At 35.2% G+C, this 72,089-nt stretch overlaps 1 long non-coding RNA gene across 1 annotated transcript; it reads left to right on the top strand.

The window, feature by feature from the left end:
* Positions 1–7,677: 7,677 nt before the first annotated feature.
* On the top strand, positions 7,678–36,503 carry LOC145690691 (uncharacterized). Its single transcript, XR_014132259.1, has 2 exons — positions 7,678–7,815; positions 33,877–36,503. It is a non-coding gene; the product is annotated as an uncharacterized LOC145690691 (long non-coding RNA).
* Positions 36,504–72,089: the final 35,586 nt, after the last annotated feature.

The following is a 72,089-nucleotide window of genomic DNA, read 5'->3' on the forward strand; positions in this document are numbered from 1 at the left end:
AGCTTTTGGAGAAAGTTTAATTAAAATGAGATTAGAAATCTTACTCTTTTCTTGTAAATTTGCATCGCCGTTTGCAAAGAAGAATGTAAGGCTGTTGTACGCACAATGAAACCAATTGTAAACTGGAATTCCCACTAAAATAAGGACATTTAAATTCAAAATTAAATTTTTGACTTTTGTTTAAAATGTCTCATTCTTTGTACTTTTCAATACTTGGAGATATCAGAGAGAGAGAGAGAGAAATACCGTCTAAACTTTTACCAAAAATTACAATTTTATTCGTTCACGTTATAGTTATGGCTACAATGTCTTCCTTCCTCCAGCATAGATTGCATAGTAGAATCTATAGTTATACCCTTATACAAATTTCATGGAACAGATATTTATATAGTTATGGAAGCAGTACTTCTGAATACTGATTAATCAAGTTTACCAGTAATGTCTCCTTCCCCAAATCCCTATTATAGTTTTCATTTCACTATCATACCATTGACATGACGTGACATACTTCTATTTAACAAACAGACAATTTTAACTGAAACAAAAGGAGAAAGGATGAAGAAGTATCTAAAGTGTCTAAATTGGAAAGAATCTGTTAAATGAAAACTTTAAATATGACTATAATATTACTACTTACTATTTAAGTAACGATCTTATTTATTTCGAATCTCGTAACATATAAAATTTACATCAATTGTGAACAGGGGCGGATCCAGGACCGACTTCTTGGGGGGGTTGTCATACTGCTACTTTTAAGGGCTCCAAACTTCGGGATGGGTTTTATTTATATATATAAAATAAAAAAGTTTCCTCTTCTGGGGGGCGATTACCCCGATCGCCCCCCTGGACCCGCCCCTGATTGTGAAGAGAGGATATAAGAACATGTAAAAAGATGACTGAAAGATTATACTCGAAAATTTCATTACTCTTGAAAGACACAGTAGCTCTGTCATCCCGACATAAAAGTATTTTTTTTAATATTAAGACAATCATTTTTTACATTGTAAAATCAATAGAAGTAAATCAACATGCTTGTCACCTGATATTCCACATTCCTTAGATCCATGTTTATGTGATTTACTTTTATTGCAAGTACCTTTCGATTGTACGTCAAGCGTATCAATGGAGGAGAAAACATTGAACGATGATCGGGAACTAAACCAGGAGACACGTAGAGAAAATTTGGTGAAGTCCATGGAACCGAGTGAACTAACCTGTGGATACCACCTAAGGTTTGTTCACCTTTGTCTAACTTCAAGAGCAACGAGTTTCATCATCGGCGAAGCGATTACATTAGGATGAGAAGAAACTAGCTTTTGGTAGTTGCCTACTTAATACAATCTTTCGACTCCCCTGGCTCTTGATACCGCTTCTTCGTAAATTTGCGGTTGAAAAAAACGACGTCAAAGCTTTTTGTTCAATCATAGTCCTCGTCGTCCAGCTGATGGAGAGAACAACGCCACAGAGTCAACATCACCGAGTAATAGAGGCATTGTGCTAGAATATCCTATCCTTTCGCTACTACCTTTTCACACCTTCTTACACCCCTCATGACATTGCTTTGTTTGTAGGTGTTTCGTTTTCATTTCAATGCATTCCAAGTCACGATCTTACTTTGTTGAACAAAATCTGGGATTAGGGATGCGCAAGAGTTGAGATATATCTCGACTCAACTCGAATTCGCGTAGAGATACACTTTGTAAAATTGGAGACGAGTCAAGACAAACGCATTTCTCGACTCGAATGTCTCAAAAATCTTTCTATATTTTTTAATATTATTTTGAAAAAAAGTATTCACTCAGAAACAATTTTATTACCTAGCATTTATTACTTTAGAAAGGTACAGAACCAAGTCTGCCCGAAGAAAATTTTCTAGGGAAGGGCCCGTCTCCATGGTTGCTATATTACGTGTGGTATTACTGGTATGTAATATACGTGGTTTACTATATTACGTATACATTATGGAGAGCCACACTGCCCTCCCCCACGGGCGCCCATGTACAGAACATAAAACTAAATAGTTAATCTTTTCAGGTCGAGCCCAAGCCGTTAGTAAACTCTAGTACAGTGAGGTTAATGAGGACGAGATCGAGCTAAATAGAATTTCGAAGTGAGCTTCGAACTAGTGCGAATCTTGACTAGTGTGATCCTCATTGAGATTAGCGAATGCGAGTTCCATTGAGGATAGAGAGCATGACCCCGAGTAGAAAAAAGCGAAATTCTATCATTTTTAAAAATTATGCTGGACTTCTATACTAACATAATCTAACCTAACCTAACCGCAACTAACCTAAACTAAACTAATGTGAACAGAAACTACCGAGATTGTAACATTTCTTAGAAAAAGTAGGCGGAACTCTTCTGCTATACATTGTCCCTCGTTTATTTTATCCGTCGTAAAACACTTATAATGATTTTACACTTGTAACATAAAATATAGGAGTATTACTTTGTATTTAATTCTATTGCTTGCAGAAATTTGTTCTTTATAAATATGTATTTTCATGCAAAGTATTTAATTTTACCTATAAATCTTCTAAAATGTGGTGCGCCACAAGTACACCAGCAGCCTTCTGATTTATACTTTTTTTTTTAGAGGTATCCAATTTAACAATATAGGGACTCGTATTAATATTAGTATTATTTGCAGTGTAGTTAGCATAGGAATTCATCAATTTTGTACTTTTATTAAATATAACTATTTCATAATATTGAAAAACGTCATTCGATCAGACAGGAAAACTTCTCACGTGTATGGCGCAAAACAGCAGGATTTCCTACGAGATATGTCATAACTAGAGACCGGATGTTTAGGCACTAAAAACCTGTAAAATAGGCACTAAAAATTTTAAAAATAGGCAGTAGAATAGGCACTATAATATAACTCGAAATAATAAAGATAAATACTCAATACCATTAAAAAATAGGTTCAGGTCATAGATAATGTTCAAAGAATATAGAAACATACCTGTTTGTTAATATCTTATCTTATTGTACATATAAAAACGAAGCTTGTTATGCATTCATATATACTGGGTGAACCTAAAAGATCTGCACATACTTCGGGAGGTGATTCGTGATATCAAAAGAAGACCTGTTGCATGATGCATATCAAAAGAAGGCAAAAAGTCCTGTTGCATGTTGTGGAATTCCGCGTCATGTATGAGTGACAGGGGTGGCATCTTAAAATTGAAAATCGAATCTTGACAATTGGAACGAGACATAAAATTGTCCACATACTTCGGGAGGTGTTTCCTGACATTCAAGAGGACTTTTTGTCTTCTTTACATGTCACGAATCATCTGTCGAAGTATGTGTACGATTTTCGATTCCAAGTTGGCACCTCTGTCACTCGTACACAACGAGGAATTCGACAACATGCAACAGGACTTTTTGTCTTCTTTTCATGTCACGAATCACCTCTCAACGTATGTGCACGCCTATCTGTTCCGTTCCAATTATCAAGATTTGATTTTCGATTCCAACTTGGCATCACTGTCACTCGTACACGACACAGAATTTGACAAAATACAAGAGGACTTTTTGTCTTCTTTTGATATAATTAATCACCTCCCAAAGTATATGCACATCTTTGAAGTTCACCCTGTATGTACATTGTAACGTAGCACGTTTTTGTATTTACAAACACTTATTATACGTATATATGCGTCTTATTTATGTTGTATAAATTATATATTTTCCCAATAAAGGCTTATTTTAAAGAAAATGCATAAAATAGGCAACATTAGGCACTACAACAATTATTTAGGCAGTAAAGGTCGAAATAGGCAAAATAAAATTGGCTTAAATCGAAACTATAACCCCCCACATAAACTTTGAAACGTTATTTTTGATCATATCTTTAATATTAAAGAATAGGCATTTTGCCTAACATCCGGTCTCTAGTCATAACATATTTCCGAAGATAAATCCTAAGTTATTTTCTAGGATTTATCTCATATGTATAGTTAGCCTAATAGAAGGCAGAATCCATTTCAGAGGATGTTAAAAAGTGGAAATAATTTCACTAATTACTTCCACTAACTTTTATTTCTCTAACCTTAAGAATTACGAACTTCTTCTTTATCAATTTGTCGGCGCAACACAAGTTGGGTTTCAGTTTTCAATAATCATTGTCACATAGTGATTTTGCTTTATTACGTCAGTGACGCAAACTCCGTGTTTTTACAAAAAAAAAAATCATATAAAATAAATAAATAAAATAAAATGTAAATAAATAAAATAAAATAATGATGATGATACTGATATTGTGTTTCTGTATGACGTTCACTTTCCTTAAGACTATGATTGCGTGAATGTGTCACTGATTGCTGAACGCGAACCCACCGGGCCCAGACGGGCAAGCTGTCAACACTCACTGACCCATCCACTACACCAATCATCTCCGGAAAGTAGAACTCAAATCGTCCCAAAATGTGAAGATTTCTAAGCCTCCCTCATTCTCACTCGCAGTCCAGCATCCCGATCCGCAGGTCATAGCCTGCATCCCATCAAGAGATAAGGTTACAAACCACAACCCGACAGAACAAGACACTGACCCAAGAGTGAAACTGACGGTGAATGCTTCGAAAATCTAAATGTTTGTGTTTACTAACCCAGAAAAAAAAATTCTCGAATCAAATCTAAATCGCGCAACGGGATGGAATTTCGGAAAAAAAGAAACTGAATGCCAAAGTGAATTTAGTTGATCCTATTAACGAAGTGAAATTTCCTGGCAGGTCTGTGATTCCAACCCCGGTCACACTAAGTGAAATCGATTCTGTGAGTTTTCAAGACGCTCTATTTACTTTCGTTACGTACTGCTTTTAACACTTTACTTTCTGAGTACCAACAATACTATTGAAGTTACTTTACTACATAGTTTTAAAATAATTAGCTTTGCACTGGACAATGAAAGATTTTGTTTCGACTCGCACACTTTATTACACTAACTTTCTGTATGATAAGAAATAACAGAAGAATACATTAAAAAAAAATCGCAAAGGTTGGAAATTGAGGAAAATTCTTGACATAGCTGAATGGGTAAGTCCATCATTGCATTACATACTCTCTTCACATATCATGAACAATTCTACATACGTTTGGTTTAGTCAAAAAAAAAAAAAAAACATTTTAAAAATAAGGACATTTACTACCATCACCACATGAGCCTTGTACTACACAGGTATCACTTATTACGGCTGTGTGCTACATGCTTTACTTTCTTTTCTTAGTATTCTCTCTTCAGATACCGTTGTGGAGGTGGGGTCAGCGCGGAGGATTTATACCGACAAGGTGACCTCCCTTGTATGAGCTCAGACCTAATCCACTTTGATTCCCACAACAAAAACATTTTCCTTTGAGATAATACATACACTAGATACATCTACATGAAAAGAAAGTACACTTAACCTAGTCCCTAGCCTAACTATCTAACTAACTTAAACTAAAACATATAAAATCACTTTATTCAACAGATTAATAATATAGCACACACCCTGCTTCTTACCGAGGACGTATGGGACGTCGACCATTCAGCTCTGCTTTTGTATATTGTTAAAACAAAAAAAAAAGTCTTAAACTATGTGCTTAAAATTTCGAATTTCTGTTTTCTGGTGAAAGGAATTCAAAATACACAACGAACGTGTTGTTGTTGACAAGCATCTCCCATTACCAATAGCTATGCAAGCACCCTTATTATCAATGTGAGCCGAAACTTTGTATACATTTTGTCTCATCGTATTCAAACTACAGTGAAGGTGAGCACAAACCAGAGAATGGATTTAATTATGTAATACAGCAGTACGGAAAAATAATAAATTAAAAAAAAAAAGAATATATGAGATTACATATTCAAAATATAATTTTGGGGGTGAAATGTATGTTCTCGAGAGTACACACATTTCTTGGACTGTTGGTAACAAACATCCACACTGAAACTCCAAAAGAACAATTTTTACCCCCCCTTCATTGAACGAGTGTTTTACGTCACGTCGCAGATTTTGTACATTGTATAACTTAGGGAAAACTACGCAGCGTTTAGCACATATTGGTGGACATCACCTCGCCAATAACATAACACTTTCTCCAATCCGAAAAAGGTTAGAAATTTAGTAGGTTAGTGTGGCCGGAACACAACAATAATTTGGAACGTTATATTTTATAACTTACTTGGATTCCGTGGGAAAAATATAGAATACTTCTCTGCCACGTCTGATGGTTGTTGTTATTTTACACCAGCTCTCGAGGATGGAGAGCCTACCTCAGTGCACAAAAAATAAAATCTTCGGATCTGACATCCATGAGTCGACAGTGAAGATGGCTTTTCCCCCAAACCACTTTCGGTCTGACGTGAAAGATTTGCTCTCACTGCAGAAAATCCTATGTCCGTTGAGCACAGCAACCTACTCACTGCCTTCCATATTATGTCCACAGATATCAAAGGTATCAATTATTTTCTGTCGAAACCTTTAAATACTTCTGTTTTCACGTTTTTTTTTATGGACGGAGATTATCGTACGTCCATCACTAAACACCGCTTCCGGTAAAGACAATGACAATGGGAAGAAGATCCCTAATTGGAGGTTCATTGTGACGTAACTATACGATGATAGGTGTATCTATCAAGATCAAAGAAGCCGAAAAATCTCAACCACACCTGTGATTGCGGAAGATCCAATCACAGATAATTTAGATTAAACAAAGGGATGCTTCAAGAAGCTACTATGGCTGACTTTACAAATGAAAAATTTTAAAGAAGATTTTTGAAATAAAAATTTTGAATTCTTTTGAAGATCCCCTAAGCCAAAAATATGAATGAAAATTGATTGGAAAGGATTAAATACGACCAGATATTACCTTATTTCCTAAAATAATATTATATTTTAGCTAAATATACAAATAATTGTTCAATGTAAAAATATTACTATATATTTCAATATACTAAAATCATTAGTTCAAGGAACTTAACGCAAATTTTGCGGTCTACTTCAAATCAAGTCATTGATTAATTATATATTAAAAATAAAATTTTAATAAATATTAAATTCATATATACACTGGTTGCCCAAAACTTCCGGGCCATGTTACATTATACGATGTATAAGGTAACAGTGTTGTGTTTTGGGCTTAGCTATCCTCTGCAAATTTCTTCACAGATTAACCATCTGCACTTCCTAATTTTGCTTTGCGTTGCTTTCCGTAAATTTTACGAAATCTAATTCGAAATGAAGACTATAAATAGTGATGTCTTATAATACCGTACTTACCATCCCCACTTCCTAACTAGTAGTGTCTTATGTGACAAATAATAATTACTATCCAAATTTGGAGTTTCTACCTGAAGCAATTTGGTTTTTGCCTAGGCTTTTTTTTTTTTTTTTTTTTTGCTTTATATATATATACTTTTCATTATCAACAGATTACTGTTTAGACCTCTTTTCCCTGAATTTGTCCTGTGAAGTGTTATCAATATTACATTAATGTTGTAGTCCAAAATATTGGGACCAAAAAAGTAATTTATTTTCGAGTGGGAAGTGGTAACCCATCTTTAATACTTTTCGACTATCCACCCTGTGTATTGGGATATTATTTAGTGAAGAAGAAGAAGAAGAAACAGAAGTAAATAGTACTACAGCCCGTAGCTTCAAGAAATATTACAAGAGCTATCATGTAAGGGATAAGCTTGAAAATAAGTATTAGCATGTCATTGTCAGCTCATTTCCTAAACATGTTTAGTTCGAGAAAAGTGGGTTTAGTAACTGCATCATATGGTAAAAATGAAAAACCATTTAGAACATAATCTAAATTTACAAGGTAAAATAAATGTTTCCAAGTTTCAAGCGATCTGCTATTGATTTGTTTGTAAAGGATTGAGGTCTAAAGATTAACAACTTTTCGGCCACAGGAAAATATTTCAACTACATTTCTTTTTCATATTTCATTACAGTAGTTTCACCTTTACAAATATTCAGATTGAAAACAATCTAGCATGCATATTACAGCTGCGAACGTAGAAGTTTTCGTACTGATAGGTAGGCTAATGCTAAGCTAAGATAATAGGTTAATAGCATAGCTGTTGCTTTAAATGATTTTCTAAGGCGTTCTGGACTGTTGTTATTGCATTACTGTAGTATCACCGGACCGCGAAAATAAATGGAAGAAAATAATTTGTAGTTTCTCCTTCAAAATAATAGGTTGTGATCCTGACTCACTTGGAAGATCTAGTGATTATTGTTCGAAATAGTGTAAACGTATGGCATAAAAACTAGTGCATAAAGCAAAACAACCGTTGCTAGGTGACTACTAAAAAGCACGAGTGCTGTCTAACGAAGTCATGGCAGGAGCGGTTGGCGACGGGGTGCGTCCGTAGGAAGCAGGCGCGGCAGCAGCAGTGGGTATACGCATAAACAAGGACAGTGGAAAAACATTTTACATGTCATAAAATGCGTGGTTATGTGTTTCACATCTTTAGGAGAGATGCTAAATGCCATCCAAAAAAGTACCAATATGTACTAAAGATGTTCCTCTTCTTTTACATAGTTTCAATTCCTTTCCACACTTGCGACAAACTGTTCGCTTGTTTAGTAGATTATGCCTTTCATACAAATTCAACAACTGACAATCCGTAGTTTATAACTGGATAAACTCAAACACGATGTGTGGTAATATTGTCGTTTATCCACACCGTTTCCACACTGCCTTTCCCATAAATCATAGAAAGTGTACCTCTCCGCTAAATAGTCTCTTCCACCTTCGTATATAGTGCCGCTTACAACATCAAAAACAACTTACAAGTATTTTCTTAACTTCAGCTATTCCCCTCATCTTATTTTCATTCACTCTTCGTTACAAACCAAAATGAATTCTTGAATCCAACTGGTAGATTGTTTAAAATTGGTCCGGTGATACAGCAGTTAACTCGTTATTATCCACGAACATGTCCAAATAGTTGCGTACAGATTGATAATATGAGTGCAAACTGATGTGCACTGAAAATAACTATGTAGTGTTCTGCTACCTGGAGTACTATCAAATGCTATTATTTCGTCACGTAATCCACTCACAATGTCTTAGAAGTTGTTTCTTTGGGTAGGAGTTGCATTCATGGGTGCAGATTGATTTTACGAGAATGCTCTGTAATCGAATAAGAGCGGGAGCCTAGCAGGGGGACCCGCCTAAGGTTTGCGTCCGCAGGGACTTGCCGTGTCAACGACGATGAGCATGAGCAAAATCGAGGATAATGCACGAAAGCACTTCATATCACATAGGCTAGAGCACTCTTAATGGTTTCACGCTTGTCAAGGTAACTGTACATCCTTTTCCTACATCGTGCAGAAATACTCTGTCGGTGGAAGTTGATATGTCACACGATCACCTTTGATACCCACTCATTAATTTTAACTCTTAGTAAATTATAGCCCTCGCAGTGGATGCACACTTGTAACCATGAAATATTTTTTCCCTACTTTATGAAAAATTCCTCCGCCAGTATAATTTATAATCTATAAAACCCTTTGTCATGTTTATTCACTCATTTTAACCGTAAAATTACCATTTTTATGATGGATTATTTTTCATCATTACCCCGTATCATTAGATTAACAGAACAGAATAGAATACTTTATTAGTCACTAGACAACATAGTTGCAATAGACTTCGTCCAGAATAGTATTTAAATTGTAAAAATTATTGAAAAGTAACAAAAAAGAAACTATGACTATTACTGACAGTTATTAACTAATTGAAACTATTACTAACAGTTAAAACACAATTTGCAATTTATACTTCATATTTACATTGTTGGCACTACCACATAACAATAAACAAAAAGCCCATTATTACCATTATTAGGGTTAAGCCTTCTATTGAATTACATCTTTCAAATTTGGGTGAAGATCCGTAGTAACAGTTTTATTGCATTATATTTAAAATTTTGCTGCGTCTTGCATAATCTGACAGATGGCGTTTCTAAATTATCTTTGTACCTTGTATTATAGTCGTGCACGTTAGATCGCAAATTATAACTAGTTTGGTTTTCCTTAATATAAATTAAAGTATAATAAATATTTATTGAGGGAACTGTCATGATTCGGTATTCTTTGAAAATATTTCTACAGGACTCAGTATCAGGTACACCTTTAATACAACGCAGGGTGGATTGATTTAAATCACGATTTTAATCAAGATTTAAATCACTTGATTTTTTAAATAAAAATCGTTGATTTAAATCAAATTCCGAAATGAATTAATTTAAAGTGAAAATAAGTAAAATCCCGTTTCTGTTCTGTTATTTCGAGTATGGAAGATAATAATCAAAATACAATAAGACTCAAATGTATGTAAGCACAGTATGAAAACGAGTATCATGTAGAGAACGATCAGGGAAAATCCCGTTTGAACGGGTAACGGGTGAACCCTGCTTTCTTCTCTTTGTAACACAGGGTTTTAAAATTTCTATTCCAACGGGGAAAGCACCATGGACATTTAAGATGAACAATCTTTTGTGTCCACGTCTATTTGTTTGTTTCCAGTTATTTTAGAGGGGTCCGATCCCCTCCAAAACAATAATAATAATAATAATAATAATAATTTTAAAATTTTGGGCGAAATTTGTGTACTAAATACATAGAAGTTCCTCGGAATCGTAATACGACAAATTTTGGATGCGTTAAAATACCGAATAACACTTTTGATAAAGCACATACCTGACCCCATTGCAGAACACGCCGCGATCTGCGATGTGATTGCAGAAAATTTGCCGTGCCTGTGCAGGAAAAATTGTCAGAGGAAATAAAATAGCCAATAGAAAAGTATAAAAACGTGCCTGCTATGTATAGATGTCTTAAATGCACGGACAACTCGCATTTGAACTGTTTTTCACGTCACATAAAGCATATTTTTAACAATCACAAGTGTTTCTTCTCCTGGAACTGATCATCTTGATTTTTTATTTTTATTATTATTATTATTATTATTATTATTTTTGAATTCCTGCAGAAAATTTTTGACTTACAAAAGCTCATCGCATAAAGACAAAGAAAGTTCTGCCATCGGCTAATATATAGGATCAGAAAACGATATTCACGAAGAAATTAAATATCGACTAAAAGCAGGGAATTCGTGTTATTATTCAGTTAAAAAATCTCTTATCGTCGTGAATTCTGTCGAGGAATTTGAAGCTTTAAAATATATATGAAACGATAATTATGCCTGTTGTGCTGTATGGTTGTGAAACATGGTCGCTTACACTGAGGGAAGAACGCAGAGTGAAAGTATTTGAGAATACAATCCTGAAACGAATATTCGGAACCAAAAGGAACGGCAATGAGGAATGGCTAAAACTTCATGATGATGAACTGCATAATTTATACCGTTCACCAAACATTGCTAGGGTCATTAAATCTTGGAGGCTCAGGTGGACAGGACATGTAGCGAGAATGGAAGAAAGTAGGAACGCTTTCAAAGTTTTAACTGGAAGTCCAATCGGAAAACGACCATTAGGAAGGCCTAGGCGCAGATGGGAGGACAATATTAAGATGGATCTCGCAGAAATAAGAATACAAAATAGAAATTGGATTCAGTTGACTAAGAATAGAAGCCAGGAGAGCTTTAGTGAACATGGCATTGGACCTTCGTGTTCCATAGGTCATAGAGTTAGTTAATTTTAGGCGAAATGTACTTTATATGTATTTCGTGCCGCTAGCTAGTTCCAATTGTTTAAAAATATGCCTCTGCCAAATATCAGTAACTTTCGTGAAAAGAAAAGTGTCATGTTGATATACATTGCTGTACTTTTTCCTTAATGCTTAAGAAACATTGTTTGGGATTGAAATAGGTTAACAATTGGGAATTAATTCAAAATTAAAACACAATACTTTCACTTAAATGGCATAATTAACATTTAATACTAATTCCTAATGTTTTTTCTTCAGTTCACGACTCGTATTATACGAAGAAAAATATTTGATTTAAATCAAAAAAATCGATTTAAATAAAAAAAATCAACAAAAATGATTTTTTTAAAAAAAATCATTATTTTTTTCCACCCTGATACAACGTAATGCCTTCTTTTGCCATTTGAATACGTCCTTTGCACCAACAGAGTTTCCCCATAGTAAATTACCATACAATAAATGAGAGTGAAAAAGAGCATAATATACTGAAATCATCATTTCCTTACTTACAGACCTTTTTAATTTCCGCAATACATAAAGAACACGAGCGAGTTTTTTGCATAGTTCCTGAGTGTGAGCTGCCCAGTTTAATTTTGTATCTAAATATATGCCTAACAACTTCACATAATTCTGGTTATTCAAGATACACGGTGGTTTATTTAGGTAAAAGAAATGAGTTTCTGTCTTTGTCGTGTTTAATACCAAGCTATTTGTTTGGAACCATAGAGAAGAAGCCTTTAACATTTCTTTATTTTTAATGGTTACATTGAGTATGCTATGGTCATTTGTAATAAAAGTAGTGTCATCAGCATAGATTGTTGTTTTATACGGTAGACAACTTGGTAGGTCGTTCATGTACACTAAGAATAAAAATTGGTCTAGTACCGAGCCCTGAGGAACACCAGTCAAAACTTCTAACTCATCAGATGTCGTATTGTTAAACTTTACTATTTGCCGTCTGTTAGTGAGGAAACTCTTAAGAAGAGATAGCTCAATGTCATTTATTCCATAGAATCGTAATTTTGTAAGTAAGATATCGTGTACAACTGTGTCAAAAGCTTTACTTAAATCAATCAGAGTAGTACACGTATATGAGCCGGATTCAAAACCATTTAGTATTTCGTCCACGACTTTCTCGACAGCATCAATAGTAGATAGCCCTGATCTGAAACCAAAATGGGCTACATTAATAAGTGAATTTTGTTCAAAATAAGGAGATAATTGCTTTTTAACGCAATGCTCTATTATTTTAGAAAACACTGGAACAAGGGATATAGGGCGGTAGTTACCAGGGTTACCTCTATCACCCTTTTTATATATAACTAAACTAACTAACTAACTCTATGGCCTATGGAACCCGGAGGTTCAGTGCCGCGTTCACAAAAGCTCTCCACTGACTTCTATCCTTAGCTAACTGCATCCAGTTTCTACTTTGTATTCCTATCTCTGCGAGATCCATCTTAATATTATCCTCCCATCTGCGCCTAGGTCTTCCTAATGGTCGTTTTCCTATGGGTCTACCAGTCAAGACTTTGAAAGCGTTTCTACTTTCTTCCATTCTAGCTACATGACCTGCCCACCTAAGCCTCCTAGACTTGACGACCCTAACAATGTTGGGTAAACCGTATAAACTATGTAGTTCCTCGTTATGAAGCTTCCGCCATTCCCCATTCTCGTTCCTCTTGGGTCCGAATATTCTTCTCAGGATCCTGTTCTCAAATACTTTCAGTCTATGTTCTTCCCTCAGAGTAAGCGACCATGTTTCGCAACCATACAGAACAACAGGCATGATTATCGTTTTATATATTTTAAGCTTCAAATTCCTCGACAGAATTCGCGACGACAAGAGATTTTGAACCGAATAGTAACACGAATTCCCTGCTTTTAGTCGACATTTAATTTCTTCGTGAATATGATTTTCGTCTGTTAATATTGATCCTAAATATTTGAAAGTATCCACTTTATCAAAAGTATTATTTAATATTTTAACGCATCCACAATTTGCCGTATTACGGTCCCGACGCACTTCCATGTATTTAGTTTTCTCTGCATTTACTTGTAAACCCATGTCCCTGCAAGCGTTTAATAATATCTCTGCATTTATTTCTACTGTTCTCCTATCATCCCCTATTAAATTTACATCATCAGCATATGCCATAACCTGGTGAATGCCGTTCAACTCTAGGCCCTGGTTGGGGGGGCGCGGTGGCTCAGTGGTAGAGCGTTCACCTCCGGTGCTTGGGGTCCCTGGTTCGATCCCAGCTCGCGCCGCGTGAACTTTGTGGTGGACAAACATCGTGCTCGTGGGTTTTCTCGGGGTTCTCCCGTTTCCTCCCACTTTCTTCATTCCACCATTTCACTCATCTCTCATTATCACCGTCTCCTTTAGTCTAACCGGCATAACCGTGGGACGTAAAACTTAAAGATTTCTAGGCCCTGGTTGCTATCTTTGATTTTCCTTATGGCGTATTCCAGCACAAAGTTAAATAATAATGGCGACAACGCATCTCCTTGTTTCAGGCCATTTTCGACGTGGAAGCTCGTGGACAAAAATTTTCCTACCCGGACTTTACTTTGGGATTCACTTAAACATATCTTAATTAATCTAATTAGCTTTCTCGGTATTCCAAGCTCTGTAAGAACGTTGTATAATGTTTCTCTCCTAACCGAGTCGTAAGCCTTTCTAAAATCAATAAATAGTTGATGTACTGGGGTATTGTATTCCCACTTCTTTTCGAGTATTTGGCGAATGGTAAATATTTGGTCGATAGTTGATCGATTTCGTCTAAATCCGCACTGATAATCTCCAATAATTTCATCTGCGTATGGGGTCAATCTTGCTAACAGAATATTTGAAAGGATTTTATAGGATGTTGACAGAAGAGAAATGCCTCGATAATTATTACAGTCGGTTTTGTCGCCTTTCTTGTGAATTGGAACAATGATTGACTCTTTCCACTCTTGTGGCAATTCTTCCTTGTTCCAGATAATGAGAATGAGTTTGTGTATCTTGTTCCACAATTTTTCGCCTCCAGCTAAAATTAACTCAGCCGGAATTTCATCTACACCCGGAGATTTGTGTTTCTTTAATTTCTTTATAGCGGCTTCCACTTCTATTCGATTGGGTTCTGGAATATACGGTTCTGCGGTGTGTATCTCCTTTTCTCCACGCACATTAGTTTTTGGCTGCGTGTTCAGCAAATCGTCAAAGAAATCTTTCCATCTATTTAAGAGGCTATCCGTATCAGTGAGAACTGTTCCGTCAGATTTCTTTAATATATCAGCACGAGGTTGATAGCCTTTCTTAAATTCGCTGATCCCCTTATACATGTCCCGAATATTTTTATTTTTGCTATTATCTTCAAGTTCCTTAATTTTAGCTTTCAAAAAATCCCGTTTCTTTGTTCTAAAAGTTTTGGAAGTTTCCCGCCTGATATCTGCGAAACTTTGTGTAGTTGTTTCATTCGGATTTTGTAGCCACCGTAATTTTGCCTGTTTTCTCTTCTCTACTAGTTTAATGCATTCTTGGTCGAACCATGGTTTGTTCCTACGTATTTCCGCGTGTCCCAATTTTTCTATTGCTGAACTTTTAATGCTATCTCTAATTTCAATCCAAGTATCCTCAACACTAGTGCACTCCGAGTCTTCTAAAACCGAGAATCTATTCGAAACTTCCATCTGGTATTCCTCTCTTACCTTGCTCTCTTCTAATTTCTTTAAATTAAATCTCTCCGTTTTCGGACATTGAGGATTACCTTTATTCAACGATAATCTCTCCCGTATTATCGCTGCTACCAGGTAGTGATCAGTGTCACAATCAGCCCCTCTAAACGACCGGACGTCAATTATGCTAGATTGTCTTCTTCTATCTACTAAAACGTGATCAATTTGATTTATATATCCCTTTTTATATATAGGTACTGTTATAGTTACTTTTAGGCTATCAGGAAAACAGCCGTCGTTTAGTGTCCAATTAATAAGGTACGTGATAGGGAATGCAATTATATCAATTATTTGCTTTATAATAAAGGTAGATAGACCATAAAAATCTTCACTGTACGTATTTTTCATTTTTGACACAATATTTAAAACTTCATCTGCACTAACCTGTGTCCATTTAAAATTTAGGTTGTTAAGTTGTGGTAAACTCTGCCTATTAAGGTACACATTAAGATCATTGTTAAGGTTGTCAGCATTGTTCTTAGAAATATTAGTTAGGTCTACATGTTGATTATTTACAAAGAAGCTATTAAACTCGTTACTTGTAATGCTAGGCAACTTTGTTCCATGTTCTGTCTTAATTTCTTTTTTTATTATTGACCAGGCAGCTTTGCATTTATTACTTGCTTTGGCTATGAAACTTAAAATTGTAGATTCATAGTAGAGGTTCGTAGTCATGTGAAATACAAATATACATTTTCCCCTACGTTTGGCAATTTGATTTGATTGCTATAAAATTATTAATTTTGCTTCGATTCCTCGCGGCACACCAGCGGCCCATTCACGGCACACCGGTTGGGAAACGCTGCTGTAGATACTTTACTAAAGTAATAGACTAAAAATGTGTAAAAAAAATGAAAAAATAAAGAAATCGAGATTTTTTGACACACGTCTGTTGACTCTAGCAGCATGAGTCATACCTCATTTTCTTCAGCGTAAGGCAACCTTTCAAATGGTACCACTCAAATTTCGCTATCATGTACCTGTGAAGAGAAAAATGGGGAAAAGGGAATTTTTTCTTTAAACGAAATTTTCCCGCTTCTGGTACACGATAGAGAAATTTGAGTGGTACATTTCGAAAGCCTGTCTCATAACGAAACCAACGAGGTACAAACCATGATTCTAGGGTAAATAGTAATGTGTCAGGGATTTTTTGAAAAAAAATCTCAAATATAAACTTTTTTTAAAACCTATCGTCCATGTTTGTGACGTCACAGCCCCCAGACAGAGCACGCGAGGCTGCAAAATGCCCATAAAATATGTTCTATGATGCTTCCATATTTGAATGAATGCAAAAGACCCGGTCTAAAAAGCTTTACTAGAGACTTCTAAAGCAAATTCCGAAGGTCGACGCCATGACACATGTGTTGTGCATCATAATTTAAAAGGGTTATGATGATTTCAAAAGACTTATCGGTAAGTACGACTCTTTTCGAAAGTTCGTAACTGTCATTTTTGTGTTCTTTCGCTCACGTTAGTCTCTTATTGTTCGACTTGCTAATGAAGGGCTTTCGACGGGCTGTTCTTGTTTAAATATTCTCTTTTCCATGCTTATTTATGATGGTTTCAGCACGCACTATCACTCCCATATCACACTCCACTTCGGCCTACATAATTCCGTATTTATGTCCCTGAAACTTCCAGGAGCAGCTGTTTCTTAGTTTATTTTCTACCGTTTTTGTATTCTTGTACAAACAGACTATTGTTTTCACCGTTCCTGTTCTTCCAATAATTTTGCTTATTTCCACAAACGATTTTCCATCTCGAAAAAGTTGCACTACAATCCTTCTTTCTTCCTCTGTTGTTTCCTCTACTTTCCTTCTAATTGCGGCTTCACGACAGACATATCGTCGCTGCTGCTCACTTCCTTACAACTAGAGTACTTTGTGCATACAGATATACTAAACTCGGAGGATGAAATCCTCAGATTCCTGACCAATGTGTTCGCTTGCCGATACGTAGTCGATGTTTAATTCTGTTTTTGTGTTGGAACACAACGGTACATATTCCAGTTGTGTGGCTCCGTATGTCATAACCATATGTGCATGAATTTCCCTCAGATTTTATAATCACACGTAACATGATTCTTCTGCTATTCTTACTTTAGTCTCACTCCTCTTTTCTGTCCAATACCTTTTTTAAGTCATCGTATAGTACTTGAAATGGTTTCCAACTAGCAACACTAGTCTTTGTAACATTATATGCAGGTTTTTTTTTTTTTTTTTTTTTTTTTTTTTTTTTTTTTTTTTTTTTTTTTTTTTTAACTGTGCAGAAATATTATGCCAGTGGAAAATAAAATCTTACATAGTCAAAGTTGTGAGAAATCTAGATTTTGTTGGGCGAAGTTGGGGTTTATTAAGTTTTTATGTATATTGAAAGCTGTATGTCTGCTTAAAGTACCATTTAAGTATTCATGTTCTGTTGCGCACACGAAAGAATGGGGTTTCCTTTGTTGCAGAAAAGAAATCCATGAAGTCTCATCTACTCCGACTAACACACTTTGTATCATTGGGACTTGCTTAAATTTCGAATTCTAGAAAGTAGACAATTTTGTAGAGTAACAAAGATACGGGTAATACTATATAATATAGAATAGAATCCCTATTACACTCGAGAATCAAATATCTGTGCCACTTGCCCTGACTGTAGAATATTTTACTTTCCTCTCAAGACACAACGTGTAAATATTGGATAGTACCTTAAGGTCAGAAGTACGGTGGATTGATTTAAATCACTTAAGTTTTTAAATAAAAATCGATAAATCAAATTTCGAAATAAATTAATTTAAAGTAAAATCCCGTTTCTGTTATATTATTTCGACTATAAAATATAATAATCATAATACAATGAGACGCAAATGTATGTACAGCATAGTATGAAAACGAGTGTCATGTAGAGGATGATTAGGGAAAATCTCGTTTCGAACGATTATCGGGTAAATCCTGTTTTCTTCTCTTCGTAACATAAGGTTTGTAAATCGATAACTATTCCAACACGAAAACCATCACGGACATTTAAGACGAAAATTCTTTTGTGTGCGCGTCTGTTTCGTTGCTCCCAGATAATAGGGGCATATTTAGAGGGCTCCGATCCCGTCTCTGTAATTTATTTTTTTTAAGGTATTATAACTTTAGGCGAAAATTATGTATTTTACATTATTTCGCATCGCAGACTAGTTCTGATTTTTCAAAAATATGCCCCTGTCAAATATCAGTAACTTATGTGAAAAAATGTCGATGTTGATAAAACGTTGCTGCACTTTTGCTTAAGCTTAAGAAACATTGTTTGGGATTGAAATAGGTTAACGATTGGGACTAATTCAAACTTCAACCCCAATATTTTTTACTTAAATGACACATTTAATACTAATTCCTAATGTTTTTTCTTCACTTCGCGGCTTGTATTATACGAGGAGAAAGATGTGATTTAAATCAAAGTAATCGATTTGAATCAACAAAAATATTTGTTATTTTTTTTTTTTTCCACCCTGGTCAGAAGCAGAAATGTAGAGCTGCTTTATTAAATCGCCATATTTAGTTCCTTCCTGCACTTGTTGCACACCTTGCTTAGACTCTGAGCTTTGAGTTGTGGAGGCAGTTCTGCTATCCACGCTTGCACCGGGCGAAGTGTAACCTTCACTTTACTGCTATGACTGCCAAATAGCTTTAAACAGTAGGGGCGTCGCAATGCTGGCGTAGTGGATTCATCTAAGCAGCAATGGAGCTTTCGAATGCACATAGTTACAGGTAATGCTACCGTGATCACGAGATTATTCACTACTGACACTCGGAAATCTGCTGTATAGTCACTGTAATCTCACTAGATATGCTTGAACACTATATAGACACTTGCAGCTAGACTTGTTATCCAGTCTAGAGCTAAGAGCTTACTGGCATGCAGTGTCAATGTTCTCTGATTTTATACAGGTAACGAACTTTCTAGAATGTTCCAGGCGGTTCTAGAACTTCTTCCAGATGGTTCTAGAACTTTGTAGCGTGCTTCAGACGGTTCTAGAACTTGTTCCAGATGATTCTAGAATTTTCTGGCATGTTTTAGACGTTTTAGAACCTAGAATGCTCAGATTCTAGAACTTTCTAGAATATCCAAATGATTCTAGAACTTTCCAGAATGTTCCAGATAATTCGAGAACCTTCCAGAATGTTCACATATTTAAGTTAATGCAATGTACTACAATTGATAATGGAATGTTCCAAATATCCGCAGAGAATTACTGAATTACAGATTTCATCAGAAAAACATTGCTGCTAGGTCAGTTACACCTTACTTTACCAGTACTGACAAGTTGCCACATTGGCACTCCAGATGTCTCTCCCGACTCCAGGCACAATTTGGTGAGCCAGAGGGGTTCACGCTCCCTTCCCCCTTCGGACATTAATGGAAAGAATAGCAGACCCGTAATTTAGATCCCAAACAAGACAGGGGTTTCGATTTAAAAGAAAATGGTATGGAAGAAAGAAGATGCTCACTTTATTATTATTTTCTCCTACTTACTGGTTAAAAACAATTAGTTCTGAAGTTAAATAGTTTTATCGTTTTCGATTTCACTTAAATAACTCTTTTATTTTTTTGTGGTATACATAGCAACACCTGGTTCTAGTGTTGTAAAAAAACGGTTTTTTTTCTGTGAAGTTTTTTTTCAATAAAAAACATCGTTCTTTTTCATGTTTTTTTTCAAATGTCTGTTTTTTTTCTGGCAACTATTATTTATTGTTTTATGTTGCAGATTATTGAAATAATCAACAGAACTTGAGTCGAAGCCCTCATAATTTACAAATCGCTTGTTTCTTTGTACCTATACGAGCAAAATTGTGTGATTATTCCTTTCGGCCCCAGGTCATTTTTGGCGTTTTCCTACATTTCCAGTTAGTGACTTATTGCTCAAAAACTATTCATTCGATTGATATGGTTAAGGCCTTGTTTTTTAGAAAATGGATGTGGCTATTTTTTGGTGTACGTTGCATTACAGTGTTGTCAACAGGTGGGAAATGATTGAGAGAAATGTAGGAATGAAAATTTACAAAAAATTCCCTAACCGAATTTCAAAATTTTTTGTATCTAGCACCACTGCTGTTATATGGGTTCAAGTCACTCAAACGAATCTTTGGTGTGTTGACAAGGTACAGTGAAATCCTGAAGTCGCTGGCTTCCATTCAAAGAGGGAAAGAAAAAATTGTCATACACATGAAATTTTGACACTTTTTACGCCTCAGAAGCAAAAATCAAATATTCCGGGGTACAGCTTCTCTAATTATTCTATTGAAACTTTTTATGGTGCGTTCTGTAGGGCAAAGAGGAAGCTTTCAGGTAGTGGTACGTTTGTTTCAATGTAGCCAGTAAGAGGGTAATAATAGAGGAGAAAAGGGAAATTTTCCGAATTTTTAACCTAATAGCGGGAATTAATTGTTTTGGCTGGAAACGCTGCCATCAGACAGACGAAAACTATCTGAAAATAAACCGTAGTACTCCAAGAATATATCCTATAAGTATCATGGCGATATATAACAAAATAAGCATGAAATTAAAAAAAAAATCTCATTCTATCCAGAAATTCACCATTTTCTTACCATTTCCAGAACATGGTTTATTATAAACCTCAACTGTACTTCCCCTAATTATTCTAGTGAAACTTTTTATGGTGCGCTGTGTAGACTAAGGATGAGGCTGTTAGACACTGTACATTTGTTCGAATGTAGCCAACAAGAAGGAAATAATAGAAATAAAAATGTGCAGAGATGTGCAGGGTGTTCCCAAAATTTGCCCCTAAAATCTGGAATTAAAATTTTCTGTAGCTGGCAACACTACTATCAGACACACACAAACTATCTTAAAATAAGCTTTGGTATCCATCTAATATATCCTACAAGTATTGTGATGATAGATATCTAATAAAGTAAGCATGTTAATTAAAAATATCTCATTCTACCTTTAAAAAAATCACAGTTATCTTTCCAATTTGAGAACAAGGTCCACTGTAAACCTCAACTGTACTTCCCCTAATTATCCTATTAAAACTTTCTATAGTGCGTTGTGTAGAGCAAAGACGAGACTTCCAGATACTGGTACATTTGTTCCGATATAGCCAACAAGTGGGAAATAATAGAGACAAAACATATAATTTTTCCAAATTTCCCCCTAAAATCTGGAATTAAAATTTTCTGTAGCTTGTAACACTGCTACCAGACAGACGCAAACTATCTTAAATTAAACTTTGGTACACCACTAATATATCCTACAAGTATTATGGCGATATTTAAGGAACAAAGCTTCTAATTACCAAAAATATATTACGGTAAACAGAAAAGTAAGGAAAAACTAGAAAAATCAAGGATTAGAACCTAAATACGAATTGTACGTGCGCCCCCTAATTACCCCATTGTAACGATCTGTACTTTCGTTTGTTAAGTAAGGACAAATGTTCGATTGGCGTAAGTTGACTTGCACTCGGTCGTATAGGTGCGGATTTATAAACAAAAATTTCTAATTTTTTGCCCAAATATAGGAGAATTTTAATTTCCCTAATTGGCAACACTGCGCGCAGGCCCGTCCAATTGATGTCAACAGTTAGGTATCCATCCGAGGTATCTACCTGGCAAGTCTTATGGGTATTTTTCTACAACGAAGGAAGCTACAAGGAAAAAAAGTAAAGGAAATTCGAAATTAGAAAATTCTCGAATTTTTCACTGGGGTGAAATTTGAAAAGGAAATTCGACACCAGAAGAAAAAGAAATTAATATGATAAACTATAGTCCAACCATGTTTTGCAAGAATAAATTCCCGATATCTTAATTAGTGTCCACACAGGAGCGGATTAAACAAGTGACACACCTGTGTGTGCCACTTTGGCCACCTGGGCCACAGAGTATACATTTGATTACATTTTTTTTTACTACTAACTCGTGTTGTTGTTGTAGTTATAGTCTCGACTAATAATACTATCGTTGTAAACAATAACTTTATAAGGAAAATTTTCTCTCATTTTTACATCTTAGTTCCAACACTGTTGGTGAGATGTGCAGGGTGTTTCAAAATAAATTTTGGGGTTTTAACTCTTCGTAGTACTTATTACATTTTTACTACAATTATAAGCAATGCATCAAGTAAAAGAGCACCTCAAACAATCTTTGCTACAAGTGTTCAATGTGAGATTCATTTGTCACACGGCACACATCTAGTCGAGAGGCGAGAAAGGCCCATAAACTTTCCGCCATATGGCACAAAACACATTCAATTTAGGGGAGTTTCGTTTCAACTGTACCATCTCCTGAGGATTTGCTGACGGCCAGATGCAAACACTATGAGTGTTCACATTAGCTCTTAGGTGAAATGTCGATTTATCACTGAAGACGACACGATCCAGAAAATCTTCATTGTTATGCAGGAATATTTCACTTGCGAAATTGGCACGTAAACCGTAGTCTGTATTCTTTAGACCTGTAGCAATTGCAAACGATAAAGACGTAGTTGCAAGCGTCTCCTTAATATTCTTCACACAGACGGTTGCACTGTACAGATTCAGTCTTTAAAACACAAAAAGCTTTCTGCTCTCTTAGTCTCCATTTTTGCTACTTGCTCTTTCTAACGGCAGATAGACGAAACAATGCATGTACATGCGTGCGTACAAAACTGTTTGAGTTGCTCTTTCATTTGATATAATATTTATAATTGTAAGTTAATTGTAATAAATACTACAAAATTTCAAAACCCTAATATTAATTTTGAAACACCCTGCATTACTTCAAATTGAGTCATCCTATATTCATGTATTTTATATACATATCATCAGGGCCGGTCCTAGTCAATTTGTCGCCTCGTGCAATGGCATAATTTGCCGCCTCCCCCTTTCTCCAGAAAGAACAAATCTTAAAAGTCATGATTTTAAGTATGCTACTCCAGCATGAACAACAAAGGCGAGGGTAAGTGCAGTCGCACTCAGAAAGGCTTAAGTACTTAGTAAAAATGCAATTCCGTTATGTCTGTTTTTCCTTTAAATATTAATCTATTATGTTAGTGAAAGATAAAGCAAACACACCTGCAGAGGAAAGATGGTAATCCTTATTATAGAATTCACTATCGAGCTTCAATCTCAATGTATCAGTTTGCAATTCCAGTGCAACTAGCTCTCTTATCTTTATTTCTTGATTTTTTCTTCTACATCTTTTAACATTAAAAAAAAAAACTTGTTTCTATCTTCAATGATAAGGAACTCGTTTCTGACAAAAACAAGACTAGTTTCATATCAAAACTGTGATAAGTTACTAAATGGAACAGATATTCACTACTATTCGAGAATTGAATTCTTGCATTTGACAACAATCAAGCAATTTGTGCTCGGATTTATTCGACCATTTGCTTTAGCATTGTCCATGTGGCCTTAAACTAATGCAACCTAAACATAATTTATGAATGTAGTATTCAAATAGAAGGTCAGCTTAGTAAATGTAACTACCATCATAATGAAGTATGTTTCCAACAAGAAATATTTAATTTAAATAAAATACTTGTGACAGATTTTGCCGGACCATCCAAGCTTGCCGTTCCACGCAAATGCACGTGTTGCATATATGCAGTGGCGTATTTAGGGGGGCTTCCGGGCTTAAGCCCCCCCGAAGTCTTACATACTGTAGTAAAGTATATGAAATATCTTGCAGAATTTTCACATTTTCAGGAAAGCCCCCCCCCCCCCGAAAGTTAGCAAAACCCCTTCCGAAACAAAATCGTAAATACGCCACTGCATATATGGTAGAGCCGGCTGTGCATATCATATATATCTAGTCGACAAATTATTTATATATGACATTTAGAAAAATAATATTAGGCAAATTAGTATTAGTTTTTACCTTTAGACAAGTTATTGAAAATTTATACTGTTTGTGACATTATTTTCGTACTTATTAAAGGCCTACTTTCACAAAAAAACAAAATTTCATTTCTACTTTTATTTCTTAGTTGATATTGATGAAACCTGCTGAAACCCGAATTGTTAATAGGTATGGTATTCATGTAAATTGTAAAATATTTGTAGCGTATCAGTATCTAGCGTTTAATTTATGTTGCATTTTACGGTGATTACACCAACATAAAAATATTTCATACTTAAATAGACGTAAGATGCATTACAAATGACTATTTGAAAAAAAACGAAATTTAGAAAAAAAACGAGAGGCAATGTTTTTTTTTTCTAAAAAAAACGAACATTTCTGAAAAAATACGAACCGTTTTTTTTCTATTTACAACACTACCTGGTTCAGCACACTAATCACGGTAGTATCCATTTGCATTATATATATGTAATAGAGACTAGTAAATACAATGTAACTATCAGAATACATTATCACTCTAAATATCAATTACTGAATCTTAGAATTAAGTTTACACTATATAAGTATTTGCTGCTTTTTAGTTGATTTTACATGAGCTGGATTAAATTTAGAGGAAATATATTTTTGTGTGGAACCTAATATAAAATTCTGCTTTTTGTCTTTGTATGTCAAATTTTGGCCTTATATCTAATTTATCCTATTGAAATGTTGATCATTTCATTATTCTGAAAATTCCTCATAATATATAAGAAATGTGTTCAAAAGTATCGGTAGCGGATCGGTGAAAAAGTGGTATCGGTACATCCCTACTTGGCAGTCTTACTTATGGTTGTTGAGTGAGTAAGCTTGTGAGAATACTTACACGGCATGCGGAAAGAGAACGAGTATACTTTTGTAATGAGTTGTATGTTTTGGAATCGGTAGTTGTGTGTTTTGAGGATTCCATGAATATTGCTAATAGTTGATTCGGATCGAAAAAAGAAAGTTTTGCTAATATGAAAAGCTACATAACAGAGGTATTTCATTATGTAAGTACATTAGAAATATTACAAGTATTTAAAGTTTGAATGTATTATTTTTGTGGTGTGATAAATTAATTCCAGATACAAGCATCTTTACATTAAGGATTCGTGTGTTTGCTTGGGGGAGGAGGTTATTTCAAATAAGTTCTCTTAATTAAAATATGGAAGCTTGGACACCTTCGGCAAATTGTTGGAAGTGAGTCAAGGGAGATTGAGAATTTCAGGAGAAATGGCGAGTACAGCTTAAATAAGGTTTCAGAATTTCAGTAGATAGCAGAAATTGAGATGATATTGATTGGAAGAACTCCGAACAGTGAATTTAATGCTACTTGTATTTCTGTTGGCAATTGAGATTTTTGCGTGGTTATATATAGATGAGGTTAGGCTTGGCCTGGTTAAATTCTACTCATTTATATCGAGCGGAAGATATCTGTGACGGCGGCCCTTGTAATATGAATTAAAGTTTTTTTTTTTTTTTTTTTTTCATTCAAAGCAAATGTTATAATAATCCAAGCTTGAATTACAAATTTTAATTTTTGAAGGAAAAAAATGTTTTCGATGTTTTACCATCGATAGTACTGTGAGCACTGGCAGGATGATGCTTCCGAATGAAACAAACATTTTGATACAATTCAAAATCATCTAATCCTTCCATTTTCATGCATGAAGTATTTTATAATATCGTTTTTGCTGTTGAAATTGACCATTTCCTGCTTTACCTTGAGCCGTTTCTTCTATCACTAATAATACTAATTCCTTGTAAAGTATACTTATCAGTTTCATTTCCTCTTTAATAATTTGTATTTCATTTCCTCTTTAATAATTTGTAATATTGTTCATTTCCCAGTGTTCTGCTAAACTTGTTAGTTACTAGTTTCACCCTGTTTTATCCATACCAATATTTCGATTGTTTCTGGACGTTTTCATCTCTCATAATATGTGTATATCTGCTACACACGATAATCTCCACATTAGACATTTTATAACTTGTCTAATTTATTCAGCCGCACACGAAAACCTTTCTCTCCTTTCTAAATGTTTATTTTATAGTTTACATCCTTTTATTTCCCATTTATGTCACATATTCATATAATAATAGCTAGGTATGAGAAAACTAGTTACATGTTCCATTCTCTTCCTCTTAATTTATATAGTTTACATAATTCTTTCAATCACAAATCTATTGTCTTACTAGGTTCATTTTTATTCTGTATATCGGACAGCTTATTCCGTGAACTATCATTTTTGCTTGTACTATAAAAGTCATCCACAAAACTAATACATTTCTAGCTCTTACTAAAACGCTTACTTCACTATGTAAACTTGGTCAAAGGAAACACTCTAATCAACTTTTCATTTAGTTGTACCTCTGATGGTTTATGGTAGGATTCTGATGAACCTTTCATTCCAAACCAACACTTTCTAGAACTCAAATCGAACTGTCTTTGTTGAATTAAGTTAGAAGCATTCCGATATCAGTAAGCACTACACATTCCCTCAAAGACGTTTTCAGTTATTACCTATGTAAACCAATGAGACATTTCTCGGTCTGAAGGGAAAGTTTCTCCTGAGTTTTCTAATTTACACACCAATATTCTACTACTTTCAACATTTGAGGTTCATACAACATTGGCTGTATGCCATACTAAACTAATTGATCATATTTGTGTCTTTAACGTTTGGTTTGTTTTCCACCAGGTTTTCTGAACGTTTGTCCGTTTCATATATTTCGTAACATGTAAGAAACATTACCATCTTTAGTTTTCTCCGAACTTTCTACTACATGTATTACCTAGTCCATTATTTTCCAATCATTATGTACCCTCCTTGCTACTTTAGTGGCTAGAGCGCGTGTCTTTGTTGCATGATGTTCCTGATTCAATTTCTGGTGGGAGAGCATAGGTTTCGTCCTATATAACCTAGGTGGTAATAAAGGAAGTAAATACAAATCGATGTATCATTCTTTATGCGTATCCCTCAGTATCGTTATACGGTTTGCCTTCTTCGCATGCTTCTCAACCACATCGAAATTAAGACTCGTTCAAATTTTTGTATAAATCCATAGTATATTCCTTTCTTCTAACATAAAATTAATTTTGTTCAGTATTACTGTATTCTTTCTTTCTATTTCATATTTGTTTTCCTTTTGAAACGTTTCTTTTGGCTTACACTTCCCGTATGGTTTTTATTTCCCTGTCTTTCTTCACTTAATTTCTTCACAGGTACTTGTGTAATATGCTTTTCTACCTTCGTCGGTTTCTCCATTTAATACTCTTTGAACAATTGTGGTTTCTTAACCCGATATTTTATTGTTTTATTCAGAGTTGGCTGGTGTAAACCAAGGTGGTTTAAACCAAGAAAAGAAAAAAAAAAAGAAAAAGAAAAAAGATAAATGCTTTGAATCGTGTGAACTTCATGCTGTCGTTTTCACATATCAAACCATCTGCATTACGTTTATCTACTTTTCCCCTTTTAATCAAGGGGTTCCGTGTTCAATTCTCGGTCGAACCACAACCCATCTTTCAAATGTAAACCAAGTAGCGATTCGAGGTGTCCCTCTAAGCAAAAGTCTTCTCCGTGATAACCTTGGTATTTCATAACGATGTTAAGCCTAAACATACGAAATGAAACCAAATTATATATTTCTACTTGAATGAATGCCTGTTATTTTATATAGAAGCCAAGGTTGCTTAAATATATTGATAGAAATTGGCAAAATTTATCAACTGCCTACGTAGCTTCCAACATCAGCTTGGATTTGACTTGGTTTTAATTTTATTGAATGATATCTACATACCAAATTTGTAATTTAATACCTCAGTTTTAGCGTAGTGATTGTGATACGTTGACCTTAAAATTTTACATACAAATACATTTAAAGTAATAACAGGATTTTCCCAATGGCTAAGGTGGGAGTTTCCCGATTTATATATAATTCTGTACAATGTTTTTACTTGTGTAACTGTTTATCTTTTTGTCCTTCTGAAATGACTCTTGACAATCACATTAACCAAGTAGGCCTATGTAAAGATCAGTACAACGTATTTTTATCAGGAATCCTTCGTAAGTGAGTCGGCAATCGCATTTGTGACCAATTAGTCCAGGTTTCGTGTCCAAATGGACAATTTCTCTTGGATGTAAGCCGAGAAACGGTTTGCATTCCGCTTTAAGCTTATGTGACCCCTTCTAGCATAACCTTGTTGTTGCATAATAACAACAAGGCGAAACAAACTAATTTCTGTCCATATTTAATATAAATACAGAGTAAATATTTAAACCAAAAAACGTGGTTTAAACCACTAAAAACCGGGTTTAAACCCAAAAAAAAAACCTTTTTTTTTTTCAATAAAAACCATGGTTTTTGCCAACCCTGGTTTTGTTACCGTCTTTGCTAATTTGTATATTGGGAATTCGCAAGAAAAGCCTCTTAATTATTTACAGAGAAAATTAAAATTCACTTATAAAATAAATTAATTTTATTAGTTGTTGCTACTAATACTACAGAAAGTGAATACATTTTAAATTAAATATCCGGAACTTTTTTTAGAGTAATAGTTTTATCTCTTTCTAAAACGAGTTCTAAGTTCCTACTTCCACTCCGCTAACAAAGAACAAGAAAATTATTTTATTAATAAACAGTTAAATGTTGAATATTTGTTTATAGGTTTCGGCGTGTTGCATCACCAAATAGCAACGTGAGCCTAAATGGAGACGTCTGAAATATTGAAAATGTAATGTAAACGAAGTTCCACGTGAATGGACAACTTCTTCTAAACACCAAAAGAAACGAATTCCTTATATCGTAATGTTGAATAACAAGTTTCTTAGAAACCTGCAGTTCCTAAAAGTGATTTAAATTCTATCGTAACGAAGTGGATAGAACTACCTCTTTGTACAATTTCATATCATTTATATAAGTAATTTTTCTAACTTGATCTTCAGATTTTTCTCCTGTATTGGCAGAAACAATACTCTCTATGGAAGATAAAATGCTAAATTAGGAATATGGTATTAAATCTGACCCACTAAACATGAGCACAAACACAGATAACCTCTTGACTAATATAGAGGGCATACTCTTCTCCGAAGAGAAACAAGAAGTTTTAAGGTGTGATTTTGAAGTAGAGTCAGTCATAAAACGTTTTATTTTGATAATAAAGCAGAAGTTTTAGGTTTTGACTCTAAAATTGCCTCTGTAAAAAATGAAGATACTTCTTGTCTTGAAGAGAAACCAGAAGTTGTAAAATGTAACTCAAAAATAGTTTGCTTGTGGAGCGAAGTACATATGTCAGACAAAGTGCATTCTCAGTGAGGAATGTGTTTTAAATCACTTAAAACTGATTGTCTCAGCCAGACATTCGTTGGCATATAAGGCATTTGTTTTATTGTGATCATTGTGGCAAAGGATACAATAGTAAAACAAACCTGGAACGGCATATGACAGTACATACCAAAGAATACAATTACTATTGTAATATTTGTTCTAAAGGCTTTAAAACAGACGTAATCCTTCGTTGTCACCATCTAAAACGTGATGTAGAAAAACGTTTCATTTGTGAATTTTGCGGAAAGGGATTCAAAAACAGGTGGCTATTGCAGGTTCACGGACCAGTTCATACCAAGGAGCGCCTTTTCTCCTGTGACATTTGTGGCAAAACATTTCCTTCGAAAGGACGTCTTACTATTCATATTCGTCGCCATATGGGTAAAGAACAGTTTGTGTGTGAGTGTTGTGGATCTAACGAAACATTGAAGGGTACATACCGGGGAACGACCGTACTCGTGTAAAGTGTGTGGGATATCCTTCAATCATAATGTTAGCCCTAAAAAACACATCAAAAAGCATTAATAATGCACATCTCTCTTCTGAAAAAGACAAGGCTTTTAAATCTAATTGATCTGTGTATATACTCTAGTATCGAAATGTAGTCTATCATGAACGAATTATTCAGTTCGCTAGAGTTTTAGGAAGTAACATGTTCTTTGAATTCAGGCATTTTAAGTGGATCGATGCAATGGAAACGTTCTTTTATTTGGTAAAAAAATAAATAACACACGCACGTTTTTTAAATGGATGTGAACCACAAATTTTCGTTCGATTCAGTCAGTTGAGCACTTGTAGAAATATCAGAAACTTCGATAAGTTGAAGTATTTAGAATTGGGGTCAATCGAATCTCTCATGTTTAATATTTGGCATTTCAGATTGACCAATTGCAATAAAATATCGTGCATGAATATAATATCTTAGAAGAGAAAGAAATGTTTCAGAGTCTAAATTGTATTCACAGTGAAGTGACTAGTGAGGGTTCACATTAAAAAATAGGTGACTTAAGAAAGGTGAGGAGTAAGTTTGAAATAAATACCAAATAATAAAAGTATTGTTTTCAACAGTTAATAAGGACTATTCCACTCGAAATTCCCTTTAGATAGGTGCTACATATTATTCGTATGTGTTTCTGGTAAACAATATTATGATATCAAATATACAGTCCTGTTCATAGGCCCACAGTCCATTATTGGCATATAGGTAGCGTACTCACCTTCGGAGCAAAGACCTGACTTTTGGTGGCACCTCATGTTGTTCGGATCCCATCTTAAGCTGTAGGTGCGCTTTTCATATAGCCTCGGTGCTAAAAAAGATACTAAATTCCAAGCCTTTCAACCAACCCTTTCGTATTGTTATGATGATTGTGTTTCTAATATGGAATGTACCGAATTGCAGGAAAATCAGATTGTGCAAAATCTAACGCATCATATGAAAAGCGGTATGGCATGAAACTAATCTCATTCTGTATGGAATAAAGTAACCTTTGACGTAGTATTACAGACATCCACCTACCTCAGTACTAAGTGCCTCAAATTATGAAGTAGTTTAAGTCAAAACCTTATGATTGAACCTTGGAGAAAGGCAAGGATTTGATTAAGCAGTCATATTGAGATGCAGTATAACTCTCCATTCTGTATATAAATGTATGAAATATAAAACCTTTAAATGTTTGATTATATGGAGCGTGAATATGGTAATGCATACTATTCTACGTGTGTTTAGGCCTGAATGTATCTGTTGTTGGAAGTACGAAAAATCTGAAATTTTAACTGTTTTAGGTGAAGGTTTAGTCCTTGCAAGTGTAAAAGTTGTGAAAGAGAGAAATTCGTTCCAAAACCGGTCTCAAATTACATCAAAGTGATATGCTTATTGTGCAGCATATATATATATATATATATATATATATATATATATATATATATATATATATATATATATATATACTGAACATGACAAGAAGCCCAAGTAAAATGCTAGGAACAACAAAATGTCAATAACAAAGATGAAAAGAAACCAGTGAATGGCTTGATAAGAATATTTGTATAATTTTGATCCGTGGTGTAAAGCTTATGTTGAAGGAGGCCATCTGAACATTGATTTGAAGCAGATGTCACTACTGATTATGTGTGATATCAATAGGTATCACGTAACCATAGTCTCATATGCACTTAACAACACGTTAAAATGAGTTCTGTAGTATTGTGAAGCGACTAATAACATTTTAAAAGAAGAAGAATTATTTGTGTTCCCAATCATACTGGAAACTTACGTGACAGTTTCGTGTATATAATTTATAATTTGCAATTTGAGCTTCAGTTGCCTTTACACAACCTTATCAGGTATTGTAATCACGAAAGAACACAATTACCAGTTACACTTTTTTTTTCTTTTCTTTCTTTTTTTTTTATTTAGGTACAGTAAGATGGAAGTGTTGACGTCAATGTGTCAGGTGTCACTGAATCTTGATTTACTGTACTTCCCACAAAAAAAAAAAAAAAAAAAAAAAAAAAAATGGCAGCCGTTTGTTACATTCTAGCAATGTATTTTGTTGTGGTATTATTTCAGTTTACCATATCCCTTGTAAATGTTTCTTAAAACACATGTTAATATAATTAAAGAAATAGCCTTTGAAGTATTCCTTATTAAGAATATAATTTGGTGTTATGTATTGTAGTATAAAAAGGAATTAAGAAAATATTCGACAATTTAAAAGTGGACAAGGAATGAACTTTAAATTCTTCACTTCCTTGGAATGGTTTGGTTTCTCTGTAGCAAAAATTAATACATGCTTTATAATATCAATTAACGTTCATTTCGTTAACCTATGGGTATTAAGTACGTGAGATTTCCGACAAATCGGATCCCACGTCTACGGTGTATGACATAGTGGCGTATGACACACTTTCATTCGAGGCCAAGAGTAGCAGTTTGTGTATCTCCTGTTGACCCAAAACGTATAGCTGATTTCTGTGATATATATTTTGTGCGAAACTCATGCATATGGAGCAGGATGACGAGGATCTAGGTTGCATAGGTATATTGTTGATTCTTTTCGTTTACGTGTACCATGGACAACGGTGCAGGGTCTTTGCCAGGAGCAATGGAAAATAAATCTATTCAGCAGTTGAACAATGTCAGATTTGACAGGACAAGGGTATACTTTTGTCTTTATACTGTCCAACTGAGCCGTCACTGAAATATATTAATTTCGTTATTGTTAGTAAACTTTCCACACATGCTATATTAGTTACTTTAAAAGTGAAGTTAGATTATATACAGTATCTAGTAGCGTCCGTCCTCTTTCCTACAGCCGCACATGTACTTTTAAATGATTCGTGTTCGCCTGGTGACTATTCATATTTATACTTGTACGTTACTGTCGTTGTAACCAAAGTCTTACAGGAAACTAGTCACTTCAAGAGGATGGCAAACCAATGGATTGGTTTCCTTGGCACGTAGACTATCTCTCGCTCTAAAGTTTACTATAATAATTGCTTCAATAATCTTTGGAGCTGAGTATGCTACAATGAAAAATGTCAATAATTGCGTCTACTCGAAGTGCGTCTGGTTCTTTCGATTGGAATAAAGACGACATTAGTGTATATTTATCAGATAATAATAATTCTGGTCGAAGTACAATTATAGAAGCGTCTATGGCCTGGAGTGCGTGATACATTATTAATTATTAACAATTATACAGCGAATGTTAGGAGTTCATGTAAAATATTCTGCTTCACAAAAATGTTATATCTAGATGTGTGTGGCTTAGTGGTAGATGTCTTGCCTCTGTTGCGTGGCGATCCCTGGCCAGATAAGTTTGTGGTAGATAACATCCTCTCCGTGGCTTTTGTCTGGGTACTCCCGTTTTCTCCCACATGTTCATTTCACTAATTCTTACAAACTTTCCTTAATCATATATCCCTTAATGTAAAGGGTATAATCATGAAACGTTAAACTAAGATTTCGTTCGCAAAATTATTATTTCTGTATAGAATTTCTGATGCTAATCCTCCATGCAAAGAATGCCTACTTGTACGCCCATGATAGAATAAAATATATAGTCCCAAATAGATTATTAATTCTTAACTAAGTATTGGAATAAGGTGTTTTGTGCTCAGTTATTTATGGTACACATATTCTCCAACTAACATATACTGCCTCGAAGACGATGTATTAGTGTGTAACTCAAATTTATTTTTGTTAGTATATAAAGAATATTGCTCAGTACAATATAAATTTCAACGGTCTTAATAATATACGATTTATTTCCAAAATTTTAATTTCTTGACAGGTTGCACACTTCGAACATCATTATATGGGATCCATGAGAGGAAAGGACGAATAAAACGAAGATATCTTCTAATAATTCAAAGACTATTAGCGAAGATCCAGGTGTATAGGTGCTTTGCTAAGTAAGAGGGTCAAATTTCCTGAATTTAATGAAATTGGAAACAAATACAGAGTTACTAATGTTATAAGTGCTGAACTATTTATTCGGTACGAGTTCTTTTTGTGGTAGCACATAGCACTTTAAATATCTGGAATTTGTTCTTAAATTGTTCATTTAGAGATTTCGCTATGGAAGGGGAAAATCCATATTATGGCGAACCTACTGTAAAATCAAAGCAAGCGATCACCAAATATATAAACTCTTTCATCATGACAGATGAAAAGCTAAATTTTGATGAATGCCACATTAAATCAGAACAAACGATGAAGGATCAACTTGATGCACTTATTTTAAATAATATTGAAGGGATACTATTATGTTCCGAAACGAAAACACAAAGTTTAAATAGTCCCTTTCAATCAGCTTCCTTGGAAAGTAATCTGGCTTTGACAGGTGAAGTATATTTTCAGTGTAACTTTTGTTGTAAGCCGTTTAAAAGTGAAAGTTCTTTAGGTGCACATATGCGTTGGCATACAGGTGATTTGTTGTATTGTGATCATTGTGGTAGAGGATTTGATAACAAAACACAACTCATAAGACATTTTAGTGTGCACACCAAAGATATGAACTTCCATTGTAATATATGCTCCAAAAGTTTTAAAACACAGAGAACTCTTCGTACTCACGAACGAAAACATACCATGGAAAAACGTTTTATTTGTGAATATTGTGGAAAGGGATTTACAGAGAGGAGCTTGTTGAATATCCACAGACCAGTCCATACAAAGGAACGTCCGTTTTCTTGTGATATTTGTGACAAGACATTCCCTCTGAAAGCGTCTCTTACAATTCATATTCGACGCCATATGGGAGAGCAGCCATTTGTGTGTGACTTTTGTGGAAAGGGATTTAATGAAAGTAGTAATCTAACGAAACATCGAAGAGTACATACAGGAGAGCGTCCATACTCATGCAAAGTGTGTGGGACTTCATTTAATCACAATATTAGCCTTAAGCAGCATATGAAAAAGCACTGATCATATACAAAATAGTATTCAGATTCAAAAGTATTATTTCTAATGTAATTTATGTACGAGAGCAATCCCAAAATAAAAGGTCTCCTATTTTTTGGGGACGTAGAGAAACTTTTAATATGGTTGTTGGCAACACTGTTCTGGGTGGTGCCTTCTCCGCTACCACATAAGCACGCAGGCGCTTCGCTCGGATGCTCAGTCTTGGCTTGGCAGCCATTCGAAATGGAGCTCCCGATGAACGTTACCGCCAAGTGCGAAGTTCGCGCAGTTATTCGATTTTTGAACGCAAAAGGTGTTAAACCGGTTGACATTCATCGCCAATTGACGGAAGTGTATGGACAGTCGTGCATGGATGTCAAAAACGTTCGCAAGTGGTGTAGAGAGTTTAGAGCCGGTCGTACTGAAATTCATGACGAGGAAAGGAGCGAGAGGCCATCAATTGCCGACGAGACAATCGCGAAAGTTGAACTCATGCGTAAAGATCGCAGGATCACTCTGGATGCTCTCTGCATTTTGGTTCCTGAGGTTTCCAGAAGCACCATCCACAGGATTTTAACGGAAAAGTTGCAATATCGGAAGGTGCGTGTGTGCAAGGGCATGGCGGCAAGCTGGTATGACATGGGCATTGTAAAACTGCCACAGCGTCTACAAAAATGCATCGACCGAAATGGCGATTATGTAGAAAAATAAAGCTTTCTTCAACCTTTAAAGTGATGTAGCAATTATAGAAAATAAACGCTTCTTTGTATATCTAAAAATATAGGAGACCTTTTTTCTGGGATTGCCCTCGTGTGTTCGGTTCCTAGGTAGGACCAACCGGAATATGGTGATTAGTGGAGACCGGATGTTTAGGCACTAAAAACCTGGAAAATAGGCACTTAAAATTTAAAAATAAGCACTAAAATGTAACTCAAAATAATGAAGATAAATACTCAATACCATTAAAAAATAGATTCAAGTCATAGATAATGTTCAAAGAATATAGAAATATACTTGTTTTTTAAATAATATCTTCTTTTACTGTATATACAAAAACGAGGCATGTTATGCATTGCGCATACTGGGTGAAGCTGAAAAATGTGCATATACTTCGGGAGGTGATTCGTGACATGAAAAGAAGACCAAAAGTGCTGTTGCATGTTGTCGAATTCTGCGTCGTGTTCGAGTGACGGGTGCCAAATTGGAATTGAAATCGAATCCTGACAATTGGAACGGGACATAAAGGTGCGCACATACTTCAGATGATGATTCGTGAAATTCAAGAGGACTTTTATCTTTTCATGTCACGAATCACCTCCCGAAGTATGTGAACATCTTTGAAGTTCATTCTGTATATATATTGTAACATACCACAAGCTTGTGTTTACAAACACATAATATAAGTAAATATGTGTGTATTATGTTACGTAAATTATATATTTTCCCAGTGAAGGCTTATTTTGAAGAAAATGCGTAGAATAGGCAATATTAGGCGCTAAAGCAATTATTTAGGCAGTAAAGGTCGAAATAGGCAAAATAAAATTGGCTTAAATCTAAACTATAACCCCCCATATAAACTTTAAAACGTTATTTTTGATCATATCTTTAATATTAAAAAATAGGCATTTTGCCTAACATCCGGTCTCTAGTGATTAGCCAACCACTGGTGCTATTGGATAAGCTTTAGTTGTGGGACAGAATTAGCGTTCCTTAGAATTTAATAATTTTAATGATAGATCGACTTATTTGGAAACATTCATTTCCTCTTGGACGAGGTATAAACCATAAATTTTTGTTACATTTGTAACATGACATTTGTTTGTATACAAAATTGTTTTTTCAGTCTTTATAAAAGATTAAATATGTTTGATAGACAAACTTGAGTATATTATTAACTTTTTTTGACAAATTTAATATCAGATTAGTGTTTTTCATTTTAAGGTATGATGAGTAGAATAAATTGTATTTTTGAGAAAAACATTGTAAGATGAAGTAGTTATGAAAAACTACTATGATCAAACTAAATTTCCACTAAGAAGAAACTTCACATATTCTATTAAAACGTTAGTAGGCTTTCCTAATTCGAACATCACAAACCTTTAGTATATACCTTAGAGGACGAATACCGATAGAATTTGGATTATAGGTAAGTTTGAAAACTAAATTATATTGTCGGCTGAGTGTAAAAACCTGGTGACTCTCACGAAAATATTTGGTTTCAGAATATAAAAAATGAAATCTTTAAGTTTAACGTCCCACGAATGTGTCGGTTAGGCTAAAGGAGACGGTTATAATGAGAAATGAGTGAAATGAAGAGTGGGAGGAAACGGGAGAACCCCGAGAAAACCCACGAGCACGGTGTTTGTCCACCACAACCAGAACAAATGTATTTGAGAAGTATTGTATCGCGTTACCGTACGTAAGTAACGACATAAATTAGTTTTGTTTCTGTGTTACGGTACTACAACTTGCTGCTTTCCTTATTACTGTTTCAAATTCAAATTACTGAGAAAGAAGGTAAAGAACGCCTCAAAATCTTCCAAGCACTGCATTTGTATGTAGATATAGTGAGAACTGGCGCCATTAATATTTTTTTCTTAAATACGTAGCATTAAATAATAGATTAGTAAAATATTTGAAACACCTTAAAAAAACTAAACTTACTAATGCCCTGTTGATCCCACATATTGTGTAATACAGCTTGTGTTTGTCGCGGAATTGAGGGATACAGCCAGTGGTGTTATTCTAATTTCTTAACAACCGGTTATATATATATATAGGGGTGCCCACAAGGGGGGGCTATGACGCAAACTGCGTCATTGAAATATTTGGGGGGGTTAAAAATCTATATAAATATGTTTGGTGGGGGGGTAAAATTAATCGAAAAGAAGATTTTTTCATGGAAGAACACCTACGGATAGACAATTGGGGGGGTGCGTCATGGACATAAGGGGGGGTGGGCACCACTGATATATATATATATATAAAGGTGTTTCAAAACAGCACTGACAACGTTTGGGAGGTGATTCCTGACACCAAAATAAGACGAAAAGTATAGACCAACTTGGGTGCACAAATGCTTCCTTTCGGAGGTATAGGCTGCCAAAAAATGAACTTTAAAGGTCCATAGCTCCAAAACTATGGGACCTACCGTAGTCGGGTCAAGACTTTACGTAGGAACTAATATGTGCTCAACATGTTTCAGAATCCTAAGATACGCAACATTTTTTGTACAGGCAGTTTGGTTACGGACATATAATCTGAAGTACTCACTATCTCTAAAAATTGTTGCGGAAGTACTGAAGGATTCTGAAGCACGTATTTTTGGATAGAGCAGTGTTAGGGGTGTTCAGTCTACTCTACTGTCCAGTCTAATCTACTCTCCTATGTCGTTTTAACAGTAGACCTATATTAGGCCCTAGAGCAAACACGTATGTTGTGGTTCGTATGACTAAATTTTGCTCCTAATATATCTACATGTAATTAATACATGCCTTCTGCTCGCGGGGCCGCCGGTCAAGTGGCTATGGTACCGTCAAGATGGCTCTGATACTTTGGTTGTGAAGTACACACAACTAATTGAAATACAGGTACTCCCATGCGCAAAAAAATTGCGCGTATATTGTAACTCACGATTTTCCGTATTTATTCCTTTTTTCTTACGTTTATGGGTAAAATTGAGTTATTAGTATGTGGAGATAATAGAGAGCAATCCATCTAAGGAGATATTTCCAAAAAATATAATAAAATAAGAAAAAATATAAACAAAAAACAAAATTATGCTCGGTTTTGTGTATACTGGCAACGATGATTTCTAGGGATTTTTTTCAGTAGTACAGCACGATTGCGGAGGGAATTCAGTAGGGAAGTCGAGGAGATGGATGAAGGAACTGGATACTGAACTAAAATGTTGCATTTATTGGTTAAAACCTAGTGTGTAGATTGCCTGCCAAATATAAATTAGCTTCTGTAACTAAGATGTCGTACGAAAATATAGAATTAAACAGAAAAACTCTTATGTTAAGGTTCGAAGCGATACGCACCATGGTTATGAAGATTATTTCTTAAGAAAAAAGAACAAACACAACGTAGCCTCTGTGGTTAGGTGGATAGAGTGGCGGACTCGTGGATATTTTATTATTTTGACACCACATCGAATCCCATCCCATTTTTTTTTTTTTTTTTTTTTAACAAAACATTATTGGAAGTGTATACCTTTGATGTTAATAAGAACCGAAACAGTATAATAAGGAAATAACTTATTGATAGTATCCTTTAATCGACGTATTTATTCAGTATTAGAATACGTGTACTATTGCAAACAGTTATTGTTTTCAGTTTATGGTCTTGTATGTTACCTGCCCGTTCTTGAACAGCAGACAACTCACTTCGGATTTGTGTGTCAAGAACAGGAAAAATAACATACGCGACCTTGACAGTCTTCCCAAGTTTACCCCTTGTTATATCGACATGACGTTACATCGAATGATGCTTGTTGTCGTGAAAAAAGGAAGAAAGGAAAAAGCTGATGTCAAATTATCGTTTGTCTGTGTGTGTGTGTGCTTGTGTTTTTTTCTTTTTAGAGTATTGACTTTCTCCCTCTCTCTTTTTTTTTTTCATATCCACAATTGCAAGAAATTATGACCGACCTTTGTGGGTTTATTGGGAATAGGACGATTTATTTTGGATTGCTAACAGACGACATTTTTTTAACCATTTGCTTTAAACTTTGGCTTTGTGGCTCTTAGCACCCACGAAAGGTCATTATAAACTATATAAGCAGTTCCCGTTTTCACCGGCCGCTGAAAAGATATTGGGGAAGAGAAAAGTGCTTGCCGTAAAGATAATGAATAAAAAAAAAAAAAACAAATTAAAACAAATAATTTATAGATCTTTATAATACACTGTAAAGTTACGAGCGATTGCGGCTAAGAATTTAACGTGAGATTAAAATTACGAGTATTATGTATTATGATTAAACAAATAATATACAATAAGTAAACTACAAGCAAATTATATATTTAACAACCTGAGTGCTTAAAAACAATTACTTTATTTTTAATTTTTATTTTTTTAAAATTATTTACTTTGATTAGATGGCCTTTTTGATTTATAGGAATGATTTTTTTTTAATTTTATTTATAATTTGCGCTAGCGGCAACGAATGAGAGTAGGGGATAATTTATATAACACTTGCGTTTTATTATGCACTGCACAAGGAAGGTGGGGATTAAGTCAGCCGCAGTTTTTTTCTTTTGGGCTTTTTTTTTTTTATACAGAAATTTGGTTTTCTGTAAAAGTCAAAAACTAATTTGAGTGTTATGCTTATATTTACTAAATTCTAACGACGACAAAAACACGATTTCAAAATGCAATCATAAGTCTGTGTAAGGAATGGGTTTTCGTTGAACGAAGCGAAATTATACAGATCTATGTATGCGGAACACGAATATTTCCAAAAGATAGCATGAATATGAACGATAATCATACCATATTTCTACATTATATAGTAGCGTGAAAAACTTATATTAAAATGATATAACAAACAGGCATAAGCTTTTTTTCTAGCACGGCAACACATTAAACTTAACTCATTAAATTTTGGGAATTACAAATTATCACCTTATGTGTCGTTGTATTCCTATTCGTTTTCACGTTCGAGCGACGAAAGAAGAAATTGTAGTAATAGTGATAAAAATCGAATTCGAGATTTCAATGAATTCAAGTTTCACGCCCCCACATATCGAAAAAGTAATTTTGATGTCTGTCCATCTGTTCGTCTGTCGGTTCGTCACGCTTTTTCATGTATTCAAATAGAGGCCATACTGTTCGACGTATCTGGACCGAATTCTAGACATAAAGTTTTTATAACACTTTAAAAAAACTAACTAACTATATGGCCTATGGAACCCGGAGGTTCAATGCCGCGTTTACAAAAGCTCTCCACTGACTTCTATTCTTAGCTAACTGCATCCAGTTTCTACTTTGTATTTCAATCTCTGCGAGATCCATCTTAATATTGTCCTCCCATCTGCGCCTAGGTCTTCCTAATGGTCGGTTTCCGATTGGTCTTCCAGTCAAGACTTTGAAAGCATTTCTACTTTCTTCCATTCTAGCTACATGACCCGCCCACCTAAGCCTCCTAGACTTGACGACCCTAACAATGTTGGGTAGATCATATAAATTGTGTAGTTCCTCGTTATGAAGTTTCCGCCATTCCCCATTCCCGTTCCTCTTGTGTCCGAATATTCGTCTCAGGATCTTGTTCTCAAATACTTTCAGTCTATGTTATTCCCTCAGAGTAAGTGACCATGTTTCGCAGCCATACAGAACAACAGGCATAATAATCGTTTTGTATATTTTAAGCTTCAAATTCCTCGACAGAATTCGCGACAACAAGAGATTTTGAACCGAATAGTAACACGAATTCCCTGCTTTGAGTCGACATTTAATTTCTTCGTGAATATGATTTCCCTCTGTTAATATTGATCCTAGATATTTGAAACTATCCACTTTACCAAAAGTATTATTTAATATTTTAACGCATCCATAATTTGCTGTATTCCGGTCCCGACGCACTTCCATGTATTTAGTTTTCTCTGCATTTACTTCTAAACCCATGTCCCTGCAAGAGTTTAATAAGATCTCTGCATTTCTTTCTATTGTTCTCCTATCATCCCCTATTAAATTTACATCATCAGCATATGCCATAACCTGGTCAATACCGTTCAACTGTAGGTCCTGGTTGCTATCTTTGATTTTCCTTATAGCGTATTCCAGAACGAAGTTAAATAATAATGGCGACAACGCATCTCCTTGTTTCAAGCCATTTTCGACGTGAAAGCTCGTGGACAAAAATTTTCCTACCCGGACTTTACTTTGGGATTCATCTAAACATATCTTAATTAATCTAATTAGCTTTCTCGGTATTCCAAGTTCTGTAAGGACGTTGTATAATGTTTCTCTCCTAACCGAGTCGTACGCCTTTCTAAAATCAATAAATAGTCGATGTACCGGGGTATTGTATTCCCACTTTTTTTCGAGTATTTGGCGAATGGTAAATATTTGGTCGATAGTTGATCGATTTCGTCTAAATCCGCACTGATAATCTCCAAAATTTCATCTGCGTATGGGGTCAGTCTTGCTAACAGAATATTTGAAAGGATTTTATAGGATGTTGATAGAAGAGAAATGCCTCGATAATTATTACAGTTTTGTCGCCTTTCTAGTAAATTGGAACAATGATTGATTCTTTCCACTCTTGTGGCAATTCTTCCTTGTTCCATATAAGGAGAATGAGTTTGTGTATCTTGTTCCACAATTTTTCGCCCCCAGCTAAAATTAACTCAGCCGGAATTTCATCTACACCCGGAGATTTATGTTCATAACACTATCGTTTCGAATTCTATATCCTCCGACACCTAAAAATAAGGGTAGTTTACTGAAGGATGAAAATTTAAAATCATTAAATTGTCTCAAAAACGGCTGTAATTTTTTTTTTTTTTTTTTTTTTTTTTTTTGTATTTTTACAAATATAGTATGAATCATTGCTCTGAAAAAATACGTATGGTGTAATTTACTGTATGGGATGCATTTTTTTGAACAATTTTCTCAATCACATTTTATAAATAAATGTATCATTAATAACCTGACAATATGACACAACTCGTTCGTCCTGTAAACATTCAGAAGAGGTAGTTTAGCCTACTCTTCGACGATTTTCCCATTAACGCCTGACCCAATTTTGTTCATATTTCATAAATAAATGTTACATAACTAACCTAACGATATGGTATAATTCCATCGTCCTAAAAAGCTAGAAGTGGTATATTACTTTTCGGAGCAAGTTTTACCCTACGATTTTGTCGATAATTACTCTGGCAATTTTGTTCGTATTTCATAAATAGCATAACTCGTTTGTCCTGAAAAGATATACAAGGGATATTTTATTCTTGGGGATGACTTTTTTAACGATTTTCTCAGAAAGTACTCAGACGCTTTTGCTCATAGTTCACATACAATTATCTGCTTAATAATTCTAATGTATGGCATAAGTTATTTCTAACAGAAATATGACGAATGGGTACTTTACTTTTGGACGTAAGTTGCTCGAACAAAGTTTTCTAAAACACATTATTTTATTCGCATTTCCCAAATAAATGTTTCAGTAATAGCTGCAGCCTAACACGAGTCAGTTTAAGAAATTCGAGCGAGAAAATTCAGTGCGTTTCATCCGTACCCATTCTTAAATATATTTTTAAATGTTACACCCAATCACAATTTTCCTAAGAAAATCGAAACTTCTTTTTAAATGTGCCTTGCTGTGGCCAAATGGTTCAAGTGCTTTGGTTCTGGATTTGATTCCCGGTGAGAGCTAGTGTATTTGTATCCAACGTTAAGGAATAGGTGCAAAGAGAAAAGTGTTTAAACAAGTCTAACCAAGCTAATGAATAATACAAAGAAATAATACAATATTACGAAATTCTAGAAGAAACGTTGTTAATATTAGATATTTGCGTGTAAAAGTCCAGCCCATGACTGTCAACTCCAAAGGTAAGAAAGTGAAACATCCAATACCAGGTTAATCAGTGGTCTCTAGTTAAAGCTATCCTACTAGGAAATGATTGAGATACCAAAAAATATTGTAATCGCTGGGAGACATGTTAGGAGAATACATTGGGTGAGAGAGTTTAATACTGGAACTCATGAATAGTCTCTGCACCTTCGTTTAGTATTGAAGTGCGTAGGTGTATATAGGTTTGCATTGAAATGAGCATTAATGCACAACATCTGTTGAACATTACGGGGGGCTTGCGGACAGGTTTGCAGTACATTTTACGGGGTTCGATATTGTAACGATCCTAGCAAACTCCTCAGCCTTTCCGCACTGTACTCTATAAGTTAAATTCGTGCTTAATTAAAACTATGTGTTTAAATTTAACACTGTTAACCGTTAATACCTGTGCACAACGGGCAACAATCCGCAAGTAATTCTTTATTTTTGCCCTTTGTTTTAGCGTAATAAATGTCTTTGTTCATAAATTTCTTTGTCTATGGTTTTGCATATACGTAGCGTGGACATTAAATTTTGACTTATACGCCATATGCATCTAATTACAAACACACCTATAGAACGAACACAACAAACTTGGAATATATAGTTTATGTATGGAAAATCATACACGAGGCGCTGCACGGGAGAGCAGTGTGCATACATATGGCAGTCAACTTCCTAAGAAATTTATAATAATAATAATAATAATAATAATAATAAAAACAGAAAACGAAACAGTTATTTACATAATGTATTTATTTAAACATGGAAGTGCAATAGACTTAAGTTATTTCTCTCTCTCTCTCTTTGAAGGCAAAAACCTTTAGGGTGCCAAGACGTAGAAAAGGACTTGTGGCACTCATGACTATAGAGTGGTGTGTGTTTGGCACATCGGGTTCCCTCGTTGTTAGCCCCAGCTTTGTAGACCGGATGCAGTTATTCCCGGTAGAAAATACAAGAAAATATACCTTTCTATTACTATTAAAGTAAATAATTACACTCATTCCCTCAACGTGATACTTGTTTGTTTAACTGTATACAGACAGCTGATCCATGGGAGAATCGTTGATAATAATAAATAAAATAAACTCGACAAATATTCTTGTAATTTGCTGGGCGCGCCAGTGTGCCTGTTATCCGGTTGTGGCACACTGGAATATAGGGTATGGCTTTATAATTTTTCCCCAACTATTTTAACTGCTTCAATTGAAATTAATCTATAATAATAAGAGTGAATTTAGTCTTCTTACCCTTCGATTTAGAAATAAGGTCCGCTAGAATTGTATATTTAAAAAATAATAATACTGTACTCAGAATTTTATAGAGTAGTTTGTTTTATTCGAAATGACATACTTCCTGCAACTCTTTGGGTTGGAATTATTTGAGATCAAATCTTTTAAGTTTTACGTCCTACGGTTATGCCGACTAGGCTAAAGGACACGGTGATGATGAGAAATGAATGAAATCGTGGAATGAAGAAAGTAGGAGAAAACGGGAGAACCCCGAGAAAACCCATGCACATGGCGTTTGTTCACCACAAAATTCACTTGGTGCGAGCTGGGGTCGAACCAAGGATCCCATGCACCAAAGGTGAACGCTTTATCACTGAGCCACCGCGGCCCCTCTGAAATTATTTATAGGAGAGAGTGACTACTTTATGAAAACTTGATATCGAACACATTTGTTTAAAAATACCAGCTTTTTGTGAAATATTGCTTAATATTCAGGAAAACCTAAGTCAATAAAATAATAATAATAATAATAATAATCTTAAATTAAAAACTCTCTTGGACCTAGTGCATTGGCACAATTCCACGAATTAAAAGGAGTTTGTTTACTTCTCATGTAAGTGTAGAAGGACTTAATCCCTGTTGCTTTCAATATACGAAGAAAGTGCCCAACTGTCAAATGATATGCTACATAAAATGCCCTATGCAACATAATGTAATATAGAGTCATCATTTCAGGTTGTCTAAAGAACACTTTCGTTTTAGCAAGAAAGGAAGAAAATAGAAAATACTCAGTTTTAACCTAGTAGAAAGTTTGCAAATTTAAGAGAAAATGTACAGAGTTGTTGGATATTAAATGTAGTTCGGATTAATGGAGTAAGACACCGTAGTTCATGTATGAAATATACTGGGAGTGACCAAGCCATTGCCTATGGAAATATCGAAAGAGATACGTTAATGGTGTTAGTTGCCAACTGTTGTAGAAATGAAAAATTTAAGGAAATCTCTAAAACTCTAAAATCACAGATCCAAATTGACTAACTGCTAAGTAAAACTGCTAAATCTGACTAAAGCAAAAAAAAAAAAAAAAGTCTTAATGACCTGTGTTACAGTTTCAGACACATCATTCTCATATCAAAACTACGATAGAAATAAATTATGAATACAGGTGAATTTGCAGTTCTGGAATACCAACAAATGATTTTGCTAGATGTAAATTTTGGGAAAACATTTTTATAAAGTTTTAGATTTATTTATTGGTTTGTTTGTTTATTAGCTTCTCCATGCCGTAAACGTCGCCAACACCTAGTGGCCCACTTGCTGGTAAATGGCGATCGTCAATATAGCGACGCGTCGAAGGATTGCCGCTAGTGTGCCACTAGTGGCAGGGATTCGTCGAGTCGAAGCAAATATCTAGAATCGGGGATATTGAAGTTACCACCACGTAACAGCGAGGACTTCATTTTGATCCCCGCTCCTTTGATTTGTCACGGACAATCGCAAAGGGACCAACACGAACTATCCCAGTCATGTGCATGCGGTTATTATTATATATTACTTTTCCCTGACGAATTGTTATTATAAGGACAATACTTGAGCTCCGGGGGTCAAGAGTAACTCCTGCCTTTACATCATGAAGTGAAAAATCTTGAGATGAGTGCGTATAATTGTATGAATTTAGTTGGCAACTGTCGCCGATCACTAGCAAGTGAATATGGGAGAACTATGAAAAAAGTAAATAGACGCTTGCCATTTTGTTATAAAATTACATGACGAGTGCATTTGATCTGATTCCAAACAGTTATCGTCAAATATACACGGTTAATGGAGCACTCTGATTAGAAATATTAAAAATACTTCAACGATTTGTCACTCTACAAGCTGTGTCTTCACAATCGCCTCTGTGGCGAATTCGGAAGAACACGCACCTAATAACCCTAAGGTTGGTGGTTCACGCCCAGCTCAGGGCACTTTATTTTTACTTTTTTTAAAAATGTTTGTAGACTCACCTTAATGCAAAGGCGATTTAACGTATTTTAGGGAAACAATTTTGTGGTTCGTTGGCGTTCCGTCGCTTCTCTGCCAGTGGTGGTATAGTTTTCAAAGCGGAAGTGGGACCAATTTTTGGCTGCGGGACCACCAATTTTTGGGGACATGTCGCTAGTTGCCTATCGGTAGTCCACCGACGCTTACGGCATGGGGTTGTCCCCTCACAAGTGAGGCAGATTGTAATCGACCAAGAGTGCTTGGGAAAAATGGGAAACATCTTCCGACTTCGACTTCTGAATAATCCGTTTAGGATCAAGTCGAATCAAGGCTGAGTCACGGGAAGGTAGAACAAGTGAGGCAATCTTTCCAAGCACTACGCTGAAGAGCCTCTGTCTCATTCAAGACTTAGACTCTCCAGGAAAAGTAACAAGTTTATTACTTGTAATTTATTCTTTGAGTCAAAGTATTTTGCAATAAACCATCGTTTTGTAAGATATTTTTACGATTGTATACTATTAATTTCGGAAATTGTACACATAATATAATTTCCAATCATGGATTTGAAAAAATCAAAGTTCGAACAAAGAAAGATCTTCGATCCACATGTCTCTTTCATTATTGACCCTTAATTTATTTTAGTCCTAGGCAAAGCGAATCGACAGGATGGCTCTAAGTGAAAACATTCATTTAGATGGTTAAGTAATCTGGAAATTCCTGCTGTTATTTCACGAAACACAACAAATCTTGAGAAACAAAAACAATTTTGCTTGCCAGGGGAAGGGAATAAATCATCTGCTTACGTTTGCTTAACTAGGAAGAAGGCAAGGGCGCCGATCCTAGGGGGCCGGGCCCCCCAAAGCTCATGTAGGCCCCCTTTGTATTTATGAATATACAATATTTGGCATAATTTGAATGCAATTTGCCTTAAAATCCTAATATATATCGTCTGCATTTGAATGCCCTTCCAGAAAAAAAATTTACAGAGAAATCGGCGCCCTTGGAAGAAGGTCTAGTGAAAGGAATAAAAATGTGATAACGTAATGCTTGAACAACTCTATCTAATGGAGAAAAGTAAATTAGTATTCAACACTTCTTTCAATTTTAAGCATTTCAAAGATTCTCGTAATTTAGTAGCGTCCCGAATTTGCATTTTTGAAGTACGGGTACTCTATCTATACCTTAACGTTTCAGACCACGCACTTAAGCCGCTTTGCCACAAGAGGCACATAGGAGTTTTTCTTTCGATTTCCTTAGGAATATTGAGAATGGTATGACTTTTAAAACTATGTTTAAAAAAGAATACATATCGATACAATAAGATGATAATCTAATACCTAGGAAATATATTGAATTGTTTTTAATTTGTTCTCACGCTACCAAAACAGTATTTATTTTTTTTTTTTTATTCCAGCCTTTTAATATAAGCATTTCACACTATTGTCTGTTCTAGGACAATACAATTCTAGTTCATGTATATGCTAGCTTTGGAAATACAGTAGAATTTCGCTTATCCGACATAAACAGGCAGGCAGAACGCTGGATAATATGGATGTGTTAAGAAAAGACCTGTTAAAAGTAAAACTTATGATATAATTTTACATATTACACATCTAATAATAATGTTTTATAACAAATAACTGCACTGCACTGAATCAGGGACGTATCCAGCGTGAGGGCCTGAGGGCTGTCCCCCTCCGAAACTCAAGCACTTTTTAAGAAACATGCTTTTACCCTTTTGAGACTCTTTTATATCAGTTTACTAATAGTCAGTGTCCAAACTTTGGGCAATGTGCTGTTGTTTTGTTATAATTCTAAGAACATACATTAATGCCATTATACCATTTGGAATTAAAGAACAGGAATTAAATAGGATTAACATTTTGTTTCCGTTCTGTTTTTAACTTTAATATATTAGAACGGTACACTCAATGTCTTCTTGCTATTTTTGTTATGTGATATACGTAGCAGACAGTTTTCTTTAGTTACATTTCTCTCGAAAATATGTTTCATTTTGTTTGTGCTATAATGCAGTTTCCAAAGTAAACCGGTTTATAAATGAGAAGTAGGAAAAAGTTTAAGAGAAATACAGAACTGTTGCATTATTATTATTATTATTATTATTATTATTATTATTATTATTATTATTATTATTATTATTATTATTATTATTATTATTGATATTTTTAAAACATTAGAATTACGTGCTTACGAGGATTCGTGTTGGCCCCCTCCGAATAGAAAACCTAGATACGTGTCTGCACTGAATGATAGATGTATGAGTCAACGTGTAGACGGGCGCGCTAGGCGATATACTCCAGAGCATGAAAAATAGATTAAGACCACAACTTGCAGTTCTTCTTGCCGATTGGTGCCTTCTGCAATGATATATCGGATCATACGGTATGTGTAACAAAGGATGGTCGGATAAGCGAGACCATGGTGTATTGGTGTTTCACGCACCTAAACCTGTAAAATGTTTGTATAAACGATTATCTTTCACTCCCTAGCTAAATTTGTGGGTATGATCACACACCTTGCCTCATAAAGTATAGTCTTATAAAGAAAAAAAAATATTTTTTTTAGCTAAAAGCTAAAGGGAAGTCAACTTCAGTAATTTACTTTAGTTTTTTTTTTTTTTTTTTTTTTAATAATGGCAAACTAGTCCATTTCATCACGATAAATCACGTTTGATATTAAGATGTCTTTTTCTGTCTGTATATATCCTTTACATTTTGTTGGAGACAAAATTGTTATTTTCCCAAGAGAACAGGGTGAGAGAAGCTATACAACAACATGAACTGAAAACAATAGCTATTACCAATACTGTAATCCTGGATATCAATAAGTTGTCGTTAGTATATTGCTTCGGTTCTTATTAACATGAAAATTATAATGTTTTGAAAAAAAAAGAGAATGGGATAGGATGGGATTCGATGTGGTGTCAAAATAATAAAATATCCAAGAGTCCGCCACTCTATCCACCTAACCACAGAGGCTACATTGTGTTTGTTCTTTTTTCTTAATAAATAATCTTCATAACCATGGTGCGTATCGCTTCGAACCTTAACATAAGAGTTTTATTGTTTAATTCTATATTTTCGTACGACATCTTAGTTACAGAAGCTAATTTATATTTGGCAGGCAATCTACACACTAGGTTTTAACCAATAAATGCAACATTTTAGTTCAGTATCCAGTTCCTTCATCCATCTCCTCGACTTCCCTACTGAATTCCCTCCGCAATCGTGCTGTACTACTGAAAAAATCCCTAGAAATCATCGTTGCCAGTATACACAAAACCGAGCATAATTTTGTTTTTTGTTTATATTTTTATTATTTTATTATATTTTTTGGAAATATCTCCTTAGATGGATTGCTCTCTATTATTTCCACATACTAATAACTCAATTTTACCCATAAACGTAAGAAAAAAGGAATAAATACGGAAAATCGTGAGTTACAGTATACGCGCAATTTTTTTTGCGCATGGGAGTACATCCTCTCTCTACTCTACAAGAGAGAGTAAGGCCTGTCCCTAACAAGTAAATGAATAGTTTGTATTAAATTTCCAGATATAAGCAAACATTGTCTGAATTTAATGCTTCAGTAGTTAATTTTTTTTTTTTTTTTTACATTGACAACTTTTGTTGTAAAAGTAGATATGTCCAGAAAGTATTCTGCACATCCCCAACACTCCCCAAAATTTCCTTACACATCCCTGGACGTAAAAATATCTTCTTTCAGTTTGTGCAAACATGCATATGATTTTGCTGGGTCCACCTGCACACCCTCTTATTTTGAACACCCCACTAAGTAAAAGTTCTTGGCATTCTTACTGATTATGTCATGTGATACTACCCTGAGTACCGAGATGGTATCAAATAAATCAGCCTAAGTGCGACTTCCTTGCGTATCTTCTCTTATTATAGCTATACTAAATATGCAAGACTAGAGGACAAATTTTGCCCTCTCCTGCGAAATATGCCGTGGATGTATTTTCTTTTTAAAAATCAAGTCAGGAAAACCGAATGTATACTAGTGCGTACTGAGCAGGTGGCTACATATGAAAGTTTGTCTTGTAATATGCCATTACAGTCTAATGAGATTATGTTTTTAATAGGAGGGTGCCCGAAATTTTTTGCACCGACTATACTTGACGTTTAACAAAAATTTCTGGCTGTTCATATAATTCGTAATTTTGTTTGTTATTCTATTTCAAATTAACATGGAAAAACTGTAAAAAAAATTATTAGGAATTATAGTTTTGGGAATCAATACCTTTATTTATATTTTAAACTAGTTATAAGTCTTGTATATGGATATGTAAATGGATTATTACAATTCTTACGGTGTCAGTGCTATCTGAAAACATAGGTCCACTATTGGATGGAACTTTCAGATCAAATAACCAATCTAAATTTCGACAGAATTTTCAGGACCACCCTTCACCTCTCTTTTAGATACCTAGGTCCTTCTAAAATCTAGTTTAATCCAGATTTTACCAAATTTTATTCGTTTCAAAGCCCCACCGCCAAAATGCTTAGTTTTGATTGGAGGATAAACCCACGCTATGATATTAGGGCGCGATTATTCCCATTCCTTGCAAGAATTTCACTGAAGACGCCGGACTAAGATCTTCCCAGCTCAGAAAGTAAAAAAAGGAGTTAGAAAAGCTGCAAATAAAGGTAACAGTTGGATTTTATTAACATGTAAAATCGTTGGAAGTCTCGAGGAGCCATGAACTATTAAATTTCATAGTAGAAAACTGGACTAAAAAGCTGAAATAGGAAGTGCAATATAGGGACGCCATGATTTCATCTACTGATCGCTATGGACAGGATTCAGAAGTAGTGTGATTTCCGTTGTTCTTTTCCTAAAACCGGTTCTGAAGATCAGTGTTTTCCCCTGATATTTTCACCTTCCAAATTTCCTGCTAATTGGGGGTTATAAGACCTGTCCGTATATAGATTTGTTTATGTAGGTAGCGAGTGATTTTGTTTTTTTTAACACATATGGCGGTATTTAATTTTGTTGTAGTTAAGATAGGTGGAATAATGCACGTGTAAATTTACAGTAAGGGCTCCTATCTGACTCCCAAATTGGGAGTACGGCTTCCAGCGGAATGAGTTGAACATGTAGTTTGTTTCGGGTTCCTTCCCCTTCAGGGCAGGGATCCTATTGTTAGTCAACACTTTGATACGTCCCCTCGGGGCATTGATTAAACAATACGTAATTTCTTAACACAGAATGTGATTTAGTAAATACAAGGGCTAGTTGGCCCTGTTCCTTTCTGTCCCTTTTCCTTTCGTTACCTTGCATAGAGCCGATTTAAAATGGTAAAATCTGAATGTTCTCTGTGTATATTTATTAGTATAACATGTATTAATGTAGTGTGTAGTATGGATGTGGCATGTATGTGTATATTTGTAATGTAGTAAACATTTTCTAGTAGTAGTAATTGTGGTAGTTAAGTGATGAAAGAGTGTGTGAGATAATTAAATATGGACAGTGTAGTATTTACTATGCGATATTTTTTATTATTCCGTCATTAAATGGACTCATACACAATATTTAAAAATGAACGTAATATAGTACAATAATTCCGTGTACAAGGTCACATTCAGTTGTTCAAGGGTTGATCATACTATCGCTAGCCTCTAGTGTCGAAAGTCAGTACTAACCGTCATTCTCATGTCGACGTGCTTAGTGATTTAGTTTTCATGGAATTGACCTTTCTTTTCGAAATAAAACCTAGAAGGTATAATTCACAGCCTATATGGATGTACAGTTAGGTTAACGAACCCAAAATTAATATATCCTGAAAATTTCAACATTCTGCTTAGTCTAGAAATCGAAATATTTAAGTAAATAAACAATACGTAATTTTTTAACAGGAGTCGGGCGATATGATGCTAGTTCTTCGCTTTGAAATTATATTAAATGTTCATTTTTCTTCGTGGCTGCAGAATTTCATTGTTGCTGCAGAATTTTCGTAAACATTAAATATTATCGCAGATAATTCTATTTTCAGTGAACATACGTAGGATTTTTTCCCCGTTCTTAATAAAGCTACCAGGTATTACATAGTTTTGTGTGTGTGGTGAAAGAGTCTTGAGTTCGAGTGAGGTTGTCGTGCGGTGATCGGAATGGGAAATGTTTGTAGTGACTATAGATGTTAAAGTATTATGATGAAATGTGTATATAGGCTGGGCGTAGATAGAGGAGACAGGGTGTTTGTGGAATATAGCGACGTAGTAAATGAAAAAGATGATGACATGAATATTATATGAATATTAATACGAATATGAATATGAAGTATATGAATATTGTAGTAAATGAATATAGAAGATAGGACACCCATATAGTTAAATGTATAGTAGCCCAGTGAATACTTCGCCGCGTGTTGATATATAAATATTGAATAGATACGTGTAGCTACAAACATCTCAGGTTCTGACCCCTGCACCATAATATCACGCGGACCGGAGGGCGATATATAGTCGGACTATGGTAATACTTTGTAGTTTTATGTGTTATAATATTAATCAACCACAGTAATACCATCTGATAGAATAGGTAGCATCATATAACCGCTGACTAGACATATTGAATAATAAATTATGAAAAGACAATAGTAGTTATACATCAGGGCTGTAGTGAATTATATTTTCTGGTCGGTTTTAAAATAGAATATCCTGCTCCGTGAGATTTTTTTTCACGTTACCTACTCGGGCTAGCTTACAATGTTCATGGAGGCGACAGCTCTGACAGGGTTACAGAATCAAAACAATTAATTATTGAAATTTATTATCGCGTACCCGGATGTCGACCCCTAGTCCCTTTAAGTATTTTCATTTCTTTTCTTAGTTTAATTAGACGAGGGAAATTAACGACATCCCAGACTGTGGCGTGTCTGCGCAGGGTAGCTATCGGTGAAGTTTGGCAATGGAAATCACCGATCCAAAATTCAGTTTATTTAATTTTTTTTTATTTTGGCAAATCACTAATTAGGGATATCGTCGCTATTACTCTAGTTTCATTACTGTCCTAGAACCTCCTTAGTTCTTCTGAGGGGTCGAATGTTTTTTTTTACTTAGAGATTTCAAAATTGGGGACGCAGTTACCTGGTCCCTTCCCCCTCTCCTTTTATCCTGCTGGTCTGGGCCGGATACGGGGATCGGATTTCAATCTTACAAGCAAATTCTTGTGGGATTGGGATCTGATGGACACAGAACTTGCATCCTTGGCAGCAGGGACTCCCTCCTAGTTTACGTATTTAAGTAAACTACCCTCTTTCGGCATATGTGAATAATTTTGACTATGAGTTGTTATATATATTTAAATTCGATCACTCTTCTGTGTAGTGAGTAGTACTTTAATCTTTCTCTTTCATTGGCGCCGCTTTCTCTCTCTTGTCTCTTTCTTCCTTCTTACTTCGAGATTTATTTTTTTTTAATTCTCAAACCTTCCCCCCCCCCCGATTTTGAACTTGTTGCTTACGATTTATTTAACGTACAACTCTGATCTGAAATTACCAGCTGAGACGTTGCAAGACACGATTCATGGATAGAGTAGATAATGATTGGGTCCTCCATCACATTTTGACCTATCGCCGAAATGAACAAAGACTTCGTAGTTGACGACACTTCAATTACGTTCTTTCACCGTCGTCCCTTTAAGTTTTTTTTTAACCTATTGGTCACTTTCCTTCCGTTTTGGTTTTCGTTTACCTTGTAGTTGACCTGGACCCAGAAATTGTATTTTAGGTTATCTAGTTATATCTTTAGGAATGCTCTGTGTTACGTGCCTGCCTCACAAAGTTTTTTTTTATTATTTAAGCACGAATTGATTATATAAAAGTTGAAATTTATAGACGCGCGGTATCAGGGAAAAATTAATTTTCTTTTCCATATGTAATGTCGGAAGTCATTTGTTTTCTTGTACTTGCAACCTTTTCAAAAATTATTGTTGGGGTGATTAATTTAAATGTGTGCGCATTTATTATAAATATATATATATATATATATATATATATATATATATATATATATATAGAGAGAGAGAGAGAGAGAGAGAGAGACAGAGAGAGAGAGAGAGAGAGAGAAATGAATACGTCGAAATGTATATGTACTTAGTATGTGAATATGATTTTAAAGTAAAAGTATGATATTAAATGTATTATATGAATATATGTAAGAGCGCTCGTGTCTGTCCCCCAAACGTGTATTGGTTGCTATAGTTTACCAGTAAGTTTTCCGACGAGTATAAGAATATAGATTTTGTCAAGAATACCGCCGTGCACTCACGTAATTTTCCTTTTCTTCTGAATAGATGTAAATGATAACATATGTAATTATTTGATGGCATGTATTAAAAAGTAACGGCAGGTCTAAACGTAACCCACATCATAACGAATATTATCCCTGAACTACTAACCTAAAACCATTGTGGAAAGTGTACCTTGAATCCTTCTCACCTGCATATGTATCCTGTGACTTGACCAGTTTTTTTTTTCAATTTAAACCATCATACTCCGTACACCTGTGGAAGATCGTTTCAAATCCGAAACGTGTATACATATATACAAAAGTGATCCTAAGGAAAGGTTTCATGACGTGTCCCAGTGTTGAACAAATAACTTGAAATTATTCGATTAATAAATTTGTGAATGGACTATCTAAGAGGAGAAACATCCTCTGGCGAAAGTGATTTTTTTCAAAATCCCAAGGTGGGTATAAACGTCGCAGTGTGCGAGTGCAGATATAAACTGCTAAAAGTTATAAACTAAATATAGTCAATGAATGGTTTTTATAAACCAATAGATATATATATATACACAAACTAAGTTAAATGGAGCGAAATGTTTTGGACGCTACGAGTAGTGCGTGATTTGTGATTTGAACGCTCAGAATTATTAATATTTTATTTCTCAATGTGAGGTAGAGACTCATATAAGTCCTAATACATCTAAAAGTTTTTTTTTCTTTTCTTTCCTCTTTGTCCATATTTTTTTTAAGTGAAATAAGTGTCTCTTTGCGTATGTCGCAAATCATAATTTTCCTTTAGCATGCCTAAGATATAATACATGTAATTATTTTTTTTTCTTTTTCCATTTGTCAAGATGATTGAATATATAAAAATTTACTAAAATATAACTCTATGTATCCTATTAATATATAACCAAGAACTTGTGTTTTTTTTAAGATTTTCTTTGTAATTATTTTTCCTTTTCACTATGAATGTAATAAACTATTTGTATCTTTGTAGTTAGTTGGTTTCCTTTGAACATATATACACTGTCCTGAGTGAGTGAGCGTGTGAATGCATGATAGATTTAATATAAGTAATTTTAGTGATATCATTTGTTGTATTAACATCTATAATATATGTGTCATGTTTTAATATATGTGTTAAGGTAAATAACCAGGTCATGAAGGACCGCTACTAATGGTTTAAATCGGCTCTAAGAGTGAAACAAAGATAACAGGATAAGCCTAAATACGACATCTTTCTTCCAGGAAGTTGAAATTCTTATTGATACGATACATAAATTATATTGAGTTCATAAGTTTGATTTTTTTTCTTTTCTTGGCTAATTCATATGTGTGGTCGATCCTAGAGAACAGAGTTCAGATGCTGGATGGTTATCAATCACCGGTTGGAATAGCAGTACAAAGAGTGATTTCACTTTTCTCATTTCCAGGTCTAGGTCTGGGCAACCCCACGATCGTGGTGCCTGGAGCTAGGTCTGGGTGGTATGAGGGAACATGTGTCTATTCCGAAGCATTCCAAAATTGAGTAGTCATTAATAACATTGGAACAATTCATCTTTCAACGACTTTCTCGATTTTTTTTACTATATTTCCGGAATTGTCCAGTAATCTGTTTCTTATTAAAATACCCTATTTCTTTTTCTTTCTTCTTTTTCCTACTTCCTTCTTTTACCCTTCTACTTTCTTCTCTTTCTTTTCTATTTCTGAATGAAAGAAAACGGAGTCATGACAGAGTAGTCGCTATTGGCACGGTCAATAAGTTGTTTCGATGAGTTTTCTTCGGGAGTCCGATATGGGATAATTAACAGTAACAAGAAAGTTTATTGGAATTGACTTTATTGGAAAATAACCTGGATTTCAATTAGTAGGTGATGTTTGGTAATCGCCCTCGTTCAAAGAGAATTAATTTTAGCGACTCCTCTACATTAGCTTTTCTTCGTTTACGTCTTCTTTCAAATTGGCGACCGTTGACATAGGACAGTTACCATGGAAACAATTGTTTTCCCTGGTAACGGATCTGAAATTATTTATTAAACACTGTTTAGGATCGAGCACATATTGACTTGGCCACAAAAGGTAAATAATTAAAAAAGTCACAGTGAGATTAAATAATTATAGTCATTGGCTGTTCTGCTATCTTTGTCTCTCTCTGTAGAAAGGGGGAAATGAAGGAATTTGTCAAAGTGAAGTCTAAAATTTGAAAATGCTGGAAGTTGACCCAAGGAGGGAATTAGATAGGAGTTCCTTAATTTATGAACAGTACCTGAATAATAAGTATTGTTAGTCTATAAGTATATAATTGCATGTGTTTATATTGTGTCTTTTTTGTATGGAAGCTATGGCAACTAATAGAGAAGTTGTATCACACGAGAACGCGGAAGTCTCATGTACACAATGTACATTAGAAAGTAATGAGAAAAGAGCTCGCGTCTCCCGTAGGCTAGTGAGGTGTCATGAGTGTGGGCTGAAATGGATTCATTTCAGTTGTACCAATTTAGAGGATACTGCTGAAAATGCAGAAAAGGTCCGGGCTGGTGAGATAGTTAAATACTGTAAAGAATGTGAGGGGAAGCTCCACCAGTCGCGTGAACCCATGAGTTTATCCTCTGAGAAAGAAAATGAACATCCCGATTCGGACGGTGAGCGAGGGTATAGTACCCCGAAGGACCGAGGCCAAATATCTCCAGTGGAGATATCTGACCTCGATGATGACGAAAAGAATAGGGATCACATTGGTGATTCTCAAAGTAATTTGAATCGCGATCAGACAACCAACCCAAAGGAAGTTGCATCATCGGGCGGGTCTGATATGTTTGTCTTATTTCAGCAGTTCGCTGAACAAATAAATAAAAATATGACCCAAATGAATCAGAATCTAATACATGAAATGAATGAAAATAGCCGGGAGATGAGACGCGAAATAAATGAGAAAATAGATAATAATAGCCGGGAGATGAGACGCGAAATAAATGAGAAAATAGACACCTCGAACCGAGAAACCGAATCTCGATTCGAGGTACTAACTCAGAAAATAGACAACATATGTTCGGACTTTGCTTCCTCAATAACCACATTGAGAGAGCAAATGTCTACTGAAATTGATTTGGTCAGATGCGAGGCTCAGCAATCTTTAAAGCAACTTCAGCAGGAGACTGAGGGTAAATTTGATCATGTAAATTCCGAATTTAAACAAATAGATACCAAATTGCATAAGGTCAACAAAAAACTAGAAACTCAGCAGGCCGAAATTGATAATTTAAAGTCAACCTTGTCAGATTTATCACTGGAAACCAAACTGGAAGTAACTGACCAAAAAATTTCGAAAATTCAGAACGAAATAGTAAATATTCAAAAAGAAATAACGAAACCTAGTCGCGAAAAATCAGAGGTGACCTATCCTTTCCCCGGTAGCGATTCCTCAGAAATATTACCTGCTATAACAACTACCTGTAGCGCAGGAAAAGAAAATTTAAGGTCAGTTGATGCACGGGATATTGCGACGCACTACCCCATGCATCGGTCAGAACTAAAGTCGTGGTTCAATTCCAATAGTGTGCCGAATCAGTCGAGTGTTGTGACGACTACGGTCACTAGCGTGAGTGCTCCCTCCTTACATGGAGGTATACAATCACATAGCGTGTTGCCGGGAAGAGGAGATGGATACCATTCTGAGTCGTTGTTCACGGGTGCGATTGGTCCGGGTTTGGAGCCCAACATATTCAATACGACCAACAGAATCCCTTTTAATTACATGGGTAATTATAACACCGCTACGACGTCGTCAGTGGTAAATCCGGTGACTACTCCGATTGTGCAGGATAATATGTTAATTCCCACTAACTATTCCCCTGCTTATGTTAGCATGAGTTCCAAGGTTTCACTGAGGGACATCGAACGTTTTCCCACGTTTGATGGGAATATCACTAATGGACAGCCTCGTGTTTTCCTGCGTAGATTGCAGCAGTGCTTAGAAATGTATCGGCTAACCGATAGAGAACGTTTGCAAATAGTTGAGAAACTTTTAATTGCAGCATCAGGCGCGTGGTTTGCTTCTATTAAATATAGAATCAATACATTTGATGATTTCCTGATCCTTTTTAAGGAAGAATACTGCAATGAACATATAGAGAGGCTTTAGAAACCCAACCTCCAATCTTTAAGGTATGATCGAGCCAAGTATGGGTCCCTTTTGGACTATGCTTGGAAGATCATAGAATTGTACTACCAGATCGCAGAAAATCCATCGCAAGCCGAACTAGTAGACATAATAGTGAACGCTCTTCCACCAGATGAGTCGCGGGCTATTGCTTCCCATTTGTGCCAAACGGTGCGAGAAGTTACGTCACGCCTAGCTGCCCTGTGTGGGAAAGAAACTGGAGGCCCACCAAAGAGGTATTTCGCCCGACAAGCAAAAGTTGTGAAACCCGTGAAAAGCAAGGCAACGGCTAGTTGCCAAACGGACTTTCTGAGTTATACCCAAGCTGGATCTCGTTATCCGAGTGGGTGTGGCTCGGAAAGCAATCAATATAATGGTCGACGTCTGTACCGTAACCGAACGATGTTTAACAATCGCCGGGGTTATCGCCCCTATGACCGCACAATGGGGGAATCGAACCCGAATAGGGACGATAATAGGAGGAACTTTAACGGGGCGTACCGGAGAAGAGAAAACGGTAATGGTCAAGGCGGTAATGTTAATAATAACAGTGCCAATAGATCTCAGAATTCTGCCCCTTCGCAAATACAAACTAATAGCGGAAATGGAATTCTAGCGAATCGAGGGACTGATAGTCGAGAACCTAGATCTTAATGTCATTGGATATGCCAGTCGGCGAGTGAAACCGTATGAATTGTTTCTTTCAATATCTCAGCTGGAACTCCTGTCCGTCCTGTTCCCTTCTGAACATTTTTAGCAGTTAAATTATTGAAAAATTGCGCCGTATTACACAATCTAAAAGGTGAAAGTATCGGAACTCACAATTTCCAGAATCTTAAGCTTTTCAACTGTACCGAGGACAAAAAACGGGAACTTCTATCTCAATACCCAGAGTGAATGTTACACTGTCTCATTTGAGTGTATGAGAGTATGAGTGAGTAGTTAGCTTATTAGTATTAATACATGTTAATTCTATTCAACAAAATTTTGTTATACAAACAAAAATTTTTTTTAACGACGCCGGGGAACTGTAATATGCCATTACAGTCTAATGAGATTGTTTTTAATAGAAGGGTGCCCGAAATTTTTTGCACCGACTGTACTTGACGTTTAACAAAAATTTCTGGCTGTTCATATAATTCGTAATTTTGTTTGTTATTCTATTTCAAATTAACATGGAAAAACTGTAAAAAAACTTATTAGGAATTATAGTTTTGGGAATCAATACCTTTATTTATATTTTAAACTAGTTATAAGTCTTGTATATGGATATGTAAATGGATTATTACAATTCTTACGGTGTCAGTGCTATCTGAAAACATAGGTCCACTATTCGACGGAACTTTCAGATCAAATAACCAATCTAAATTTCGACAGAATTTTCAGGACCACCCTTCACCTCTCTTTTAGATACCTAGGTCCTTCTAAAATCTAGTTTAATCCAGATTTTACCAAATTTTATTCGTTTCAAAGCCCCACCGCCAAAATGCTTAGTTTTGATTGGAGGATAAACCCACGCTATGATATTAGGGCGCGATTATTCCCATTCCTTGCAAGAATTTCACTGAAGACGCCGGACTAAGATCTTCCCAGCTCAGAAAGTAAAAAAAGGAGTTAGAAAAGCTGCAAATAAAGGTAACAGTTGGATTTTATTAACATGTAAAATCGTTGGAAGTCTCGAGGAGCCATGAACTATTAAATTTCATAGTAGAAAACTGGACTAAAAAGCTGAAATAGGAAGTGCAATATAGGGACGCCATGATTTCATCTACTGATCGCTATGGACAGGATTCAGAAGTAGTGTGATTTCCGTTGTTCTTTTCCTAAAACCGGTTCTGAAGATCAGTGTTTTCCCCTGATATTTTCACCTTCCAAATTTCCTGCTAATTGGGGGTTATAAGACCTGTCCGTATATAGATTTGTTTATGTAGGTAGCGAGTGATTTTTTTTTTTTTAACACATATGGCGGTATTTAATTTTGTTGTAGTTAAGATAGGTGGAATAATTCACGTGTAAATTTACAGTAAGGGTTCCTATCTGACTCCCAAATTGGGAGTACGGCTTCCAGCGGAATGAGTTGAACATGTAGTTTGTTTCGGGTTCCTGCCCCTTCAGGGCAGGGATCCTATTGTTAGTCAACACTTTGATACGTCCCCTCGGGGCATTGATTAAACAATACGTAATTTCTTAACACAGAATGTGATTTAGTAAATACAAGGGCTAGTTGGCCCTGTTCCTTTCTGTCCCTTTTCCTTTCGTTACCTTGCATAGAGCCGATTTAAAATGGTAAAATCTGAATGTTCTCTGTGTATATTTATTAGTATAACATGTATTAATGTAGTGTGTAGTATGGATGTGGCATGTATGTGTATATTTGTAATGTAGTAAACATTTTCTAGTAGTAGTAATTGTGGTAGTTAAGTGATGAAAGAGTGTGTGAGATAATTAAATATGGACAGTGTAGTATTTACTATGCGATATTTTTTATTATTCCGTCATTAAATGGACTCATACACAATATTTAAAAATGAACGTAATATAGTACAATAATTCCGTGTACAAGGTCACATTCAGTTGTTCAAGGGTTGATCATACTATCGCTAGCCTCTAGTGTCGAAAGTCAGTACTAACCGTCATTCTCATGTCGACGTGCTTAGTGATTTAGTTTTCATGGAATTGACCTTTCTTTTCGAAATAAAACCTAGAAGGTATAATTCACAGCCTATATGGATGTACAGTTAGGTTAACGGACCCAAAATTAATATATCCTGAAAATTTCAACATTCTGCTTAGTCTAGAAATCGAAATATTTAAGTAAATAAACAATACGTAATTTTTTAACAGGAGTCGGGCGATATGATGCTAGTTCTTCGCTTTGAAATTATATTAAATGTTCATTTTTCTTCGTGGCTGCAGAATTTCATTGTTGCTGCAGAATTTTCGTAAACATTAAATATTATCGCAGATAATTCTATTTTCAGTGAACATACGTAGGATTTTTTTCCCCGTTCTTAATAAAGCTACCAGGTATTACATAGTTTTGTGTGTGTGGTGAAAGAGTCTTGAGTTCGAGTGAGGTTGTCGTGCGGTGATCGGAATGGGAAATGTTTGTAGTGACTATAGATGTTAAAGTATTATGATGAAATGTGTATATAGGCTGGGCGTAGATAGAGGAGACAGGGTGTTTGTGGAATATAGCGACGTAGTAAATGAAAAAGATGATGACATGAATATTATATGAATATTAATACGAATATGAATATGAAGTATATGAATATTGTAGTAAATGAATATAGAAGATAGGACACCCATATAGTTAAATGTATAGTAGCCCAGTGAATACTTCGCCGCGTGTTGATATATAAATATTGAATAGATACGTGTAGCTACAAACATCTCAGGTTCTGACCCCTGCACCATAATATCACGCGGACCGGAGGGCGATATATAGTCGGACTATGGTAATACTTTGTAGTTTTATGTGTTATAATATTAATCAACCACAGTAATACCATCTGATAGAATAGGTAGCATCATATAACCGCTGACTAGACATATTGAATAATAAATTATGAAAAGACAATAGTAGTTATACATCAGGGCTGTAGTGAATTATATTTTCTGGTCGGTTTTAAAATAGAATATCCTGCTCCGTGAGATTTTTTTTCACGTTACCTACTCGGGCTAGCTTACAATGTTCATGGAGGCGACAGCTCTGACAGGGTTACAGAATCAAAACAATTAATTATTGAAATTTATTATCGCGTACCCGGATGTCGACCCCTAGTCCCTTTAAGTATTTTCATTTCTTTTCTTAGTTTAATTAGACGAGGGAAATTAACGACATCCCAGACTGTGGCGTGTCTGCGCAGGGTAGCTATCGGTGAAGTTTGGCAATGGAAATCACCGATCCAAAATTCAGTTTATTTAATTTTTTTTTATTTTGGCAAATCACTAATTAGGGATATCGTCGCTATTACTCTAGTTTCATTACTGTCCTAGAACCTCCTTAGTTCTTCTGAGGGGTCGAATGTTTTTTTTTACTTAGAGATTTCAAAATTGGGGACGCAGTTACCTGGTCCCTTCCCCCTCTCCTTTTATCCTGCTGGTCTGGGCCGGATACGGGGATCGGATTTCAATCTTACAAGCAAATTCTTGTGGGATTGGGATCTGATGGACACAGAACTTGCATCCTTGGCAGCAGGGACTCCCTCCTAGTTTACGTATTTAAGTAAACTACCCTCTTTCGGCATATGTGAATAATTTTGACTATGAGTTGTTATATATATTTAAATTCGATCACTCTTCTGTGTAGTGAGTAGTACTTTAATCTTTCTCTTTCATTGGCGCCGCTTTCTCTCTCTTGTCTCTTTCTTCCTTCTTACTTCGAGATTTATTTTTTTTTAATTCTCAAACCTTCCCCCCCCCCGATTTTGAACTTGTTGCTTACGATTTATTTAACGTACAACTCTGATCTGAAATTACCAGCTGAGACGTTGCAAGACACGATTCATGGATAGAGTAGATAATGATTGGGTCCTCCATCACATTTTGACCTATCGCCGAAATGAACAAAGACTTCGTAGTTGACGACACTTCAATTACGTTCTTTCACCGTCGTCCCTTTAAGTTTTTTTTAACCTATTGGTCACTTTCCTTCCGTTTTGGTTTTCGTTTACCTTGTAGTTGACCTGGACCCAGAAATTGTATTTTAGGTTATCTAGTTATATCTTTAGGAATGCTCTGTGTTACGTGCCTGCCTCACAAAGTTTTTTTTATTATTTAAGCACGAATTGATTATATAAAAGTTGAAATTTATAGACGCGCGGTATCAGGTAAAAAAATCAATTTTCTTTTCCATATGTAATGTCGGAAGTCATTTGTTTTCTTGTACTTGCAACCTTTTCAAAAATTATTGTTGGGGTGATTAATTTAAATGTGTGCGCATTTATTATAAATATAAATATATATATATATATATATATATATATATATATATATATATATATATATATATATATATATATATATATACAGAGAGAGAGAGAGAGAAATGAATACGTCGAAATGTATATGTACTTAGTATGTGAATATGATTTTAAAGTAAAAGTATGATATTAAATGTATTATATGAATATATGTAAGAGCGCTCGTGTCTGTCCCCCCAAACGTGTATTGGTTGCTATAGTTTACCAGTAAGTTTTCCGACGAGTATAAGAATATAGATTTTGTCAAGAATACCGCCGTGCACTCACGTAATTTTCCTTTTCTTCTGAATAGATGTAAATGATAACATATGTAATTATTTGATGGCATGTATTAAAAAGTAACGGCAGGTCTAAACGTAACCCACATCATAACGAATATTATCCCTGAACTACTAACCTAAAACCATTGTGGAAAGTGTACCTTGAATCCTTCTCACCTGCATATGTATCCTGTGACTTGACCAGTTTTTTTTTCTCAATTTAAACCATCATACTCCGTACACCTGTGGAAGATCGTTTCAAATCCGAAACGTGTATACATATATACAAAAGTGATCCTAAGGAAAGGTTTCATGACGTGTCCCAGTGTTGAACAAATAACTTGAAATTATTCGATTAATAAATTTGTGAATGGACTATCTAAGAGGAGAAACATCCTCTGGCGAAAGTGATTTTTTTCAAAATCCCAAGGTGGGTATAAACGTCGCAGTGTGCGAGTGCAGATATAAACTGCTAAAAGTTATAAACTAAATATAGTCAATGAATGGTTTTTATAAACCAATAGATATATATATATACACAAACTAAGTTAAATGGAGCGAAATGTTTTGGACGCTACGAGTAGTGCGTGATTTGTGATTTGAACGCTCAGAATTATTAATATTTTATTTCTCAATGTGAGGTAGAGACTCATATAAGTCCTAATACATCTAAAAGTTTTTTTTTTCTTTTCTTTCCTCTTTGTCCATATTTTTTTTAAGTGAAATAAGTGTCTCTTTGCGTATGTCGCAAATCATAATTTTGCTTTAGCATGCCTAAGATATAATACATGTAATTATTTTTTTTTCCATTTGTCAAGATGATTGAATATATAAAAATTTACTAAAATATAACTCTATGTATCCTATTAATATATAACCAAGAACTTGTGTTTTTTTTTAAGATTTTCTTTGTAATTATTTTTCCTTTTCACTATGAATGTAATAAACTATTTGTATCTTTGTAGTTAGTTGGTTTCCTTTGAACATATATACACTGTCCTGAGTGAGTAAGCGTGTGAATGCATGATAGATTTAATATAAGTAATTTTAGTGATATCATTTGTTGTATTAACATCTATAATATATGTGTCATGTTTTAATATATGTGTTAAGGTAAATAACCAGGTCATGAAGGACCGCTACTAATGGTTTAAATCGGCTCTAAGAGTGAAACAAAGATAACAGGATAAGCCTAAATACGACATCTTTCTTCCAGGAAGTTGAAATTCTTATTGATACGATACATAAATTATATTGAGTTCATAAGTTTGATTTTTTTTTCTTTTCTTGGCTAATTCATATGTGTGGTCGATCCTAGAGAACAGAGTTCAGATGCTGGATGGTTATCAATCACCGGTTGGAATAACAGTACAAAGAGTGATTTCACTTTTCTCATTTCCAGATCTAGGTCTGGGCAACCCCACGATCGTGGTGCCTGGAGCTAGGTCTGGGTGGTATGAGGGAACATGTGTCTATTCCGAAGCATTCCAAAATTGAGTAGTCATTAATAACATTGGAACAATTCATCTTTCAACGACTTTCTCGATTTTTTTACTATATTTCCGGAATTGTCCAGTAATCTGTTTCTTATTAAAATACCCTATTTCTTTTTCTTTCTTCTTTTTCCTACCTCCTTCTTTTACCCTTCTACTTTCTTCTCTTTCTTTTCTATTTCTGAATGAAAGAAAACGGAGTCATGACAGAGTAGTCGCTATTGGCACGGTCAATAAGTTGTTTCGATGAGTTTTCTTCGGGAGTCCGATATGGGATAATTAACAGTAACAAGAAAGTTTATTGGAATTGACTTTATTGGAAAATAACCTGGATTTCAATTAGTAGGTGATGTTTGGTAATCGCCCTCGTTCAAAGAGAATTAATTTTAGCGACTCCTCTACATTAGCTTTTCTTCGTTTACGTCTTCTTTCAGTCTTCTAACTCTAATAATCCAATGGAAAGTATGTCATTCATCCGTCTCATCACCATTTCATTTTGTCTCCAGTCGATAACGATTTCAAGCTAATTATACCTTTCATAAGTAGCTACCTACGATGTTCTCACTAGCGTATACTAGGTTTTCCTGACTTGAATTCTTTTCAAAATGATACAACTGTTAAGAGATCTTTGGACCAACGATTTCATATCAATGTGCATTTAATTATGTCTTACAAATATAAACTTATGAAAACATAGACTTCACCATTGCGTTTCTCGTAAAATTCTAGCCCAATTTGATATATTAAATGACCCCCTTTCTATTTAAAAAGAAGTCGAGCGAGATACAAGATGGCAGCCATGGTAAGCATACCCTTAAATAGATGTCTACTTCCTCCGGAATCGGTTAGTGTGTTTTGTTTTCCATTCCTTTACCCGTTTTACAAATAAAATAAAATTTTCAAACTTGAAACACATTGTTATGGCTTATTCTGATCAATCAGGTTTTTGACCAGTGGCCGTCTTTATAGACGGAATGATTTTAGATTTTGCTTACGCTCGTTTCTAGATATTTCACACTTCTGTTCCACGTTTGGTCAAGAAACTAGATTTCGACATCGATAAGTTTACTTTTAAGAGAAGAAAACTAAGAAATATTGGTACAGAACCTTCTTGAAAAGTTGCTTGGTACAAGGGTGAAGTATGTATTTTAAAATCATTCACTGTCTGCATTTCCATTTGAGTTATTTCTGTGAAAAATTAGCTGCTATAAGCAATGAAGAGGGTGAGCGTTTTCACAAGAACATTTTGCAGATGGAAAACATTATAAAGGGAAATGGTATAACCACTAGACCAGCAAGGAGAGCGATATATATATATATATACAGAGGGTTGATTAATTCGTGTGTCAATTTCATTTGTTCACTGTGCAAAAGTGGTATGAGTTAAAGCCGTGCAATTTGATGTAACTTGAGATGAAGGACATAAGTTTTGTTTCGCCATAGATGCATGTCACTCGTACTAAAGATTGAAGAGTTATAGGGTCAAAGGTCCAATTTCGAGTTTTTCCTTATGGGATTGCAATGGTAAATTTTGAAAGAGCCTGATAAAACATAAATCGAAGTGATAACAAAGAAAAAGCTGTATGATATGATTCTATGTCGCAAGCCGACCAAATATGCGTCAGTCAAGTGTCATGGTTAGGGGTCACTGTCAGATCTAGGTGACAGGTCACCTTGAGAATCCATTTGACATGATGAGGTACGGACATTGCGTTGTTTCCAGTGTATTGAAATGGGTTCTCAAGATGATCTGTGACCTCTGACCTTGACACTTGATTGACGCATATTTGGTCGGCTTGCCACATAGAATCATACCATACAGCTTTTTCTTTGTTATCTCTTCGATTTACGTTTTTTCAGGCTCTTTCAGAATTTACCATTGCAGTCCATAAGGAAAAACTAGAAATTTGACCTTTGACCCTATAACTCTTCAATCTTTAATACGAGTGACATGCATCTATGGCGAAACAAAACTTATGTCCTTCATCTAAAGTTACATCAAATTGCACGGCTTTACCTCATACCACTTTTGCATAGTGAACAAATTAAATTGACACACGAATTAATCAACCCTCTGTATATATATGTAAGGTTCTACTGACCTTGGTGCAAGTTAATTGTAAACGTAGGGTCCCGCAAAATGTTCTCAATCCGGCCTCGCACCACCTAAAGCCGACCCTGGTTCCAAGGACTTTTTTTTCTCATTCAGGTGTCCGAAATTACCTGTTGAAGTTTTGTCCACATAGTTACCGTTCACCGTACATATATATATATATATATATATATATATATATATATATATATATATATATATATATATATATATATAGTGTCACAAAATAATAGCACCACTTTGTGAAGACTTATGTTTTTAATATTGGGACTATTCTTGTTCTTATAACCCCTAGATTGTACCCTAATGCTTATGTGTTGCTATTGTAGTACACATATAAACATTTTAAGAAAACCCTAAGCATTATACGTTAAGTGACCTTACAATCCACAAATTCAATGCAATGCGTCTCAGGAAACACCTATAGTTGTTTGCAGTGGTGCTATTTTTACCGTAATAGAGAAAAGGATTGGTTGCACTGACATGTTTACGTATCATGATTTTAAGGCTGCATCTTCCTAAAATGATAGTTATTTGTATATTTGTTGTTCTATTCGTTTTCTAGATGTAACTTAAGCAATAAAGCGAATGCTCGTCATGAATTGAGCAGACAAGTCACATGAAAACGATGACCGGTGCAACGATACGCCTTTCACATCACGACATGGAATCCAAATGGATGATTTCTTGTCTCTCGAAGCAGAACGGTAGGACTGCTTTCTGTTAGTCGTTTCGAACTAAATCCGCTCTTACTACGCTCAAATAGGGTTAGAATGAAAACTTATCAGTACTATTCAGAGTTTACCCTAAAACCAAAACTATTACATTATTCTGCATTATTGTCAGAAAATAATGTAAATACTGTAAAATAAAATAAATATTAAAAATATTTTAATTATTTTTGACACAACCGATAGTTTTTTAAATTTTTATTCTTTGACTATTATATTCCAAATTTTCAGGTTAGAGTAGGTTATGAATGATTAAGTTGTATGTTGTAGTGAAGATAATGAAATGAATGATGAAGTTAAGTTTGCAGAAATATGCACACTGATGTGTATAGTAGTGCAGTTTCCACTCGAGTGAAACCCTTAATCTCGCTCGCAACTGAGAACTGCCGCACTTGCGTCCAAAATCATTTAATATCCTCAGCCTAGACTTGACACTGTAAACAATGCTTCTACTGAGAAAGCTGGGAACCAGCTAAGTAACATGAGCTGCCGTTTTTTGAAATCGTAAATGGTTAGGGATTCAGGGAATTCTTTATTCATCATTTGATGTCAGACGGGGTTCTACAATGTTGGCTATAATATTCCTAAGCCAGGACCAGGAGCGGATCCAGGCGGGAGGTCGATCGCCCCCCCCCCCCCAGAAGAAGAAACTTTCTTATTTTATATATATATAAATAAAACCCATCCCAAAGTTTGGAGCCCTTAAAAGTAGCAGTATGACAACCCACCGCTCCCCCCTCCCAGAAGTCGGTCCTGGAACCGCCCCTGGCCAGGACACTAGAGATTTACACCCTCTCTTCAGGCAGAGGTTTTACTATATTTTGGTTTAATGCTTTGGGTGATGGTCTATGCGAAATTTATAGAAAAAAAGTTGAAAAATATTCTATGCGAAATTTATAGGGAAAAAAAAGTTGAAAAACATGTAAGCACAAAATCGTGAAGAAGAACATTAAATATGAATACTGCAGAAGAAAATACGTGTACTATGTGTACAAGTGATGCAAGTAGGAACATAAATAGTGATTTTCTTTTACTTTTTCATTTTACTGCTTAAAGGAAAGATTGTATAAGCATTGAGGTGTGCTTTATGAAATAAATATAATGATGGTGAAAGATGTGGTGCAGAGCGCGAACACCACAATCGCTAATATACAGTTAAGTAGACAATTGCAAATTAGCTCTTCTGTCTCTGGGCGTCTCAAGACTGGTGACGATGTGAGAAAATCCCAATGTTAGTGCTGAAATTACATGTGGTACAAAGATTGAAACAAATTAAGAAGCAGTCAGATATATTGTAAATATGGAAAATCTCGTGCTTGTCGGCGGTAGGATAATATTGAGATAAAGCGTAATAAGTACATTTAATGGTGTGTGCAAGAACTTATACGTGACGTCAGTTTCAGCATCAGTTTGTAGAGTATCAAGAAAGAGTGGGTGTGAGGCTAGTAGACCAGACAGTATGTATTTCAAGCGGATGCCGGCGGATGCTGAGTCAATTGAGGAAAGTCTATGTATTCATAAGTCAGAAAGCGCAGCCTTATCCGATGTGCAGGTCGAAGGCATGACGTTCGGATATTGAAAAACGATCATAAAATATCGTAGAAGCGGTACATTTTATATATATTTAGTAGCAATGGGGCATTTGGGATCCCGAGATTAGCCTTTTCTCAAGATGAGCCTTTCCATTGAGTTTGCAGTCGAATTCAAGCCCGAGATGTGTGGCCTTAGAAATTGGTTGAAGAGAACAATCGTTAAGCGTGACTGAGGTTTCGCAGATTGCGGTGAATCTTGGAACAGCATATTTGGGGTAAAAGAACTAAAGGTTGGAGAACGGCAGAACCTTGTGGAACGCCAAATTGCGGAAAAATAGGTTATGACCAGGGCCCGGATCTTGTTGACCTAAAAAAATTTAAAAAGTGACCTATAAAATGACACTAAAATTCCTGTAAAATGACCATAAAAATCACAAAAATTGACCTTAAAACCTACGTTTTCTCAAACTTTTATTTCATTAAACGTTGACATTTTTTAATATTCATTGGATTTTTAATTAACATTTCTCACTCATATTCAAAAAGTATTGTTTCACTTAGTTGCAGTCCATTGATCATTTCTATTGATCAGTCCATTGTACGGCATTGTAAGTATTGAAACCGTCAATTCACTCCCGAGTTGAAACTAGGAAGCACTCTTAAACAATAAGACTTAGCAAGTTTAGACTACATGAAAATAATAGATAAAAACCTTCTAATGCATTTTTAGTTATTCACGTGATCACATTCTTTGTGGTCAATAACCCAAAACTATCTGTTTGGCCACCTACCAACCCCCACCTTTCGTTAACCAGCTACAGTTTAGTTTTAATTAGCTTGTTAAGAATGCAGTTTTTCCACTCCAATAGTCAGGAGGTAAGAAAAGAGATTATTCAACTTCGTCTTTTCCACATCCGTAAACCGTGTTAATTTAAAGATTTCCTTATATATAAAAAAAGAATAAAAAGACCATAAGTGACCTAAAAGTTACCTCAAAATATTAAAAAATGACCTGAAATTTCAAAACAGCAAAAAGTGACCAAAAGTTGACCCTAAAAAACTATATTTTTAGAACCTAGAGTTGATGAATAAAGTTTTTATTTGAACTTGCCTTGTCCTATGCGTAACAGAAAAAAGTTGACTTGTCAACAAGATCCGGGCCCTGGTTATGACACAGCAGATCCTGTGTGAACATATTCTATTCGATTAGCTAAAAAGGAATATTTAAAACGTAAGTAGCAGATATTGAGGTTTAGGTTCTGTAACTTTTGAATATGTCCATAATTCCATACTTTATCGGGCCGCGGTGGCTCAGTAGTAGAGCGTTCACCTCTGGTGCTAGGGGTCCCGGGTTCAAACCCTGCTCCCGCCAAGTGGACTTTGTGGTGGACAAACACCGTGTGCGTGGGTTTTCTCGGGGTTCTCCCGTTTCCTCCCACTTTCTTCATTCCACCATTTCATTCATATCTCATCCTCACCGTCTCCTTTAGCCTGACCGGCATAGCCGTGGGACGTAAAACTCAAAAATTTCATTTTTTTTCCATACTTTATCGAAAGCCTTTTCAAGATCCATTAAGACGAGGTAAGTTGGAAAAGTCTTATTATATAGGTTTGTTATTAGCGTAGATAGCTGAAGTAACTGATCGTTATTGGAATAGGCTTGTCGAAAACCTGCTTGGTGGATAGGCAATAAGTTATGCTTTCGGATATGTAAATGGAGCTGCTGGATAAGAATATTCTCAAACAGCTTATTGAAAGCTGTTGTCAATTTCATTGGGCGGTA

This window comes from Thermobia domestica, chromosome 7 (genome assembly GCF_964235325.1).
Source record: "Thermobia domestica chromosome 7, izTheDome1.hap1.1, whole genome shotgun sequence".
Classification (NCBI taxonomy): domain Eukaryota; kingdom Metazoa; phylum Arthropoda; class Insecta; order Zygentoma; family Lepismatidae; genus Thermobia; species Thermobia domestica.